The sequence below is a fragment of the Ochotona princeps genome, chromosome 15 (assembly GCF_030435755.1).
Source record: "Ochotona princeps isolate mOchPri1 chromosome 15, mOchPri1.hap1, whole genome shotgun sequence".
Lineage (NCBI taxonomy): Eukaryota > Metazoa > Chordata > Mammalia > Lagomorpha > Ochotonidae > Ochotona > Ochotona princeps.
The window spans coordinates 29,064,663-29,136,751 of NC_080846.1; positions in this window are offsets into that span (position 1 = coordinate 29,064,663).

Consider the following 72,089-nt stretch of genomic DNA (forward strand, 5'->3'; position numbering starts at 1 on the left):
CCACTACCACTTTATTTCCACATTTCCATTACTTCTTGGAAACACCATCTTACCATTTGACGTGAGCATTTGTCACATTTCTGACAGTGGAGTGTGATAATTCTTTGAATTCCTTTGAAGCCTGTGAATGGGACTAGCACTGTGGCATTGCATGGTAAACCTCCTTCTGTGGTGTCAGCATTTCATTTGGCTAACTATTTGAATCTCAGTTGCTCTACTTTCAATCTAATTCCCAAATACAACCCAAATGCTTGGGTCCCTGCACTCACAAAGAAGATCTGAAACACAAACAAACAAACAAACAAACAAAAAAACCCTGACTTCTGGTTTCAGACCAGCCTAGCTCTGCCATGGCATCCATTTTGGAAGTGAACCAGGGAATGGAGGATTTTTCTGTTTCACCTTCTTTCTGTAACTGCATTTTCACATAGATGCAAGTGAATCTTTAAGAAAAAGCACAATAAATGTATGAATGCCAATCTTGGCCTAATTGATCAAATATTGCTCTCAACATGGGCATTAATAGAGAGGCTGATAAAACAAAGGAAGGAAAAAAGCCTTTGTGAAACCCTGAGTACTAATTTATAATATAAATTAATAACAAAATCTTGGAACAAAATGCCAGAACCAGATAAGTTATAAATGGGCTTTTCTAAAAAATGTTTTTGCATTCTCCCTGTTACTATTTTCTTAAATGATGTCATCGCTTAACTTACCTCCTTGGTGTTATGTGTTTATAGGTTTTTGTGTATTGAAAGACAAAAAATGAGACAGGCAGAGGGAGACATATACAGAATACTCTTAATTGCTTTCTCATGTCCCAAATGCCAGGACAAATCTGGGACACAGGAACACTATCAAGGTCCCCTGCCTGAATGACTGCGATCCGACCACCAAGGCATCCTCACTGCCCTGAATGACTGCGATCCGACCACCGAGGCATCCGCACTGCCCTGAATGACTGCAGTCCGACCACCAAGGCTTCCGCACTGCCCTCCATTCCCCACTCCACCCTAGAGTCTATATATTTAGCTTGAGGCTGGACTCGGGAGTCAGCTAGGAATCAAAGCCAGGTGCCTTGATTAGGGATATAGATTTCCTAACCAAATGCTTAGCTGCTAGGCTAAACGCCAATCCCATGTGTGATCTTCAAATGATATTTCTGTCTTTTTGAGACTTTTTGAAAGCCTCCCTTTATACTTAACATACATATACACTGATGATGTTAAAATATGCTTGAAAAACCCTCATGTTGAATTACAGAAAGATATACTGCCATAAGTCTTAAAAATTGAGTTACAAATTTGTGACCTATGTCCATAGAAAATAAGCTAATGATGATTCAGACAAAGTCACTGCAATTTGAATAATTAGGAGCTCTCATTTATCATAATTAATTTGTACTGTAATGAATATTAATGCTAAGACATATCACTGTATCTCAGAGTAAGATGGGATTTCAAGTAGGGTACTATCAGACTCTATTATCTGAAACATTTTTGGTTCCCTTCGAAAATGATGCAGAAATGATTAAAATGAGCAAGCAATGCTGTAAGGAGAAATTAAAGTGCACATCATGAGTACTTTTTTTCACATTTAATTATAGAAAATAAAATTTCATATCCTTGGTCAGTTTCAATTACAGTCCTATAGGTCTTCTATGCATCCATATCTTCCTTTTTCATTTTCCATTTGCAACATTGAAGATATTTCTTTTTCTTTTATTTTTTAGGATTTAGTTTTTGAAAGGCATAGAGAGTGAAAGAGAGATCTTTTATCTGCTGGTTCATTCTCCAAATGACCACAATTACTGGGGTTGGGCTCCCTGAATCTGTTAACTAGAACTTTTTTCTTGGCCCATTCTTCACTGCTCTCCCAAACACATTCGTAGAGAGCTAGAAGTTTAACTGGCACTCCAATACAGGAATATGGGATACTGACATGGTAAGTAGCAGTTTATCTGATTTTACCACAATTCCAGCCCCTCTTTTTTTTTTTCTATGTAAGCATTTTTAGTCTCTATCCAATAGCCTGGCTAATGGCAGAAAGTTATACTTGCAATTGACTTTTCAACTAATATTTGTTTATTTTGGTATTTTAATTAACATTATATTAATACATATTTGGTATAGAATAGCATATATTTTAATTCAGCGAAATTTCTACACCTAATATTTTTCTATGATCTTATTAAAAGTAAGTATATTTCCAGCTGCTGTGTGGCCTGGCCTGCCAGCCCCATGTTGTCTGGTTACTGGTTGGAAAGCAGCTGCTGCTGGGGTCTGTGAGCTGCAGAGCAGTTATAGGTTGCTGAGGAAGGGGGTTTGGGAATGTGCGGGTGTGAGGGCAGCCGAGGGAATTTTGGAAGGCATGCAATGGCTTCTGGGGGTCTCCAAGGACCCAGCCACTGTTCTCTCAGCTGAGGAATGACTTTGGGGACCTTGCACAGACCTGCACTGCACTCACACTTGCTGATGCTCAAGTAGTGGAGAACATTCCCAAAGGCCATGGCAACCAGCTCATCTTGGCCAGCAGAAGGTATCAAGTGCCTCATCAGAGGATGGAAAGTAGAGCCCTTTGGACGGCTGTCCTGACCAAGCTTTGCAGCAAGTGTCTGGGTCTGTGGATGTACTCAAGGTGAACTTTGTCAACTAACAGACCTGGAAATATTTTCTCAACCCTGAAACAGTGAAACTAGCACATTCGCAGAACTATCAAATCCACTCAGATAGTGCCTCTGAAGCACGCTTCCCCTCATTGGGATCCGTGACGTATCCTCAAGTGACCAGTCCCCATCCCCGAGTGCTGATACAGTTTAACATCAAGGAGAGACCCTCTCTCCTTCCACCCATGCACACTCCCTTGCCCCGCAGATATAAGAGAAAGAAAAAAAATTGAAATATTTAGCCCAACCGCCTTCATGCATAACCTCCCCACCCTAATCTGAGACGCATAGAGGTATACATCCCTTTCAACTATGCAAACAATATTAAAAATAAAACAAAATCTAAAAAATGTAAATGTACTTACTCTCTATTCAGAGCTTGCTTTCCAGTTGCTTACACATTCAGTTGAATTCCAAACGTTGACAGAATATTCTCCATTAAATTATACTCTTCAAGATATATATCACTTCTAGGCAAATGTGCATTCCAAAACTCTGCAGTGTTAATCATTTCTTTTGAGAATGAGTAATTATGTGTCACCATTTTGGTCAGAAAGATAATTTTGCTTTCCACTTCTAGGTAGAATGCTAAGATACTGATTCATATCAGCTTATTAAATTCAACAGAAAAGAACACACCTTGCATTTTCAACAAAAGGAAGTTTCCTGACTTCAAAGGAGACTTCATGCTTTTCTTTGAAATTAGATATTTAACTTATATTCAGGTTTTTCTAACATAAATCTTTCCTACTTCCCTGATTATTTTTCACACACATTTTCACTGAGGTTGCCTGTCTGCCATCAAAAGATAGAGCATAGCACAGTGTATGCTAATATGAATGTTAATAGAAAAATTCCTTTTCTGATGTGTGTTTGTGTGTGTGTGTGTGTGTGTGTGTATGTTTAAGTGCTCCTTTTCTTAGGTAGATTATTTATTTATCTTTATTATTTTTTAATGGGAGAGAGAGAGAGAGTTTTACCATTTGTTGATTTATCCCAAATGCCTTTAACATTCACTACTGGGCCAGGCCCAAGCTATGAGCCTGAAACATCATTCAGGTCTCCTGAATAGATAGCAGGGATGCAAATACTTGAGCCATCATTTACTGCATTTTAGGGCACACATTAGCAGGAAGCTGCATGGAAAATAGAGGCGGGACACATTTCCAGGCAATCTAATATTGAGCTAAACAAGGTAACACAAGGACACCCAATAATGCAGCAATCTAATGCATCCTGAATGCCCAAGAGGGGTAATGATCAGGTTACAGACAGTGGATATTTGGGATGGTCTAGTGAGTATACTAAAAAGTTCTTCTGTTTTATCATTCCCAATGATGAATAAATGTGATAGAGAGGGCTATCAATATCACTACTAAAAACTTCTCCATATCAGCAAAACTGATCTGTTGCTACTGCCACTGCAATTCACCTTTTATGCCTCATTACTTTATTTATAAAAGGAGCACATGCTGGTTAACCTTTAGAGAAAAGGACTATGTCCTTTTAAACTTTGTGAGAGCCAGAAGGAAGAATGTTGAGCATGTAATCAATTTAACTCAAACTTGAGAATGATGGACTACAAAAATTGAGACTAAAGATGAGAAAGGACTGAGCCAGCAAGAAGAATGTCAAAACACTGGCTCTGAAGTTGCTAAAAAAGGATCTGTTCATTCCATTGAGCTCAGATGTTCAATATATCACTTCAAGTATTAAGGACAAGTAAACAAACTAGAGGGTAAATATTATTTCAGAAAAGGAATTCTGAATTTAAGAATAAGCTATGCTATCAGTAGATTTCTTTGAACAGGGCATATTAGGGACAGTCATTTCTCCTACCAGTTAAGACTCACATAAGGAAACTTCCAACCCGTATTTGAGTAACAGGATTCGATTTCAGGTTAAGACATCTGATTCTAATTTTCTACCCAAACAGACCATAGGAGGCAGTGAGACGTCTCAAGTAATTAGACTATTGGGTTTCTGACTCCTGGTGTTGATTCTGCCTAATTCTAGTCACTGCAGACATTCAGTGGTTTAATCAACAGATGGGACTTCTGTCTATCCGTTTCTCTTCATATTTTTCTTTCAAATAAAATATATAAGCAAAATGTTAAAATATGCAAAGGAGCCTAATGGTAAATGCATGAATTCTGGAATTGACTTCCTGGGTTAGAATCTCAGCTTTGCCTCTTACAAGTTAATAAACTTCTCTGAGCCCAGGTAACTGTTCTGCAAATGAATGGTAATACTAGAATTTCCTTTAACATTATTACAAATATGATATGAAAAGTAAATTACAAACAATTTGGTAATCAATGCTAATAAATAATTTAAGGAAAATAACTTTGAAAATGGAAGTTGTGGAGAGAGTGACAAAGTCAAAGAAAACTGAACCAAAATAAATGGGACAAGAAGAATTAATTCAAGGAAAAGATCCAGTTCAACTCTCCTGAAACAAAAGTAGAAAGTGAAAAATTACTAGTAGTCTTGAGCAAAGAGATTGGTCAATGTGACAAGAACATCTGTATTGGCTTAAAGTCACTTATTGCTGGTTAGTTCCTACTCTTCCCACAGAGATCAGAAGATAGTAGTCATGGTTCCTGATGATTTCGAGGAATCCCTTCAGGTTGTAGAGAAAAATATTCTTAGCTTGGGCAACTGATAAAATAGTGAAAAAATATTTATCTTTTAGGGCAGATGAAGAATTTATAATGAAAGGGAAAGAGATTAGAAGCAGCATCTAGGAGGAAACCTGCATGAATTTTGGTGAAGCTGAGAAGAAAGTTAATTTCATCTTGGCTCAGCTCCAGCCGTTGCGGCCACTTGGGGAGTAAACCATCAGACGGAAGATCTTCCTCTCTGTCTCCCCTCCTCTCTGTATATCCGCCTTTCCAATAAAAAAAAAAATCTTCAAAAAAAATGAATCCTTGTATCTGCAAAGCTGTCATTATATTCACACATTGTTTCTAAGACGTATATAGAAGTTATACAGAATTCTCCCATTAATTGCTCTAATTTTTCAGTTCCTTCATAAGCTCAACGTTTCTTACAGTAAGCAGATGTGCTCACATTCACCCAAAGAGTACAAGCTATCGTCTCTGAATACATGTCTCAGCTGCGCTGCAAGGACAGAAACTTTCACTATTCATGATATTCATTGGACACAATGAATTAACGACAAGATGAAATGAAGATATGTTATAAGCCTGGAGGTTTTCCGAAAAGCAGGGTCTGCAATCAAGGAAATGACTAGTCCAAGGAAAACAAAACAGGGATGGGAGCCTGGCTCGCAACTTGTGCCGCGGGTTTCCTCTAAGTTGGGCAATAAAACGTGCTCATAGCTTCTATGTTCATTAATTATTTATCACCAGCTCTCCAAACCTCTAAACAATTTCTGTTGAAGAAACTGCCACACACTTGGAGTCATTCATCAAACGCAGATGTTAACAAGTTCCCTTTAAGGCTGTAAACAGGAGTGCCAGCTGTCCAGAGAGAGCCAGCGGAGTTCTGATTTTTTGATGGTAGCGAGTTCCTTCATATAGGGAAAGAACAGAAAAATTGAATTCTGGCAAATTGAGAAGGGTTCAATATATTTATCATCATTTTCAGAAAAAGTTTTGAAGATGCTAATTTGAGGAAATAAATATGTTTACTCAGACTGGAAAATAACAAGTTGTAATAAAGACAGGTGAAAGAAAGCATATTCGGATCTTCACCTGACAGCACAATTCCAACTGCTAACCCTTTGTGTTGTTAATTCAGACACATTCCATCAATTACACAAAAACAGACTTTAAAACCAGTCTTTGTATACAGCAGTTATAGGGCAGAATTTTCTAAGACATTTTGATATGCTGACTAACTAATGAAATGAAGCTTAATGCGATTTATACTTACCAACATTAAGCATTCCTATTTCTTTCCTTCAGAATTTCTCTATTCCATTTTTTACTTTTTGTCTCTAGAGTGGCAAACTTTAGGCATCTCCTTTCCCATGGCAGTTTGGTTATTGCCCCTATATTTGTACTAAGACTATGTAGGAAGACATTATTTCTCTATTTTGCTGTTCATAAAACACAAGGATAGGGTGCAGCATGGTAGCTTAGCAGCTAAAGTCCTCACCTTGCACATGCCACGATCCCATATGGACGCAAGTTCTAATCCTAGTAGCCCCGCTTCCCATCCAGCTCTGTGTTTGTGGCCTGGGAAAGCAATCAAGGACAGCCCAAAGCCTGGGGACCCTGTACTCACGCGTGGGAGACCCGGAAGAGGCACCGAGCTCCTGGCTTGGGATCGGCTCAGCTCCGGCCATTGCGACAGCTTGGGGAGTGAATCATCGGACGGAAGATCTTCCTCTCTATCTCTTCTCCTCTCTGTATATCTGATTTTGTAATAAAACATAAAATAGGGCCCGGCGCCGTGGCCTAGCGGCTAAAGGCCTCGCCTTGAATGTGCCAGGATCCCATATGGACGCCGGTTCTAATCCCGGCAGCTCTGCTTCTCATCCAGCTTCCTGCTTGTGGCCTGGGAAAGCATTCAAAGATGGCTCAAAGCCTTGGGACCCTGCATCCATGTGGGAGACCCGGAAGAGGTTCCTGGTTCCCAGCTTCGGATCCACACAGCACTGGCCATTGCGGTCACTTGGGGAGTGAATCATTGGATGGAAGATCTTCCTCTCTGTCTCTCCTCCTCAATGTATATCTGACTTTGTAATAAAAATAAATAAATCTTTAAAAAAAAACCATAAAATCTTAAAAAAAAAAAAACCCAAAACACAAGGGTAAAACTGAATCGGAGAACCTTGGTGATTTCACGTTTATTCGGGTCTGGAGGCATTAGCCCTGAGCTTTGATGGGAAGGTTGGCTCGCACAAAGAGGCTGTCTTGCGCACGTGATTTTGACTGTCAGCAGTCACTAGTCAGCAGCTATGAGCCGAGTTGGTTTTCAGGTCAGTGAGGATCAAGCAAGTTGTATAAATTGCTTGCTGGGAGAAGTCTTACTTAGGGCTACTGTATTTGTGTGCAGTGCTGACTCACCTGGATTCTGTTCACAGTAATCTAAACTGCAAAGAGAAGAACCACTGGATTCAAATAATTTCTCATTTTAAGATGTTGCAATGAAGGAGAGGAAGTTCATGGTAGAGATTAACAAACTATTTTTGAAAAACATGAATTAATATACCTTAAAATCTATCATGTAATATTAGCATTATGAAAACAAGAATAATATTAGGAAAACTAATATTAAATATAACAATTTGAACACATAGTAGCAAGACAAAGTTATCAGCTGTCAATAGGATTTAATATATTTGATTTTGTACATTGTAGATGGAAATACTTGGAAATGCATCAATACTGATACTTTGTGAATTATTTTATTCCTTTCCCAAACAATGAAATACTTTCAATTATTTCTTTTTTATTGGCACATATTAACTCAATGCATAAATTGTAAAGATACACTTCTAAAATAATCCTCCATGCCATCATGAATAATTATATGAGCTTACTCAAAATTTAAATGATCTAAGAAATGGTTAGAAGGTAAATACTGCATAATTTATTGGATTTTTGGCTCATAGTTAATTTTACAAGGTCATCATGAATACTCAAATGAATAATAATTTTGGAATTAGTGGGAATTTAGATTTGGCTTTTTAAGAAGCTGTAGCATATAAAATACAATATCTTACATGAGATGTGAAATTAGACATCAGTTATGGAGCAGGAATGCAGTGTAATGCCCATCTTCACATTGGAATGCTTGGGTTTGATTTCTGTATCCATTCTCCGTATTCTGTATTTGAAGGCAACAATGATGGCTCAAGTAACAGACTTCCTGTTACCCATGTGGTTAACTCGGATTGTGCTTTTAGCTTCTGTCTCTGGCACCACCTTAAACCCAGTTGTGGGTATCCAGGGAGTGGACCAGAAAATAAGAAGTCCTTTGCCTCTCTCAGCTTTTTCCTCTTATTAAATGCATATAATGTTTTAAACAAATAGAATTAGGCATTCTTAAAACTAATAAAATCAAATATTTATGTCAATTATATAGAAACTAACAATTTTTGACAATAGTGGAAGTAAACAATTAGCACAGATCTATGAAAAAAAATTTTCCAAGGACCAATAAGGTGATATGACAGGCTAATCTTCCCCTGCCTGCTGGAGCCAGCATCCCAGGTAGTTGTTGGTTCTTGTCCCGGCTTCTCCACCTCCTGATCCAGCTCCTGTTTGTGGTCTGCAGGAGCAGTAGATGGTAGAGTCCTTAGGTCCCCGCCACCCACGTGGGAAACCCAGAAAAAGCATCTAGCTCTCAGCCTCACACTGGGCCAGCTTTGGCCATTGTAGCCATTCAGGGAGTGGACCTGTGGATGGAGCATTTCTCTCTCTTTGTCTCTCTCTGTCTCTGAAATTCTGACTTTCCAAGTAAAATATAATAAATCTTTTTAAAACGGAAAGAAACAAACAGGGATTTAAGAAGACAGCAGATTCTACTAGTTCATTTTTATTAGTGTACGATTCATTAAGATCTGTAGAATGTAGAGAACTTAATGGGGAAAATATTTTGAAAGTGATATAAACAAGAAGCATCGACAGCTGGATATGTTCACTATGAGATGAACAATATGCAATAACTGGAAAAAAAATTCAACTTTCAACAGCAAGGGCAGGTGTCTGCGGAAAACCACTTAACAGTTGTGGCCACCAAGTCCTTGAGACCCTGCGTCCATGTGGTCTATTCAGAAAAACTGGCTCCTGGCTTCAGATCAGCTTTAGCTCTAGCCATTGCAGCCAATTGAGGAATGAGCCAGCCGATGGAAAACTTTTTTCCCCCTTTCTTTCTCCTCTTTGTGACTCTGCCTTTCAAGTTAAAATAAAATAAATCTTTAAAAAAAATCTACCTACCAGTTTATGAAATCTAGTTTGGATATTACATCCTTTTCAAGTATTATATCCTTAATTCCCAAGCAATTAAAGTGAAATTACAGTGATGGTAGTGTTACATAGAGGCACAGTAGCATTTGAAAGGAGCTTCTCAGAAACTCTAAATGGTATTACTGTCACTATTAAGAATTTATCATAAGGGTTTTGAAAAGAGATAAACTATGGAATCAAAGCCTTTTAGGTGGTTGTAATTTTTTTTTTCTCTTCAAGAAGTCAAGTGCTTCATAGAAATGTGTGAGTAAAATCATTGTAATCATGAAAAAAATTGAATACATGTTACATACAGGTAAATAAAGAGGCAAATAAGTTTTGCTAATTGCTATCTAAAGTAACTTTATATAGTTTGACATTTCAGATACTCCAACTCAATTTCCTGGATGATACAGTTAAATTTGGCATGTTGTGATTTAATCATGTCGCTGTAGGATTTATGTCATTCTTGATTAGCAGGGTGATGCTATTTTTTTTTCTGAACGTAATGCTTCTTCATTGTGATGGGTTGTCTCTCACAGATTTTGCTTAGCTTTTCCCCCAAGTCTTGTTTTGTAAGTTATTCTGATCTCCTTTGAAATACAAACCCTAAGCTACTTCTCACTGCCTTCAAACTATAATGTGATTCTCCTCTAACCAATCATAAATCCACATATACTGAAACATGCTTTCTGGGCTTCATTTCCAGAGATTCGCTTGTAACACCTCTCCCTTCAAGTCTTTCTATATTTGATATTTTTGTTTAACAGTATATCATTACCAGTAATGTCTATATTTGCATTTAAGCTGTTGCTTTGAGCATTTTAGTGTAAAATAGATCCACAATCATTTAGAAATTGTTTTCATCATAAGTCAAAAGATTATTTTGATACGACATAAAATTTCCTGATTCACTTAACTATCAGATCATACATTATTTATGTATAATCTTAACTATATCTTTTATTTTAAAATATCTGTTTATTTATTTGAAAGAGTAACAGAAAGAGCAGACACACAGAGAGAAATATATTTTTCTTCTGGTCACTCCCCACATGGCCACAACGACCAGGCAGACCTAGGCTGAAGCCAGGAGACAGGAGTTTCACCCAAGTGTCTTCCATGGGCAGTACAGGCCCCAGCAGTTGAGCTATCTTCCACCTCTTTGCACAGCTACCATAATACAGAGATACATCAGAATAGGGCACCTGAAACAGACTGACACCCATGGGAGATTCCTGAACCCTGGCATTCTCATTTGGGTTGTGGACATCTGAAGCAGAAACTTAACCTACATGCTAAGTGCCCATCTCAAACATTACATTTTAGAGCAAAAGGTAAAAAAAGAAAGCAATTGAAAACACGCAGAATGTAGACAGTTCTGTGGCTAATAAAGGCCATACAGGCGAGAACTGAGCATAGACTTAATTATGATTCTTGGTTTTCAGTGTAATTATTGTCTCGCTTAATAAATTATGACATTCTAAGAAAAAAAGATCCTTTTGAAATCTGGTCTAAATTTACGTATGGTGATTGAAAATACAAAGCCACATGATTAATTTAACACAGGCTAGTCCTTAGACTGTGAAGAAGAACCTACTAAGGCAGCAGTTATGGTATTTTGTTAATGAAAAAATTTCATGAAGATCCATTAAAATACATTATGCAATGCATTGTAAAAGGCCTACTCTGGAAATAAGTCTGTCTCAAATTCTCACCCATTGACAGAAAGGTTGCAAAAAATAATTTCTTTTCACAGTTCAACATTATAAATAAACCAATTGTGAAAAGCTCTCTCAATTTATTGGCAGAGTTTATTTGGTCATGTTTTCGTCAAAAATGCAATAGTGGATGACTCAAGTGCCCTTTCATTTCACTATCCTTAAGATTTAATTGAAGAAGTCTGCTTTGCTAATGGGTATTTCAGGGACTTTGTGAAATTGCTTGTTAGGTTATCTTTCAATTTGAATCACATCTCAGAGGAAAACTGCAGAAAACGCTAGCAAAAGCATTGAGGAAATGCGACGCTGTTTGTATACAGAGTTTCTCAATGAATGTGTTTGTTGACCTGTATGACTAGAAATCTGATGAATTTTATGTAAAGTGATAAAAATAAATATGTACAGTAATTGTTCATCAAAATGTTTCTGAAAGTAAATAAGCAAACTAAACATCTTTAGAAACTGCATTAAAATCCACTGGAAGCTTTGCCAAGGATTATGACAGGGAAAGGTAGATTTCAGGTGGCACAATGCTTGTCAGAATTCTATTTAACTTGATGGTAATGAGTGCTCTGAGCAGATTTTTAGATTCTCAACATATGTGCCTCTCCTCTTAATTTGACACAGAGTCCTGGAGACCCCTATTATTATTGTGAAAAGATTTTTTTCTAACACTTCAGTACATGAATATATTATTCTCCTGACACAAGTAGGGACACAAAGTTATCTATGACAGCAACAAAATAGCATATATGCAATATATTTTAAATAACATATTACTATGTATGAACATTCTTAGAGTAGTTGTTTTTGCCTCTTTATTTAAACATCTTTTGTTATAGCAGGGACAGTATTACTCAAAATTGTTGGGTAGGCTTTATATTTTCCTGTGGTTTGAATAAATCAAACTTCTGAGTGTCACTCATAAAATTAGAGTAACTAGGTTATCATTATGGATGGTTTCTCTTCATTTCTTTTCTTTAGTTTGAGTACAAATAAAAGCCAAAGACTCATTATAAAAAGAGAAGCTTATTTTATTTGTTTGTAAGGCAGAGTGTCAGAGAGTGGAACAGCGAGTGGAACCGTCAGAGACAAAGAGATATTCCCTCATGTCCCTAGATAGTTGCAATGGCCAGATTCCACCAAAGGAAGGAATTCTGTCTGGCTCTCCCATGCTGGTAGCAGGTGCAAAAACACTGAGGTCATTTTCTGCTTTTTTCCCAGACTGAGTAGCAAACAGCTCGATCAGAAGCAGGGCTCTCTGGACAAACCAGTGCTTCAAAAATGGGATACCTGAATTACAAGTAGCAAATTTACCTGGCACACCACAATGCTGACTCCTAGCCAAAAATTCTTTAAACATTTTACCATAATGAATGATAATAAAGTGTCTATTACTTTTGATCACTTAAATTTTCCATAAATTTGGATAAAGTCATCAGAATTGCTCAAATATTTTCTTGTTTAATGTGCACTACATTCTTTGAAGAAAGTTATTGTCTTATGCATAAGATGAAGCTGACGGAGAAGAAGTTAAAAGACTTTCTTCAGATGATGTAGCTGCTAAATGACAATTTTCAATTGGACATTAAGCCCAATTTAAGATGTGTTTGGATGCTAAGTTTATAAGGAATAGGCTTTTGATGACTGATTTTGTGAATCCACTTGCCTGGCTTATAAATGTATTGCCTTATAAGAAAATATAGTTCTTCCCTGTATTAGTATTTCTTTCTCTCTCTCTTTCTCTCTCTCTCCCTCTCGGCACTGCATTTTAATCTGAAACATTTTAATCTGAAACACTGCATTTTAAATAAATAAAACAAAACTTGACCAAAACAAAATACTCCACCATTCACGGAGGCACAGCTTTTGTCTTATTATTTAGTTAGCAATCAAAGAATTGATCTCAAAATGAAGCAGAATACTTTTTAATGGATTAAATTAAATAGCAATGTTTCACTCTGGTAAAACTGTATTTTGTTATCAATGTGCCATTTATGCAATTCTTATAGATTTTTTTTTTTACCTCTAAGCTCTCTATATGAGCACCAGTTTAGTTTGGGTTTTCTGAGGTTTGCTCACAGCGTGTTGAATTTTTCTGTGTTCACCGTAGGCATTCTCCTTCTCTCCATTAGACTGAAGGAGTTCAAAATGCAATTTGTCTATATGTAGAACATTATGGTTCCAGGTTGGCAAGGGCAGATGGAAATCTGAGGATCAGACCAGCAGGTCAATTGTGATGTAATTAATTGCAATCCTGTAGCTTGGAGTCCAAGATGATGCTCATTCAGGTGTGTATCCCAGAGAGACAGAGAGGGCATGCACAAAATGATTATTTTCCAAATAGTTAGCAGAGAAAGGTCAACATGTGTTACTCTGCTTGCAAATAAAACTCATGAGAAACAATCTTAATGGAATCAACTAATTTGCATATTTCAGGTTTTTTTAAATTATATTTATAGGATGTGAAGCACTAATGCATCCATTGTTCTCAATGGTTAACGGACATGAGATCTTTTTTTTCTTTCTGATCTTGAAATACTACGAAGAAACAGTCAATGAGGTCATACTTCCTAACATTTTTCTATCCACTTGAAAATAACTAAAAGAAAAACTATCACTTAATATTCTTAAGCCAGACTTAAGCCAGGAGCCAAGAATACCCACCAGGTTTCCTGTGTGTGTGACTGGATTCAAACACTTGGACCATCCTCTGATGCTTTCCTAGGTGTATTAGCAGAGAAACGGAGTAGTCAAGAAGTATGTGAGGTGCTATGTATCTGGCTATGGATTTTTCCTGCTGTACCACCATGTCAGCCCCAATATCAATAGTTTTTGAAACAATGATTTGTCCCATGGCCTGAATTTTCAATGATTTTAAGAAATGATTTGCTTTGGCTTTGTTCAGCAATTTTCTTGTGAAAATGGAATCTGACTTCTAAACCGCTTGCAGTTACAGTGAGAAATTGGAACTACAACGTTTATTATGCTTCTAATACTTTATTCAATACCTGACTGTGCTGGTCTCTGAAATCTTGTGACTTTCTGGCTCTCTTTTCCCAGTTACCACTCTTCCACACTCGTCTTCTGCTTAGCCTGTAAAGACTGACTCAAGTATTGACTATCTCTGAATATACTTTGCATGCTCTCATTGGTAATCACATTCAGTTAAGAAACTTTCAATTTTATCTTTGTGTTGAAACTCAAGTGTATATATTCCTATCATACTTTTATTTATCTGTTCAATACAGTTAATATCTATTAAACTTCTTAATTGTAAAATCTAATCCTAGTCCTCAACATATACTCACTCAATCTCATTTCAAATGTTAGCTTCACTACTTTTCTAAGTATAAAGTCCCAAAAAAACCACTAAGCAGGTTGTTCAGTGAGTTTATGTGCAAGTCCTATCAGGATTTTTGCATTTGATGTGCCCTGGAATTTCTGTTCTCCAGAAGCAGCCCATGGCACTCATCTTCTCATCATTTAGGTGTTTGTTCAAATAACACCTCTTGCAATTTCCCCTCCTCACTTCCAATTTTAGCTCATCCTTTGTTCGCACATCCTACAGTATTAGGCTTTAGGAAATATGACTAAGGAAAGGAATCTCCTCTTTCAGAGAAAAACTAACATTAATTTCTCTAACTTTGTATCAGTATTATCTGTGTTAGTTAAAAATCCTGAGAGAAGTTATTAGAAAGGAAGACAGTTAATTTTGGTTTACAGTTTGAAGGCACACATTCCAAGACAGGGTGTTAACCAGTGAGTCTGGTGTATCTGAAGGTGGAATACACACAAGGGAGGATCTCATGGCAAAGGAGGAAGCTGAGAAAGACACAGGAGGCACATGGCTTATATATCTAACTCTTCTATAAGTGCTTGCTTCTTAGACCCTGAGAATCTCATAGTAGGCCCACATCTCAGATATTATATTCAAAGCAAATGTGTATTCTTAATCTATTAACTGTGATCCTTTAGGCATTAAGGCTTTGAGATTTACCTGAGTTTGGGCAGTGGAAACTTCTCCAAATGATGACAATACCTTTTATACATAAACAAAGTATATTATTATTATTGAAGGTTGAGAATGGGTTGCATTAGATACACATTCTTTGGTTGAGTGAGTTCCGATTTCCCGATTTCTCTGCTTCTGATTCATCTACCTTGGAAAGGAGTACATGATAGCTCAAGCAGTTGGGTCCCTAGATTTCCACAAGGGAAACCCAGATTGAGTTTCGTGCCCCTCACTTTGCCTGTCTCCCCCAACTCCCCAGCTATTGTGGGCTAATTGGAGGATTGATTTTAAGTAGATAGAGGACAAACTTTGAAGAGAGGTAGATTTGTATTTGAAAACTCTGTGTGCCTTTTTGCAAATTGTGCTTTATGTACCTAGAATTCCCAAGATCATAAAACAAAAATAATAGTCCCCACCAGCTACATTTTTTTTTATTAGAGTTAATAATGAAGAACTAATGAAATAGTATGTGGCAGATATTGGGTAAATGTTACATGGTGAATAATTGAATAATTGAATGGGATTATAGGCAGATTTTTTAGATCTTTGTTTTAATGCACAGTGATGATGAAAATATTAGCTGTAGTTCTAGATGACAATATGGAAGTCTGTTATGGAAATAAGACCACCAAGGAGCTCATAGCCACTTGGTGGAAAGGAAGTAAGCTTTATTTGCTCTAGACTGCAAAAATAGGGGTAACTCCCAGAAGACTGAGCTCTGTCTTTTGTCACCAAGTCTTCACACGGAAATGTACAGGTTTCTGTGAGGGTGAGAGCAAGCAACACACAGAAATAAATACATAGCTGATAGCCTTGGGCTGCCAAAATATTGCGACACAGTTCCCGGCCCTTTGATCTGTTTAGTGGACATCTTATCCCAGCAGATCGGCCGTAGTGGCCTTGTTGCTCTTGACTCAGAGTAAGCTCATCTCCCCATGTGACTTTGCACAAGCTCTTCTCCCCATACCTGTCATACAAAGCATTCTCCACGTGACCCACATGTGAGCCCTTTTCTCTCTGAGCCCTGCCTGCAAGCCTGCATCCTCCTTCACTGACCTGAACGTGGGCCTTCATATTTCCATGTTTGTCAATGGGATTTCTTTAGGTTATTTTTTATTCTGCATTGACTCTGTTCATGGTCTGCTCTTTGTACATCATTGCTTGCTCTTCTGTAACAATTTTGAATAACAAATGCTTTACCCAAACGATCAGTTCCTATGTATGTACGACAGATATTATGCTCAATCTCTGACTGTATGATTCTTCAGGATAATTGAATTAAATTTCAAATTTTCCTATTGTCCACTAACAGCAGGCTTATGCTGATTGTCAAGTGTTTCGCATTTTTGCATAGCAACAAACCAAATATTCAAATGTCCTTTCAAAATTCACTTACAGAGTAACCATTTTAGTCTTTAGTTATTTCTAACAGTTGAAGTATCTAAAAATGTAATGACTTATTGGTGGAAAACAATTTGCCCTCCGGTTTTTCAGTGAATACCTTTATCACTGTTATTTTGTTGTAAAAATAAACAAAGAAATAAACAACATCATGTTCAGTTTAGCTTTTTTATGTCTGAAATAGCTAAATTGTATCATGCTTTGTGTTGAGGCTGCTCTTGTGAAAGGAACTGCTTTTGTAAAGTTAGTATTATGAATAGAGTCAGTAATAACACACACATTACTAAAACTCTCATGTTTGCTAGAACAGACTTTTATCCAGATACATAAAGGCCTAATATCATAGAAAATAGAAACAATTTCTCTGTAACCATTTTCTCTTCTCTTTATAAAGGGCAATGGCTCCTCCCAATGGACAAAAAAACAAAAGAGAAAGGATTAGCTTATTTATTCTACTGGTGATAAAATAAAGCAGCTATTTCTAATATCAGCATAATGTAGAAGGTTGTGAAAATACTTACTTAGAGTTATTGGATTGTATGTTACATTAGCTTCCTAAAAGCAGCTTATGAATACTTTTCATTAACAATCTGAACATATGCATTAATGAAATGGAAACAAGATAGTGTTTTGTCAAATATAATTAACATACTAGAACGTTAAAAAGATCAGGATCATTAAAATTGTCTATTGTATTTTGTTATGGGCAGACACAAAATCTCACACACACACTGGAAAATTACATCAAAAACACCTTTTCAATAATAACCTCATGGATTTCTAATCATTGTTGGCTTGAGAAAGGCTCAGAAACATAAGTGTATCCTTTATCACACCAATAAACAATTATAGAAATGGGGTGTTGTTTTGAGTAGCTAGCTAAGTCAGCCATTTTTGCTTGCAACTGCTAATTCCATTTACATTCTGCTAAAAACAGTTTTAGTAGAGAGCCAAGTTATTCAGCAAGATACTTAAAAATGCTTTTCAAGGGCCTGACATGGTAGTCTAGTGGCTTAAGTCCTTGCCTTGCATGCCTGGGGTCCCTTATGGGGGCGGTTCTTGTCCTCACCTCTCCACTTCCCATCCAGCTGTCTGCTTGTGGCCTGGGAAGACAGTCGAGATGGTCCAAAGCCTTGGGACCCTGAGCCTGCATAGGAGACCCAGAAGAAGCTCCTAGCTTCTGGCTTCAGATCGGTGCAGCTCTGGCTATTGTGGCTTTTTGGAAAATGAGTTAACAGACAGAAGATCTTTCTCTCTGTATCCCCTTCTCTCTGTAGATATGAGTTTCCAATACAATAAATAAATATTTAAAAAATGTTTTCCAAAAGCATTGTATTTGCCTTTAGGAAAACTTCAATTTTCTGAAAATTTTAAGTAAGATTCATATTTTTAAAATATTACTAATTTTCATTAGAAAAGTATAATTTTTTTTTGTTATTGCCTGATGTTTCTTCAATACATAGAATGAACTTTTCTTCTACTTATTTGAAGTCTTGCCTTATAGAAACTAGCATACAGATATTTTTTTGTGTGGAGTTGGGGGAGCGTGTTTTGCGTCATAGTGCCTGCAAAGCTGGCCTGCCATGTGAGGGCTGGGTTGAGATCCAGCTGTCCCACTTTGTGTTCAGAACCCTAGCAATGAATCTGGACAAGCAACTGAAGATGGCTCTAGTGCTTATGTTCCTGCCATTCATGTCAGGGACCCAGAAGGAGTTACAAACTCCTGGCTTCCCCCTTTGTGATCATTTTGGAAGTGAATCAGTGATTAGAAGATCTCTTTCTGTCTCTCCCTGCCTGTCAATAACCCTAACTTCCAAATAAATAAATCTTTACCATATGAAAGTCACTCCTTTTTTTTAAAGATTTATTTATTTTTACTGGAAAAGCAGATCAGATTTATTGAGAGAAGGGGGAACACAGAGTAAGATCTTCCATCTGCTGGTCTGCTCTCCAAATGGCCACGACAGTCAGAGCTGAGCCAATCTCATCCGAAGTTAAGAGCCAGGAGCCAGGACTGAAGCCACGAATCTCTTCCTGGTCTTGCACATGATGCAGAGTTCCAAAGCTTTGGGTCATCCTCTATAACTTTCCTAGGCCAGAAGGAGGGAGCTGGATTCGAAGTGAAGCAGCCATGACCTGAACTGGTACTATATGGGATCCTGGCGCTTGCAAGGTAAGGATTTAGCCAATTAACCATTGCAGGGTGCCCACGAAAATCACTTACTAGTATCTGTAACTTATTGTCATAAAAGAAGGTTTCAAATTGATTATTCAAAAATACCTCTCTTAGGATGGGCTTGGAATGCTCACATCACGTACTGGGTTTGGGTCCCAATTCTGCTTCTGATCAAGTTTCTTGAAAATGCGTGCCAAGGGAGGGAGGCATCTCCAGTAGTTGGTTTACTGTCCTCATATGGAAGACCTGGCTAGATCTTCTTGCTACTGGATTCTGCCTGGCACAATCAATGTTGTGAACATTCAGAAAGCAAACACATAGATAGAAGATTCTTTTTCTTTCAAATAAATTAATAATTAGATGTAGGGTTCCAAGGCTTTAGGCCATTCTCTACTGCCTTCCTAGGCCACAAGCAGGGAGCTGGATGGGAAGGGAACAAGTTGGGACACAAATTCAATGTATAATGGTATAGAGGCTTCTGTCTGAAGCCCACTGGGGAGTGTAGCAGTGGTCAGAAGAGCTCTCTCATTCTCTTTCAGTCTGTGTATGTGTATATGTGTGTGTCTAACTCTGTAACTCCACTTTTGAAAGAAATGACTCTCTAAAAATAAGAAATGTTTTCTAATTGACCAAGTTTATTCATAAAACTTTCAGAAATAAAGTATATTCCTCCCCTAACAGTGCTGACCCCAAAATCAATAGAAATAATCTAGTATATGTTACATCCCCATTTTTCTTTTATTGCTTTACTAATAATTGCTTTAAATTAAATACCTTGTGAATCATGACAGCATGTGCATAACTGGTATTTTGGGGGTTGTGTGACTGACTTTCATTGAGAGGCCTGAATGTTTCCATTTCATGGCAGGACAAACAAAATGACTGCAATTAAAATTCTTTGCTTTTTTTTTCTATTTGCATGACTTAAATTAATTAATTAGTTAAAAGCTGGCATTACTAATGTGTAATACATAGCATGTTGAATAAAAGCCATCTTAGGACAAGCTGTGTTCCTCTATGACTTTACCAAAAGGGCCATCTGGAGAAATGAAAAGAAAAATCTACTCCCTAAATTCCAATGAAAGCTTGATTATGCACTCCATGTGAAGAAGAGACTTGGGAGGACTTTTCTAAATGTGCACTTCAACATTGAGGAATTATCTATCCCACCAAAGAGCAGGAACAACACTCAGGGCATGCCAAAGTTAAATGAATTTCAATTACTAAAAGCAAATATATAAACATCTGTAATTCTAATGGCTGTAATAAATCTTGTCAGTTGAAAAAAGGGGAGGAAGTTCTAGCTTGTTTGATAATTGGATCAATTTTTCACTTATGGGCTGTCAATTACTTGACATTTTAATGCATGCCAAATACAGTTAAAAGTATTTTAATTAGAATAACGTTGCAAAAACTAACCCTACAGCTTTAATTGTGATTCTGACGCACAACATGTGCATCTGAATACCTATTTACTGAGCTGAAGTTAATTAAAAGCTTAGTATTATATTGAACATGTACTGAGAAGAAGGAAAGAAGCTAATTGGCAATTAGGAATATGTGAAAATTCACTCTATAAAGTGAAGGATGCTTGCTACAAACGTTAAGCAAATTGAGAATGTCATTATTGTTTTGGGTAATACCAAAATTTTTAACGATTTAATATTTTTATGTAGACTTAGAATACATATTAGGTTAAAAAAAATAAAATGTCACTATGATAGCAAATTCCATTTACAAAGTGAATTATTTATTTTCAATTTACTACAGCAAAAATGATTCTATGGGGTCTTACCTATTTCTGAGATTTATTTTAAATTCTCAGGACCGATATCTCCTATTTTCTCATCTGCATTTTGGACCAGTTGAACATCAACATAAAGGCAAAATGGAAACCAAAAATATCTCTTGTGTTCCTAATAAAACTGGAGTGGGGTTCATGATGTAAAACCCAAATGACCTGTCCACTTCTTGTCTAGATGTAAATTAATTTAAAACTACTTTGTTTATCCTATATCTTCTAAGAAGTTCTTAAAATTGGAGAAAACTGAGTCCAGCACGATAGCCTAGTGGCCAAAGTCCTTGCTTTACATGGGCCAAGATCCCATATGGGCACCGGTTAGTGTCCTGGCAGCCCCACTTCCCACCCAGCTCCCTGCTTGTGGCCTGGGAAAGCAGTTGAGGACAGCTCAAAGCCTTGGGGCCCTCCACCCTCATGGGAGACCCAGAGGAGGCTCCTGGCTCCTGGTTTCAGATCAGCTTAGCTCCAGTCATTGGATCTACTTGGCAGGGGTGAATCAGTAGACAGAAGATCTTCCTCTTTGTCTTTTCTCCTCTTTGTGTATCTGACTTTGCAATAAAAATAAATCCGGAAAAAATTGGGAAAAATTTACTTTTGCATTATTTAGAAGGGAGAGAACTAAGATCTGCATAGTTTAGCAAATTCTCAGTGAGGAGACATGAAATACAGATATCAAAGGAACATTTAAGTTGAGTAGCAAATTTTGAGGATACTATTATTTCTTCTGGTATTGTTTCAAAGTAGAGAGAAAGGATGAGTCACCAAATTTTCCTCATTTAGAATATTTCTAGATGTGGCTCACTCAATCAAGAATTATGAGTTAAATAAATTCTAAATAAATACGTTTTCCTTGGTGTTATGTCTTAGGAGAAAGACCCCAGGGAGCAAAACACCCTTTTCATCACAATGTATCAAGGGTGAATGTAACATCATGACTTACCACTATGGGTGATACTCTTGGCCACAAGCCCAAACATGGCTTGTCAGGTTTCCCTTTGCAAAGTCATTCTTTTCCCTTTGCATATTGTATTTCATTTACTCTGTGCTTAGGGAGAGGAGTCATGTTACAGTCTTTGGTTCTTGAGTATAGAATCCACATAAATTTTTACAATTCTTTTTCACAGAATAATAATCTAATTTCCCATAGTTGTTTATTTATTTAACCATTTTTATGCATATTTATGTATATATTTATTTTTAAAAATTTCTGAAATTTATTTTCCTTTATTTGAAAAGTGGTCAGAAACAGAGCTTTCATTTGCTGGTTTGTTCTGCCCAGTATACACAACAGCTAGCACCAAACTGGCTGAAATCAGGTCAGTCTTGGTCTCCTATATGGGAGTCAGGAACTCGACCACTCGGTGCAGAGCCATCTGTCTCTCAGGGTACACACAGGCAGGAAGCTGGAATGCAAAGTGAAGCTTGAACTTGAATATACACACTCCAATATGGGATGCAGGTGCACTAAGCAATGTGTTGACTCCTGTACCAAATATTTCCCTCCATAGATATTTACTTTTTGCTTTCATCGATAGTCTTATAATACAATATTTGTGTGTTATCCAAGCTGCTGGCCCCTTTGTGTGCCGTTTTCTCATACACTATTCTCACATTGAGGGCATTTTTAAGGAGATAGACTTAGACCATCCACTCCTGCTTTCCTTGGCTGTAAGCAGGGAGCTGGATCAGGAAGTAGAACAGCCAGGACTCAGCTGAGACCCATGGAGGACGCCGATACCGGTAGGCAGAGGAGTAGCCTGTTAGGCCACCATGCTGGCCCCAGTAAACTCATCTTTCAGTATATTTTCCCACAAATGTTTCTAAGTGCTATCATATTTCTATGACAAAAAATGTTTTCAGTTTTAGCAATTTTAATAAATTAAAAAAATGATTTTTGATAGTTATGTGCCAGATTTAAAATTACTTTAAGTTAATGCAATGTCAATTTCCTTCAATCCATTTGTTTCTAAATACCATTTGATTAAAAGCATAAGGAAGGAAACTGATGCCTCAACATTCTTTGGATCAATTCTATGTTAATTTATATGGAAAATGAAATGTGAAATTTACCTTTGGAAATACAATGAGAAACACATCTCATTAAATTTCTTGCTTCAAAACGCAACTCCCTTTCCTGAAGATAAGATTGGTTTTATATGCACCTGAATTCTACAAAAATAGTCTATGCACACGAATCTTTTCATAGGCCTCGTGTCACATTAGTGTTTCACAACTTACATTGTTTGCTTGACCATATATCTTAGAAGCTTTCCGTATTAGCATATACTGACAACTTCATTCTAAAAATAAACAAATAGTATTTCTACTGTAACAATTTATCATTATTTAGTCCATTTCCTATTAATTACTGTTAAACTTCACTTGCTTTTCATATTTTGCTGTTATATACAATATTTTAATTAATATTTATATGTGTAGTGTTTTTCAAGAATGGAGAACAAATATTCAGAAGCAGGCATGCAGGAAGGTATGGTTGTTGTTGTTGTTGTTTTTAGTTTTGGAAAATATTTTCAGATTTTGATGTATAGAAATTATTCCAGTGTACAAATTTTTCAATTCTCATCACTGCATAAAATTTCCCGTTATGTTTACTGGTTATCAAAAACTCTATTTCAGATGAAAATAATAATTTTCAATATTAAAAGCAGTGATAACTGCTGAGGGGCTACTAATGTGAAACACAGCATGCTTATATTGCCTTACTGTCACATTAATCCTTCATCATAAATAACAGTGTCTCTTTCATATAGATTTATTTTTTATAGGCGATAGGGAGTTTCCTGAGTTCACATAGCTAAAACTCATGCAGGCAACAGTCAGCTCTGAATGTTGCTAAGTATTCTATAATGCAGGTAGGGTCCTTTATTAATGGCCAATGCAATGTTAGGCTAGTACAATGGTAACTTCCAAATCAGCAGCATGAAAGTAAGAGTGTATGAAACACGATGCAAACAGGAACTCTTCCAGAGCAGCTCTCCCCATGGGCTTCAGTGTCACATCTCACGGTGACAGGTGTTTCCTTCACCAAAAGCAGGAAAAAAGATACACTATCATGTTCTTCAGACACTGGAATCATGGGCACAGTGGAAAAAATCCACTAATGATAAGGATAATGATTATTATAACAATTAATGTCGTATTCATGACACCTGAGTGCAAATCACTGTTGTACGACTTTGCATTTATTAAATTACTGTCAATGAGCATTGCCACAAAACGTGTTTTATAGTTTATGAAACTGATATTTTTTTGCTTTATTAAACTAAGTTATACCCCAAAATAACTGCAAATGAACTTTTTTCAGTCTTTCATATTATTGTATTCTTTTCCACAAATAAAATGTTCTCCAAATGTTTCCAGTTTCAAAGTAGAATTTTATCTATCTTCTCATCTCCAGCTTGTAGCTGAGGATCTGTTGGGAAATCATTCAAATTTTTATTCTGGAAAGAGAAGATGGCATGCCAGACAACATGGAGCAAATTACAAATGTGTGAAAAGAGAAAGCATGGAAACATCTAGCTCAGTTACAGAGGATATCAATGTGACTAATAAGTTCATTTAATTTCTTCTCTCTATAGACACCTTATACTGATATGAAAGCCTACGGTGTCTTTTTTTTTTAAGATTTTTTTTTTTATTATTATTGGAAAGCCGGATATACAGAGAGGAGGAGAGACAGAGAGGAAGATCTTCCGTCCGATGATTCACTCCCCAAGTGAGCCGCAACGGGCCGATGCGCGCCGATCCGAAGCCGGGAACCTGGAACCTCTACCGGGTCTCCCACATGGGTGCAGTGTCCCAAAGCTTTGGGCCGTCCTCGACTGCTTTCCCAGGCCACAAGCAGGGAGCTGGATGGGAAGTGGAGCTGCCGGGATTAGAACCAACGACCATATGGGATCCTGGGGCATTCAAGGCGAGGACTTTAGCCGCTAGGCCACACCGCCGGGCCCAAGCCTACGGTGTCTTACAGAGAGATATCTTATAGCCATACAGGTGCTCCTCCTGGTATAAAGATAACCAGGAATGTGTGCTAAAGGATGTGTTTTTACTTTTATTCTTAATTTTTATTTTATTTTACTTGAAAGCCAGGGTTACAGAGAGGGAAGAGAAAGAGTGATCTACCATCCACTGGCTCCCTCCTGAAATGGCCACAATGGCCAGAGTTGTTCTGATCTGCAGCTGGGAGCCAGGACCTTTCTCCAGGTCTCCCACATGGATGCAGGGGTGCAAGGCCTTGCGCCATGCTCTGTTGCTTCCCCAGGCCATCACCAGGGTGCAGATCAAAAGTACAGCAGCTGAGATCATTCTGTTATGTTAATGGCTACTCTGCAGAAAATTTAAAGAAAAGTTAGTGCAAGGAAGAAATAAAAATGGAGGTCATAAAATTATCTTGGAAATATATTTTTGGTAGTCTTCTTACTGCAATGTTCGTAGTTTATCTAAAATAACTTTGCATAATAGAATAGCCTAATCTAACCAAAGTCTGTTTTTAATGGTCATAAAATCAAGTGTTTCTGTTTTGTGTTTACAGAAACTGAAAAATTATTTTAGACATTTTTCAGGCAACAATAATTTTATGGAACAACAAAATAAAATTTTTTCTACAGAGCTAGTAGAGAGTGAGTTGGATAGAATTTCTCTGCAAGACATATAAACGAAGAGTTTTACATTTTACTTATGTGTAGCACTTTCAAGAGCATCTAGGTTCATTAAAATGAAATTGGCAACTTATTTAATTTGATGCTATTTTATGCAAATATGTTTGGTAATAAAGTACAGAAAAAACAGTTTTGAAAATCAAGCTGTTTCTAGCACAGCATTTGTCAAATCCCTTTAGGATTTAACACTTTTGAGAATGATCAATTGTTCATAAATGACTGAAGAAATTCAAATACATAGTTGGTTCTAGCAATGAGTAACCAATTTTATTATGTATTTTGACATTGCTAAGTGGAGAAGGGTTGATTTGTATGGAAAAACCTTCATTATAAAGCATGCAATTTTGTCCTTGTGAATTGTACATATTAAAAGGAAAATCTGAAGTCAACACTTCCCTAAAAAACATTAAAAGTTTATGAAAACCACAAAAAAGGTTTTGTGTAAATCTTAAACAACCTACCTCTGTATATGTATTTGTAGATGAGTACAAGATAAGATGAATTTTGGAATGTATATACTGACCTCTAGCAAGGACTCAACAAGCAATGACTGTGTGAGACTTTGTGGCTTGTTAATTGAGCTTCCCCACTAGTTGTTGTTCAAATACAGAGAAATGCAAAGGGATTGTTTATTCTATGTATTTCAGATAAAAGAACTGAACAGAAAGCAGTCAGTCTTACCCAATTTCTTTAGGAGAACCTAGTTTCAAAATTTTGATGTAAGGAGCCAAACCTACTTTCTTACTGACTGGCTTGTTCTGTCCAGTTTTTCTCCGTAGATACAATCTGAGAAATTGTTTCACCTATAGTTATCCAGGTATAGCATACAATGTGTTCAAAAGTGCTTTGATGTTTTAATCAGGAATAAGTAAAAAGTGTCTGGGGCACTATGTTCTGTATTCTTCAACTATACCTCAGAATAGAAATACCATTTTACTCTTTGTCACTCTAGTTTTTGGATTAAGTAATACAATGTTGAAGATTTTACAACAGTCTTATGAAATCAGACTTAAACATTTTTTGCAATGTGTTTTGCAATGCATTTTTAAAGCAAAGACAAAAGCCTGCAATGGTTATGTCTGACCAAGTTAAAGTCAAGAGCCTGGGACTCTATTTGGCTCTTCCAAATGGATGGCAGGGACCCAGGTATTTAGGATGTTACCTATTGCCTCCCAGAGTATACATGACCAGGAGGTTTAATCCATCAAATGTCAAGGACCAAAGATTCAAACTAGACACTCTGGGATGCTGGCATTTTAAATGCTGCATCAAATGCATGGCTCTGAAACTTTCAAAAAGAGAGATGTGTGTGTGTGTGTGTGTGTGTGTGTGTGTGTGTGTGTAAGGCAGAGAAACAGAGAAGGGGAAAGGCAGAGAAAACTTCCATTTGCTTGTTTACTCCCACCAGATCTGGTACAGTCAGAAGCCAGGAGTCAAAAATATCCCCTTTGTCTCCCACATGGATGGTAGAGGGTCAGGTTCTTCATGCATCTGTTGTTACTCCCCCAGACACATTAGCAGGAAGCTGATTGGGAAGCAGAGCAGCCACAACTGGATCGAGCAGGCTGACGTGGGATGCTGTCATCATAAGCAGTGGCTAAGTCTACTGTTCTACGATGCTGGCCCCTGGAAATTACTGTGAAGATTTCAGTGTCATTTAGGGGCACTTACTGTTAAATATCAAAAATTTCATACTACTAGTATTGCAAAGATTTATTTACCATTTGTAAAGATAAATATCTACTGTATAGAGAATTTTTGCCATTACCCAATCATCTGAACAGTTTTAACTGTCTCTTCATATTCAATTTGCCATTCTCTGAATTTTTTTTGAAGATTTATTTATTTTTATTGGAAAGGCAGATTTACAGAGAGCAATGATCTTCTTCTGCTTGCTGATTCACTCCTCAAGTGGTCGCAATGACCAAGGCTAAACCAATCCGAAGCTAGGAGCCCAGAGCCTCTTCTGAGTGTCCCACGCAGGTGCAGGGTCCCAAGGCTTCGGGCCATCCTAAACTGCTTTCCCAGGCCACAAGCAGGCAGCTGGATTGGAAGCAGAGCTGCTTGGCCCATTCTGGCTGCTTGTTAGTTCTGCCTGCCTTCAATGAAAGTGCGTATGTGTGGCATTGTGAATCCTAGGGCCATTCCGTTGTACCAGGGACAGGGCATTTTCATAAGTGGAACAGGGAGGTGAAGTAGCACTTGTTCTCTTGGGCAGAGATTTAATAATGTTAACAATGGTATAATTACCATCTACCTGCCGATTTCTCAGCTCCAACCTCCAATATAGAAAAGAGCAATAGTGTGAATAGATCCCCCCAATCCTAATGTATGTAAGCTAAGTCTTTGATATGTATCCCTAATTAAAACCGGCTCACTTCATCATGCACAGGAAAGGAAGTTCAGCATAAATCATTGCCTCTTTCAGGAACTAGTGTAAACTAGTTCCTAGTTCTGGGAATTCAATTGTTAATGTTGTTCAGTAGCTTATCTAGGCCTCCATTCTTTACACCAAGCTTCTATTCCGCTGCATTCTGCCTGATGATATTCAAGTCTATTTAATAATTGTCTCTGTAGTTACAAAAAAAAAATGAATAGCAGTGTGTTATTGAGTTGTCACCAACAAACATATGCAGTCTAACATACATTTTAGATGTCAAATATCTTATTCCCAACACGTAAATTTTAAAGCAAAAAATTTGCATTCATTGACAAGCTTTTGGATAAGTTACATATGAACAGATGAACTTTCTGGCATGCTTTACTTTCATCAAGTTGATAAGTAAATATTTCTTCTAACTATACACGATTAATGGGAGTTTATCAGAGGAGCCTCAAGTGAAACTGGCAGGGCTGGCATGGCAATGCTGGCATACCGAATACCCTAGGACATTTCACTTACTAATGCTGGTTCCCATTCTTTTCCCAATCTCCATTGTAAATATGCAGTCTGGGTTGATGCTGTGACATAATGAATAAAGCCACTGCCCATGATGCTGGCATCCTACATGGGTGCCAGTTCTAGACTTGGCTAGTCCACTTTCAATCCACTTCCCTGCTAGTGTGACTGGAAATGCGGCAAAAGATCGGACCTGTTCTTGAGCCCCTGAACTCAAGTAGGAGGCACGAAAGAATCCCCTCGCTGCTAGTTTCAGGCAGCCCCATTCTGGTCATCACAGCCATTTCCCGGGAGTGAATCAATACACAGAAGCTATCTCTCTCTTTGTCTCTTCCTCTCACTTCTTATAACTCTGCAGTTTAAATAAATACATGCATCTTTTTCTAAGAAAGATTTATTTGGTTTTTTGTTCTTGTGTTTGAAAGTCAGATTCACAGAGAGACAGAGAGAAAGATCTTCTGTCTGGCTGGTTCACTCCCCCAATGGCTGCAATGGCCAGAGTCCAGCTGATCTGAGGCCAAGAGACTTCTCTGGGTCTCCCCCAAGGCTTTAGGCTGTCCTCTACTGCTTTCCCAGGCCACAAGCAGGGAGCTGGACACAACCCAGCACCCATATGGAATCCCAGTGCATGCAAGGTGAAGACTTTAGCCACTAGGCTACAGTGCCGGGCCCACAAGAGACAGGATTTTAACTTTGTATGACTGAGCACATGTATATTTTCTTTACCCAGGAAGCAGTTGATGGATATCTGTGTTAATTCCATATCTTAATTTTCATGACTTGAGTTACTATACACATGGAAATACAGGTATTTCTTTTATATGCTGAATTCATTTCCTTTGGATAAATTCCCACGAGTGCTATGGTAGAATCCAGTGGAAGATTTATTTTCAGCTTATTGAAAAATTTTCATATTGTTATCATATGGTTGGACTTATTTACATTCTCAACAGCAATGTGTTAGGGTACCTTTTCCTCTACATCCTTGCCAGCATTTGTTATGTTTAAGCTTTTGGGTGATGGCCATTCTAACTGGGAGGAGGTGAAACCTCATTGCAGTTTTCATTGCTTTAATATCCCATAATCCTGTGCATGTTTTTGTGCATTTATTGGCCATTTGTATTCATCCAGTATCTTTCAAATAGCTATGTATCACCCTTCTGAATAATAGACATTTAAAAATAATCTAACATGCTTATTTATTGAAGAATTAATTAGTGAAAGGCACATAGTACAGACTAGTTGGGGTAACCTTTAATGTTGGAAGCTACATAGATAAAAGGAACTGGTACACTTGAAGCACAGCATATATAAAAAAAAATCCACCCATGCCATGGATTCATTTATTAGCATGAAAAAAAATGCTATTTCCATTGTCCTAGAAAGCAACTGCAAGTTGGAAACCATCACAACTGCCCTTAAAGAAGAACATGACACTTCTACTTCATGTCCTTTATCCATTTACCCATTTTTACGCAAGTGCAAGTTCATCTGCTAAGCTAAACCTGAGTCCTATGTTTTTACACCAGTGAGAACAATTGTTGGAAAATTCAGCTTTAGTGCTGCTAGCACCTATTGCTCTAGAAAAAAAGCAAGCAAAAAAAAATATATATATATATATCAAAATGAATGGTTAGCAAGTAGATAGAAAATGTCTGTAGCAAACAGTGGCAACCTTGAATGGTACTGACTTTCTGAGTGCTGGCTCAGCAAGAGAGTGCAGTGACTCATTAGTGACCTCTGTGGAGATACAGAGGAGAGGCTGGATACACCTGCCGTTCACCATTTCATGCACGCGCAAAGATTAGATAAAGAAGCTCAAGCTTGGAAGTGACACTGGGGTTTGAAACACATGAATAATTATAAGAAAGTAAGATCTTAGGGCACTATGCTGCTCTTTTTGAGCTCCTTGGTCTCAAGAGTAGCTGGAATAACAAAGGAAGGATTTGATAAGAGCAGTTCTATTACTCTGAGTGGAGGCTATTTTGATAATCTATTTAGCTAATCCTCAGTTTAGGGGCAGGACAGCAACATGACAAACATCAGTCCAATCTGGACTGTGCATCTGCTTTAGGTACACTAGCTTCCAAAATCTTACAAAATAATATCACATTAAAGGATCTTTAACTTTAGTAACAACTGAGAAAATGGGTTAATACAAATATTAGAATCCCTGTGTTAATAAATCTCATCTTACCATTTCATTTTGGAATTGAAAAATGTGTGCAGTCAATGAAGCTAATCCTTTGCCTGAAACATCAGCATTTCAAGGATGCCAGTTCATATCTCAGCTGCTCCACTTCCAAGCCAGCTCCCTGTTTATGATGCGGGAAAGCAGTGAAATATGTCTCAAGTCCTTTGGAGCCTGCACCCAAGTACCAGATCCAGGGGAACCCCTGGCTCCTGGCTTCGTTTGGCTAAGCTCCTGCCATTGTGGCCATTTGAGGAGTACATCGGTGAACACATGACCTCTTTCTCTGTCTCTCCTTCTCTCTGTGAATCAGGCTTTCAAGTAAAAATAAATAAATCTTTTATTTTTAATTGAACAATGTGGTCCTAGAGATATTGTGGTTCACACAAGACAGAATGTTACCAAAGAATGTAAGTATCTTTCACTGTCATGCTTTTTCTGTGTGATCACATATTCACTGAACCATTCAAAATAAACATGGCATTTTGTTAAATACTGTCAATGATACAAAGAATATATAGGTACATATTTCACAACCAGTTTATGATTGAATGTGAGGATAAAGACACGTAAGACTGCTTTCTGTAAATTCCAAAGGAAGGAGATTCACAACAAAATAAAGTTTGCGACTGGAATGTGTCACATTTTTGGTTCAATTAACACACTTTGCTCCTATCCTATTCCCTGTCAGTATTCTGAGTAAGGAAGTCTCTTAATGTATTTTCAGATTAAATTCATTCCATTGGAGCTGGTGTTGTGGTATAACAGATAAAGCTGTTGCTTGTGACATAGCCTTTCCGTACGGGAGTGCTGCTTTGAGTCTCAGCTGCTCTGCTTCCAATCCTGCTTCCTGCTAACACACTTGGGAAGGCAGTGGATAACAGCACAAGTTTTGGGTCACTGCCATCCGTGTGGGAGACCTGCAAAAGTTCCTGATTCCTGGTTTTCACCTGGATTGGCCCTTACTGTTGTGAACATTTGGGAAGTAAACTTAGACGGATGTAAAGTGTCTCTTGCTTGCTCTCTCATTCTTGCTCCCCTCCGCTTTTCCCCATCTCTCTGCTCACTCCCTTGAGATAAAGACAAGAGAAGGAAGAAATAGCTGTTATCTCTCCTCTCTGCGGCTTCACTTCCCAAATGCCTGCCACAGCCAGGGCTGGGCCCGGCCCAAGTCAGGAGCCCAGATTCCCTTTCTCGTCTTCACAGGTGATGATATTGGTTCAACTACATGGGATATTTTGTCTTCTCAGGTGGAGGAGGTGGATTGGAAGTGGAGTAGCCTGGATTCAAACCAGCACCCTGATCTGAGATGTGGGCAGTTTCAGCTGCTATGCTGCAACACCTCCTCCTCTCATTAGCTTGTAGCAGATACCTTTGTTGACTTTATTTGGTGTACTGATTGGCCAGCTGCACATTCTTCGCCACTGTGTGGCATTTTACATGACAAGACTTGGCCCAAGAGCTAGGATTCTCATTTCCAAGGATAGCCCACAGAGAAATTTCACAAGGTTCATTTCTATAATTGTCAAGAAAAAAAAAATCCTACATAAATTAAAGTTTAAAACACGTCCTAAAATCCAGGAACTCATTTAGGGAGTGGACCTTCATAAACAACATATCCCATAAAGAGTGCCCAGAGGACTTTCTTGGCTACTTGATTATACCTTCCTCCAGGATGGAGAGAAGTTTAAGACTCAACATTACTTAGCACAACACTTAGCCTTATGTGTCACCGGCAATGTCCGTACTCCCAACACATGCATTTTAGAACAGAATTGAACATCCTTCCTTCCTTGTTCGTAGTACACGTCACCTCATGCCAAGTGGTAAGGCTCAGAGTCTCTGTCTTGTTAGAGTTCCATGTCAACCAGAATCAGTGTCAAATATGCCTGGAACAGATTCAGATAGGGCTGTGTGGAGTCTAAATCGTGTCTTTAAGTGCCTTGAAACCCCTGCTGCCTAGTTATTGGTGAAATCCTCCCTAAGGTTCCCTGCTGATTCCCACTCTACTTCATTTGATTGCTCTGAATTAATTTTTTTTCTCATCTCCTGGCTATGAGGATAGGTACAACTTTCCCTAAAACATAACGTCTCTAGATAGACACCAGATGTTAATTGTGAAGGAAATTCTAAATAATGAGACAAGAAATTAAAAGTCATGATACAGTAGTGTAGAAATTTTCTTAAGTACTTTGGTTTATGTATTATATACAGTATATATATTTATATAATATATTTATATATATTTGAAAAATTATTTATTTTTGTTGAAAAGGCAGATTACAGAGAGAAGGAGAGACAGATCTTCCATCCACTTATTCACTGCCCAAGCGGCCACAGTGGCTGAAGCTGAGTCATCCAAAGCCAGGAGTCAGGAGCTTCTTCCAGGTCTCCCACGCGGGTGCAGGGTCCCAAGGCTTTGGGCCATCCTCGACTGCTTTCCCAGGCCACAAGCAGGGAGCTGGATGGGAAGCAGAGCAGCCAGGCATGAACTGGCACCTATATGGGATTCCATATAGCAAAGTGAGGATTAAGCCACTGAGCCATAGCATGGGATCCTGTTATATATTTTTATACAAATGGATAAAGATTTCATTAGTAAAAATAAAATGTTAGAGTGATATTTTTAGTATATTTGTCATTGCATATTTTCAGCGACATCAATTTGTAATAACTGCATGATACAAATCTATGTCCATTTGTTTGCCAGCATTGCTAGTCTATTTTGTACATAGAAAACCTGAGTACTTGACTAGCAAAGACTCACATGGTCACTAGATGGCAGCACAACTCAATTCTTGTGAAATACATTTCCAGTGGTGATTTTTCTTGCTGCTTAAAATGACTTGTTCCAAAAGACTTAGGACAAAAACAGTATATCAAAATAGTGTATTAGTTATTATTAAGTACTGGTTGCATATTGTTGTACATAATCTTGAAAATAGAGAATGGATTTGCCTTGTTCTAACAACCTTTAAAAATAAAAAGTATGCTGAATGAAGCTAAGGTCTTCCAGTATATAAAGTGGTCAAGTTTTAAAATCTCATAAGCTGATTTTAAATCCAATTCTGGTATTTATCAGTTATAAATATTAGAAATGTGTTGGAGCTATTATTTTAAATATCTCAGTCAGTTCTTTTATAATCTCCTCATAACTAGAAACTTTCTGGGGCAGTCTTTTTATGTGTACTATAACTTTTATGTAAAATATTGAATCTTTATTAATTTGCCCCATAATGTTTAAAACTTCATAGTGTAAATTGATTATGGCATATACGTTGGTGTCAATGGTTCTAGCTTTATTCTTTCGTAAAACATAACTTGTAGGTAGATATGTTCTCTCACTTATTTATGAATATATTGGCTTTCATTTTTCTGTCAATTGTTAAGCTATAATAACTATAATAAAAGATATGTTCCATAATGACCTGTGATCATGATTTGCAGGTCATTCTTGTGAAGTGATTCATGGACCTCAGGACTGCTAAGTCGTAACTGTTGGAGACGATAAACCAGATGAAGAAACAGAGGATCAACATTTTAATTAATAATGTTTTTCTAAGACCATGCAATTCATGGAGGCAGATCCAAGATTAAAAACAAATTATCTTTCTCATATGCCACATACTGTGTCTTCTTTGGTTCCTCATCATCTACCATGACCTTCACTGGAAACTTTTGACATAATTATTCCTTCCTTCTCCTTCATCTGCCAGACTTAATCACAGATTCATGCTAAACCCATCTCCAAAAGCCTCTTGACTCCATTTCGTTTTATTCATCCACATTTCCAATCTTTAGTTAAAGCCATCATCATCTCATCTATATGATTATGTTATCTGAAGCGGTCTATTCATAGACAAGGACCTCCACTGTCCTATTTCTCTGTTCCAAGCATTCAGGTCACTTTGATGTAAATCAGCTGCACATCTTGAAACATAGAATTTTCAGTTCTTAAAATATGTGAGTAATGCCCCTTATGTTTGCAATGGCTTGGAACAAAAATAATGTGTGTATGCAGGGATGCGCATTTGCTGTAGCCGTTAATAAAGGTATCAATAGAATGAATGCAATTCCCAGCTCTGTGTCCTTGATCAAACTTCCTCCTAACTATGCACCCGGGGGAGAACCAGGATGGCTCACAAAATGGGAACCTATCACCCACGTGGGAAATCTGACTGCCTTCCTGGTCCAACTCTGGGTAGGCATTTGCATAGTGAAGTGACAATGGAATTTCTCTGTCTTTCTTTGATTTCATTTTCTCAAAGTTCATTTTACTTCTTTCTTTTAAAGAAACAATGGTTGATAATCTCAGCTATTATGTCTTATTGTAACAGAGACAATCATATCTAGCAGCATGTTATTTAACTTCATGGCATTGTAGATATCTATTTTTCTTCCTGTTGTTGATTTTGTATTGTGGCTTTTCATGTAAGGGGATGTATAGGAACTGTGTAATGGAGACTATCATATCCAGATGTGAGGATATAATGCAGTATGCATCTCTAGTTCTAGACAAAGATGGACTCCCAATGAAACTGTTTATCTTGTATCATAAAAAGATAATAAAAAGAAGTAAAATTTTAAAAAAGTGTGGAATCCTGCTTTGAGTTTCCAGTTTTATCATGAAAATAGCCACAGGCAGGTAGTGAGTAGGTTCTGGATGGGAATGTGAATCTACCCTTCCTCTGGGATTTCACTCTACTCAGGACAATAATCTGAAGGTGGTGATTTCAACTTCCGAACTCTCATTTTAGTATGAGACTGAAAAGAAAAAGTCAAGGGTCACACCATTCTGATGCCATTTTGTATTGAGCAAACTAGACAGGATTATAATTCAAACCTTTTAAGTTATGTGTCCTCATTCTCTGAATATTGGTTATGTTTGCGTTTTCAATTCCTGGACTTCTTGTAATGTTGATATTGCAATCAATTAAAAACAATGGTTGTTGTTTAGTGAATCAGCTAGTGATTATTATAAAAATAGCACTGTAGAGATTGTTTAAGGCTTTTTCTGGTATGAGAGACTAGGTACAAATGAAAGAGGGATTCCTCAACCACAGTCCCAGATGCAACTCAGTTAAGTAATGTCTTGGTAAAGTAACGTCTGAGAAGTTCACAATTCCCAACCAGGGCTGGTGGAATCACTGTGCTCCCTCAGGCTATAAATATTGGAAAACATCATTTCAACATTGCAAAAATACATTTCAGATTGAACAAAAATCAGCCCAGGAAGTTCTGCTTCCTGTGAAAACTGCAGCAATTTCTCTAGAGCCTCTTTAGACAGCAGCAGCACACAAAGCATCCTTGCTGACTTCCTTGGAGAAATCCCAGCAGCCTGGCTACACGCTACACAGGCTCATGTGGTTTGCTTGTTTGAATCCTTCCAACAAGGAGTTTGGGATGGCAGGGAACCCAACATTCTTCTGAACATCATCTTCTTAGAACTCCCTTGTGCACATTGCAATACACAGACATGAACCAAACAAATGCAGTGACTCAACTGAGGTAACCTGAGCTATTGCAATAAAATTATCAGTTTGCATAGGGAAATATTTTAATTTATTTATGGGTCTTTTAAATCAGAAATTTATTCCAGTACACTAACAAGTAACATAATTAAATATCTTCTATGATAGTAATTAAATCCACTTAATGTCTATTAATAATGGTGAGACAGTTCTCTGCTACTCCAAATATGAACTTCAGTAAGAAACAAATGAGTTATATGCACAATGCATACAAGAAGATGCATTTTATAGGGTTTTTGAAATGTAAATTATTTGGAATTATAAGCAGTGAAAAAATAAGTTGTTTTTAAGATATTGTACGTTGAAATTCTCAACTTCTATAAAAATGCATGAGAAAAATTTACAATACACCTCTGAATTTATTTTCTTTTGAAATAGCATGGTAGTGTATTAATTTAGACAATAATGTGGAAATTAAGATAATTCAGAATGATGGATGACAGTGAACTTGGAAAATAACTTTAGAAGCCATCAGCACTTATTTGCAAAGGAAAAATGAGGAAACCCAGCACAGTGTTTCAGAGCACAGCCGTTGAAGCACAGTGCCCAGGTATGAATCCTGACTGGACATTGGTTAGCAGCATGGCCTCAGGCAGACCTGAGGTCTCTGTGTGCATATTACAGGTTCTTAACTCCTAAAATATGGATCATGAGTACCTGTTTTATAAGTCACCGTGGGGGATAAATGACTTAGTATTTGGAGACTGGCACATGAAAAACATTGTAGAAAAGTTCTTTATTTCATTGCAAAGTCCTGCATGATGTCTGGGATCTATGACTAATATAGATAGTTAGATAGATGATAGATAGATAGATAGATAGATAGATAGATAGAATGATTAGAACAGTGGTACATGACTGTCACTCAATAGTGCTAACCAAATGAACACATGAGCTATGTAAAGTCTCCTATTTTAAACACATAAAAGATGTATTTTCCCAAGTGAAGTACTTTATTATGAAAATAAATTATTTATAAAGTGAGAATTGGATCCGTAATGGTAGAATTACACACTAATATGCTAATATCTAATGCCAAAATGATGTATTCTGAATGATTTTAGTGAAATTCTCTCTAAAATAAAATGTTCCATTAACATTATGACTAAATTATTAGGTTTAGGTTTTAGTATGCATATTCATTTTCAAATCCTCTGTTATAGATGGAGAAGATTTGCATTCAAATGTTATGGGGCTGGGTTTGTTTCAGTGGTTAAGAAGCCTCTTGGGTTGCCTACATTCTCAACTCCCAGGGCTTGGAATCGATTCCCAGCTTTATTCTTGATTCCAGCAGTATGTTAATGTGCACCTGGGAGACAGCAGATGATGGCTCAAGTAGTTGGGTCCCTGCCACCCCGCTGGAGACTTGGTTTGAGTTCCTGGCTCATGATATTGGCCTGCTATTTCCCAGGCTGCTATAGGCATTTGGGAGATTGAACCAGCATATGGGAACTCTTTGTGTCTTTGCATCTCAAATAAATGAAATAAATGGTAAAATTTTACTGAAAAGATCACATTGAAAAATAGTCTGTCTTTAACCCAATGTATTTTGTATTAAAGTCTCCTTTTTTTAGGATTCACTTATTTTTATTGAAAAGGCAGATTTACAGAGAAGAGGAGGTACAGACAGGACAATCTTCCATCAGCTGATTCACTGCCCAAGTGGCCACGACGGCTGGAGCTGAGCAGATGCAAAGCCAGGAGCCAGGAGCTTCTTCCAGGTCTCCCACGTGGGTGCAGGGTCCCAAGGCTTTGGGCCATCTCTACTGCTTTCCCAGGCCACAAGCAAAATAAATAGATTGCTCAAAATTCCTTTTGTGTATTTTTTGATTCATTAAATAATAATGGAGATGATTATTATTTTGATCTGTAAGTATAGTAGGCACAAAGGGTATTTAAAGATAGAGTAGTTTCTGACACTGATTATAGATTTTTGTGTTTCTACAGATATAGCCAAAGATTCTTCCTTTGGCTTATTAATAGGATTAATGTTAATAATTCTCTCATAATATCAAACAGGAACTGTAAGCTAATGGACTTGAAATATTTTGCAAATTGTAAGTAACCAATGAAGCCAAAAAATTGCATAATGCAGTTTTTTGTAATGTGATAATACTTGTGAATTGCCCATCTGAATGTGTTATAATCAATAAGAATAAAAAGTTTCCTACCACAATAACACTGAACAGTATCTTGAATGAATCTTAGTGGGGTCCAGGAGGTTTGTGTAGTCTGTCTCACAATGATTTGTGGTCGAGCACACCTTTTAAAAAATGGAGTTGTTTCATTTATTTGAAGGTAGATTGTTTGGATGGCAAGAGCCCAGATATTTTAGCCATCACCTGCTGCTTTCCCAAGGTGCGTAGCAACATGCTGGGGTGGGAGTGGATAGTCAGGACCTAAAGTGGCACTCTGATAGCAGACGTCTGTGTTGTAAGTGGTGGTTTAATGTTCTGTGTTATAATACCAGCTCTTATCGCTGATCTTTTAACATAGAAATTTGCTCACTTAATGGTAATGCGACAGATATAGATCGAGGGTTTCTGTTTTATTATATTTCCCTATCCCCACCCCCAGCCTACATCAGTGCTCCAGTTGGATTCCTCAATGGATACAAGAGCAAGTTGGGTTAGGTTGAAGCCAGGAGCCAGGAATTTCTTCCAGACCTCCAACATAAGTTATGGAAACGCAAGTGTTAAGCCATCATGTTTTGCTATCCCAGGCTCATCAACAGAATTCATGGGACAGAGTAGTTAGCTCTCCAACAGTCACTCTCATATGGGATACAGGCATCCTAAAAGGCAGTTGAACCCTCTGTGCCACAAGGCCTGCCCATGAATCACCATGTGAAAAACAAGTTTGTCACTTGACCTGAAAAGGAAGCCGATTACTGAGATAAACAAGCTATTGTGCTGAGAAGGGAATGCTTGAGCAACCTACTGTTTGAAGCTAAGGAAGAAACAATTATTGGTTTACTTAGTCTTATCTTAGTGAGCAATAATTTCTTAGAGCAAATGGTAAGGTATTCCTTAAAGGCTTCCTAGTTAAGTTTTGAGGATCTCAGTTTCAATACCTACCATGGTAATTCCAGTTCCTATGCTCTGATTAGCAAAAGAGAAAATATTGATTTAACTGTTTTGTGGGATGTCAAAAAGAAAAGTAAAAAAGGTCAGTATTAGATTACTGCACTGATTTCAGTGATATTTAAATACAAGTTTTAAGGTCTTTTATTCTTGTTCTGAGTTCACTTATTTAATTTTGTGTATTGATAAGGATTATGAAGTACAAGGTTTTAGTGATTATTATCAAATAATATACAAGAAACGCATGAATTATTGAGGATCCTTGTCTTTGAAGGGATAGATAGAATATATACTATCCTCTTTTTTAAAAAATATTTATTTTTATTTTGAAAGGCAGATTTTACAGAGAGGAGAAATAGACAAGAAGGTCTTCCAATCACTGGTTCCTTCCCCAAACAGCCAGAGATAAGCTGATTTGAAGCTGGGAGCCAGGAGCTTCTTTTAGGTCTCCCACATGGGTGTAGGTGTCCATGGACGTGGGGCCATCCTCTGCTACTTACCCAGGCCATAAACAGAGAGCCGGATCAGAAGTGCAGCAACCGGCACATGTGGGATGTCCACATATGGGATGCTGTTGCCATAGGGCTGAGGAGTTACTTACTGTGCCAGCCTCATAATGCATACTATTCTTAAGAACTAAGAGAGAGTTAGTTCATGGAAAGGTGGAAGAATATCCATTTAATTTACAGGTTATTACCCACACATATGAATACAATAATTAAAATTCATTGTTTTGAGAAACAAAGTGGCATAAAGCTAAAGCTGTGTGCACTTTTAAAAAAGATATAGACAGAAAGAGGTAGAACACAGCTGCTGGTTTACTTTCCAAATGGCTGCAATTGCCCCAGACCAGGTCAGGCTGTAAGCAGGAACTAGGATCTTTTTCCTGGTTTCCCATAGGTGTTCAGGGGTCCAAGAACTGGACTACCCTCCATTATTTTCTCAAGTACCAGAGCAGTGAGTTGGATTGAAAGTACAGCATCAGCTCTTGAAAAGGTACCCATATGGGAGGCTGATATTGCAGGCAGAAGTGTAACTGCTGACTTTTTTTTTTTTAAAGATTTTATTGTTATTGGAAAGCCGGATATACAGAGAGGAGGAGAGACAGAGAGGAAGATCTTCCATCCGATGTTTCACTCCCCAAGTGAGCCGCAACGGCCGGTGCGCGCCAATCCGAAGCCGGGAGTCTGGAACCTCTTCCGGGTCTCCCACGCGGGTGCAGGGTCCCAAGGCTTTGGGCCGTCCTTTCCTGTTTTCCCAGGCCACAAGCAGGGAGCTGGATGGGAAGTGGAGCTGGCGAGATTAGAACCGGCACCCATATGGGATCCCAGGGCTTTCAAGGTGAGGACTTTAGCCACTAGGCTACGCCACCGGGCCCTAACTGCTGACTTTTTAATGAAATTAAATCTATCAGCAATGAGTACGATAAAAGTGGGTGTGATGATTAAGTCAAGAAAATCTCCATGCAAACAATACTGAGTAAGCCATAAATAATAAGAATTTTATTTTCTCACTTATATTCCACCTGTTAGAAAAATGGCAAGGCGCAGACAAGGAATAGGGAGCAAACTTACAACCAAATTGAATTTATTGGAGATGAATTTAAAGACATGGCCAGCTACCAACATGGAAGCAGAGGGACCACATGGCAGAAGGCCAGTCTTTCAACAGGTTGGTTGTCATGAGGCATTGGGGCATTTGGAGAAAAGGGTAAATAGGCAGGGGATAGAATAGCTTCTTAGGGGCATTTCATTCTTTTTTTTTTTTAAAGATTTATTTTATTACAAAGTCAGATATACAGAGAGGAAGAGAGACAGAGAGGAAGATCTTCTGTCCGATGATTCACTCCCCAAGTGAGCACAACGGGCGGTGCTGCGCCGATCTGAAGCCGGGAACCAGGAACCTCTTCCATGTCTCCCACATGGGTGCAGGGTCCCAATGCATTGGGTCGTCCTCGACTGCCCTCACAGGCCACAGGCAGGGAGCTGGATGGGAAGTGGAGCTGCCAGGATTAGAACCGGCGCCCACATGGGATCCTGGCGCGTTCAAGGCGAGGACTTTAGCGGCTAGGCCACGCCGCCGGGCCCAGGGGGCATTTCATTCTTGCAGATCTTGCTCTCTGGAGGCAAGAAAATGCAGAGATTGGTGGTGGAGGAAGGTTAGACCAGCCTTTTGAAAAGTCTCAGAGTCCCTGGTGGAAGGTTCTCGATTTACTAGCCCAAGGACGTTGGGCACTAATTTGTGTTCTAGCTCCCTTCACCACCCTTCACATTTTTGGGGAAAAAAATTATTCAAAGAGCAGGCTATCATTAATAGACTAGCCCTATTTGTTGTCAGATTTCTAAGGACATATAGGTCACGTTCAAAGCAAAACCAAAATCATCAAAGTTTTTTTTCTCCTTTGGTTACTATGCAAAATGTGTGATCAGAATTGTAGAGAATTTTGTTTCTATTCCTGCTATCACTTGGGTGTTATTTCAGCATCCAAGATGTTTGATTATGTAATTGCCATAAAATTTTCCTCAATTTAAGCAAATATGACACATTAAAATCAACATTTTATTTTCTTAAAATAGATTGTCAGAAATCAGAAACTAAAAGGGTCCTGGAGGCTGCCTAGTTCAATGGTTCTCCCTGGATATGTTCATCAGAATTTCAGCATTGCTAAGGCAGTCGGGTGATTTCTCCAGATTTCTCTACTGGGCATTCTGATTCAACAGATGTTAGTTATGCCACAGAACTCAAATTTCCTCTAAATGTTTCAACTGAGTTAGTGACTTTAAAAACTGAATTTGTCCAGCAGCATAGGGGAAAAGTGCTGTATTTGGAATTAAAAACCCTATAAAACATTGTGTAGGAAGTAAGAGCAGAACAGAGGGGAGACAAGAGACAAATTCACAGCCACAACAAGTTTATTGTTAGGGCTAGCTGCTGGTGTGCAAACGGGGCACACGGCAGACCGGGAGGCTTTAAATAAGGAGGTTTGGCTTGCAGAGAGGAAGTCACTAAGGGTATTGCTGAACTTTGTCTCCCCTGAGTGGTGAGGCATGGGAAGCCACGATGAGCTGGGTGAGGGAGAAAGCTGGGGTATGGTGCCTTTAACGTATTTGGAGAAGCTAGCAGGCAATAAATATCTTACTGGAGCAGGAGGCAGTGCAGGGTGGAGGGGGGCACAGAACGGAGGCCTGCTTCTTCAGCCAGGTGGGCTTGGGCTTGGTGTGAGGGGAAGGTGGCAGGGAAAGAACATTTCTGTAGAGGCAGATCCCTTCTTCAGTGCTGTAAAATGGGCTAACCTGACTGAGTGGGCTGGGGCTGAAAACGGGAAGTGCCTAAGAAATGAAGGGGATGTAGCTGAGCTGATGAAGCATCTCATGGAGCAGGGTCCAGGTCACATAGGGAGCAGAGATAAAACTCAAACTTGTGTCTTTGCTTCATCTCATTGTGGTTTTTCTAGTGGTTGAGACTCAGTTTTCATATGATATTCCTTTTTAATTTCATGAGCTCATGAGCACTTTAAATTTTCAGTCTAGTTTTAGATGTTATTTATTTGAAATGGAGAGTGATGGGGGACAAAGACAAAAAAGAGGGAAGGAAGGAAGACCAGTAATGATTGACATCAAAGGAAGGACAACAGAGAAAAAGAAATTTATGAAATGCCGAGGTTATGGTTTTTGCAATCTTTTTCATTTCTAAATATAGTGACAAAAATTATACCTAAACTTCAGAGAGTGGATGATTAAGGAAATCACCTATACTTTGATTGTTAATCCAGGATGTTTAATGATAGCTGTTCCTCAAAAAACAAATTTAACCTCTGGATTGGTAACATTTCGAGAGGCATAATGTCCTCTCACAAATACACAAAGACCCCTTGCAGATGTACTCACCCCGGAAATGACAATAACAAGATCTCTTTAGGTGTAAATCCTTTAGTCTGTGAATCAATCCTACATTGCCTCAGTATCAGTTTGTTTCATGAAAAGATTCTCATTTTGGACATTCTCCAGGACTACTTCGTAATGATCTAGGTCTGCTTTCAAACGGAAACAAAAGAACTGCATCCACTCGACAGTCAGCAAAATGAATAATTTTTAAGCTCAGAAACATAAGCATAATAAAAGAATCAGAAATTAATATAGAATATTGGTCACAATTTTCATGTTCAGGAGTGTTGTCATTTCAATTCTAACTTAAAATGAAATAAATTATGCCTATGGAAATAGCTGGATTTAATGGTAAATATGGAGTAGGATTGACGCTGGAAATTACTCTCTGAGGTAAAATTCAAATGCTCAAGAAGGCATTGCATCAATCGCTTCAAAACATAGGCTTACTGTGCAAAAAAAAGAAAAATGTGAAAAAAAAAAGACAATATACAAAAAGGAAAACTATAATAGACGTAAATGCAAATGTATCATTGATAAAAAGTCACCTTCTCAATTTAAGGAGAGATAGGGCACCAAGCCTCGCTGTTATCTTACAAATTCAAATCTCAGTCTGGTCTTCACATTGCCAAAACATGGTAAATGAATTCCACAGGCAGTGTCAATATCCTAACCCCCTCTTCCGTAACACTAACGCTCTGTCAAGGTGGCAGTTTCCATTACCACAAAAAAGTAATAGTACAAAACCCAATGTACCAAGAAAATCTTAGTACTGGAAAATTTGGGGTAAAACGCATAAAATATAAACTAACATAAAAAGTGACATTAGGAATAGAAACTTCAATGTAGATTATAAACTAATCAATTTTCGGAACTCATTCAGTTTGTCTCCAGCTCTTAGACTCTATCTCTTCCTTCTCTTGGATAAAATTCTAGAGAATTTAAAAATAATGCTTGTAGAGTGACAAATATTAGCACAATTCTTTAATATGTTTGATATCAAATGATATGCAGAAGATTTGATCTACACAAAAACTCCTGACTTTTTTATATTTATCTTTTGTTACTTTGTTTCTCATTTAACTTAATTTTATTTTTAATATGGTTTCCATAGTTGAGAGGGATGTGTGAACATGTGGTTCTCCAATTAGAGTGGGAAGGGTAGAGGCATCGAGGAAGGTAGATGGAACAAATGCTTCAATTTTTTTTTCCTCCCGTGTCCACAGGGAGGGAAGAGGTAAGGATGATTCCTTGTTATCACATTACACCAGTACATGGGGATAGGGAACAGTCATTTGGTTACACTTTAGAGAGCCCAATGTGCAGAAGAGTATTCTGAGGGTATTATTTGAGTGACTTTGATAGTTCTGAGATGTCATTGACTTCATCGAACCAGGATTGAGAAAATATTTCCAAGTTCATCTTAGTGTAGGCACTGCCCCAGGAACATGTTGCAAAGCTTGCCCAGGAGAATTGTCCAGCTTGTTCTGCTTTCCATCTTCTGAAGAGACACTTACTGTCCTCTACTGACCTAGATGAGCTGGCTGTCATGTCCCCAGTGTGCATCTGAGCATGCTGTCCACTGCACAGGAATCAGCAACTGAGGAGGGGCAGTCCTGATACATGCACTCTATGGTTAGAAATCACATCCTGTGAGTTTCACTGTGGCCAGAGTTTGAGTCCAGTGGTCAAGTTGAAGAGTTTACCAAAAACCTTTGCTTGGGGTGACCTCAGACTTGACATGTGTCAGCTAATGTAGGGTTAGGTTGGGTCAATCACTTGCACCAGCCAATGAACATACCAGTGGTTGCAGCCGCCTGGTCAGTTGTGTCTCCAAGCCCATCTCTGACATGAAATGATAGGCACTTTAGTCTACCCCAGCCTAGCCTGACACAGGCCCAGTCTTCATGCACACCAGCAGGCACTGCAGCCCAGTCAGGGCAACCCCCAATAACTCCTATTAGACCTGCCTCCTAGCCCCAGTTTTTGTGTGTGCTGGTATGTACTATGGCCAAGCCAGGTCCATCCTGCATTTGTGCACATGTGCGGGTGCTAGAGCTTAGCTCAGCCTGGCCTGCTCCACCCCCAGACCTACCCCCATATGTATGTTGACAGGTACCACTGCCTTGAACAGCCCTGCCTGCCCCCAGTCCACCTACCAGGGGGTACTATGGTCCAGCCTAACGTGGCTCGCACCCAATCTCAGCACTTGTCAACAGGTGCCATGGCAAAACCAGGTCTGGCCTGCCCCCACACAGTTTGGCTCTCATGCTCCCCAGTGGAAGCAACGGCCCAGTGAGGGAGCCCCCAAAGTTCCCCTACCAGGCTCGCTCCCAGCCCTGGGCCTAGCATGTTCTAGCAGGTGCTGCAGCCCAGACTGAGATGGCCTGCCCTCTGTTTTGGTATTTTGCAGCAGGTGGTACAACCTGGCTTAGCCTAGCATGCCCCAGTCCCAATTCTCACAAGTGGGTGCAGCTGCCTAGCCTATCTTGGTCCACCTCTCACTTTGGTGTAAACAGTTGGGTGTTGTATTCAAACCAGGCTGCCTACATCCTATCCTGGCTATTGCCTGTGCCTGTATGAGTTGTGGACTGGTCTAGTCCAGCCCACTGCCAGACCTGGCTCACACATGGGCTAATTAAGCTTCCATGCAGCCTGGTCTAGCCTCCTCCTAGCTCCCAGTTCTTGTGCTCACCAGCAGAAGCTGTACCTAGCAGGGGAGTTTCCCATGTTCCCCTACCAGCCCCACTCGCAACACTAGATCTTATGTGTGCTAGGGGTGCTGTGGCCCAACCTGATATGGCCAACCCCCAGTCCTGACACTCACCAGTGGGTATTGTAGCTTAGCCTAACTGTCCCACACTCATTCCAGCTCTCACTTGTAGGTGCTACAGCCTAGCCTATTCTGTCATTACCCCAGCTCTCTGCACAAACCTATAGGTGTTACAGTCACACAGAGGTGAACCCACAAGTGTCCTACAGAATCTGACCCCAGATCTGGTTTGCTTACCTCTGGTAGGTGCTATGGCCCGGCCTGATTGGCCCTTCCCTTGCCCAAACCACTCGTAGGTGGGTATGATAGCCCAGCCAGGCTTTGCCCCCAGTCCCAGCTTTGTTGTGTATTGCCAGAGTCCAGCTCCAGCCGAGCTTGGAGCTCAAGAAGGGTGTGAGGAGTTGGCGATACTTGGGAAAATGACATTGTAAATGTGTATATTAATTCCTAGGTCTCAATGGAATGTTACATACATAGATTTGATTGATTTTGATATCCTCACAAAGATCTTGAGAATTGATTTCTTAAACAGAACAAATCCCTGTCTGGTTGTTAAGTGATCTACCTGAAGGTCAGATTCCAAGAAGCCTAGAAGTGCTGAAAATGCACTGACATTGCAATCACAGTCCAGAGAAGGCAAGCTGAAATCACAGCCCGAGCTTAGTCCACTAGGCAACTAAAACAAAAGTCACCAACTTCCATGGAGTCTAATTCAAATGCAGATTCTTAATCTAAATCTCAAAATATTCAAGACACATTCCCAAAGTATTCAAGGTAGAAAACAGAAAAATAACTTATGTTGAAAAGATGTTTAAGGGACCCTAACACCAAGATGACACCACTGATGATACATGACGGAATATTTAAGTAGCTATTATTAAAGTGGTCCAATGGAAGGCAGGTGCTTTTAGCATAAATGAAACGTCAGAGAAAAAAAAGACTCAAAGAAGAAACAAATGAAAACTTTAGGATGAAAAACTAAAATGATAAAACTACTCATAGGTTGAACTCAAAGGTAGAATGGACATAATAGGTGATATAGTCAATGAAGTTGAAAACAGACCATCATACATTATCAAATCCAAAAATAAGAAAAATCAGAATTAGAGAAAAAGGAACCTGAGAACAGTACAGCAGATTAATAATTTTGTCTCTGTAGTTTCAGAAAGAGGTAAAAGGATAGAATAGTAAAAAAAAAATGAATTATGAAGGTACTTCAAAGTTAATGAAAAGAATGAAATTAAAAACATTTACTTTGGTGAAAAAATGTGGAAGTTAACACATAGAAGGGGATTTTCAGAAAGTTCACAGAAAGCTTGTATTATGATCATTTTTCATTGACTTTAAAACTTTTTCATCAAAATAAACTTACCCACTAATTCCATTTTAATACACATCTTGAAGTACCCCTATATGATGCAATTTAATAAAAGATACAGTTAATAGATTCAAGTGGCATAATGAAACCCCAGAAATATAAATCCAGATAAATCAATGTTTAACCACATACTGTTTAAAATGTCTGAAAACTTCTTACTTTTCAGAATTCTAAAGAAATCTTGAAAGCAGTCGTGTTGGAATGAAGTCTTTTTGTAGGAAAATAATAATTTAAATGACTGCATTTTTTTTTCCAATGGGAACCATGGACACTAGTTAAAAAATGAAACAGTTAAAATTTGAAATGCAAACGACAAAAACAAAACAAACTGATGGCTTGATGTGTAAGCAAGTTGCAGCCTATTTAAGAAAGCAAATGTGTGGCTTAGCAATTCAGTCTCAGCCAATCACAGCAACTTCTTTTAACAACTGCAGCCTGTTAAATTATATCAAACTAAGGCAATGCTGGATTACATCAATCAGATAAACATTGTATGTCATTTTTTAGCTTTGAGCTATAAAAGTAGCTCATCAGAATTTTTGGAGGGGAGGTGTAAAAGAGGGGTGGTAGCACATATTAAAAACCATCTCTCCAAAAAAAAATCTGCTAAAAGTTATTTCATTAAATTTACATTATAGTAAGAGGCTTATTGGCTTCTGTAGATAAAGAATTGAGTAATTGAGCCTGAAATGATGATTCAGTAACCAAAATCCTCTTCTTACACAAACTAGTATCCCATGGGCACCAGTTTATATTCCAGCTTCTCTACTTCCCATCTAGTTCCCTGCTTGTGGCCTGGGAAAGCAACAGAAGATGGTCCAAAGCCTTGGACCCCGGCACCCATGTGGGAGACTCAGAAGAAACTCCTGGCTCCTGGCTTTGGATCAGCTCAGTTCTGGCCATTGCAGCCACCTAGGGAGTAAACCAGCAGATGAAAGACCTTTTTGTCTCTCCTTCTCTCACAGTGGTAATGCCTCAACTAGCTGCGGTCCTGTCACCTAGGAGCCCCATCTTGAGTTCCTAGCTTCAACTTCAGGTCTCTGTGTTGTCAAGTTGCAGGATAGAACAAGTTGCTTTTAAATATTACAAAGCTTATCAAAAGGTTGAGGAGAGCAGTATATTGTCAAAAGATTAGGTAGTACCGAAACTTTCTCTGAATTTCAATTTAGACATCGTGTTATTAAAAAAATGCTATCATATAAATATCTAATTACAGGTTCATGTCTACAATAGTGACTGTAACAGATGAAGTTGAAGAACATTTCTCAGTAGTTGCCATGGAATCTCACAATATATAGAGGAGAGGTAAATTTTAATCGGCAAGCTAGAAACTGTTACTGGTTTTTTTTTTTTAAATTTTATCCTAATGAAGCTATATAATTGACCTTTTTTGATCATCTGACTATGTTTAAGGTTACTTCCTATAGACAGGATGCCTTTTTTTGTTACTTTGATTTTACCCAATAAATATTTGCATCTGAGATTTCAGTTGGAAATTCTAATGCTCTTTTAGTTAACGAAGACACTGAACTTCTTTAAATTCTCATTTACCTCCAAGAATATTTGCTGAAGGATTCATTTAATCAAAAGCATATTTAAATCTAAATTACCTAAAATATGAGAGTAATTAAGCACTCTTGGGAATATAGTCTATATCAGCTGAAATGAAAACTCACTTCTGTATATATTCATATATTTCATTTTTCATACATGATAGAAACTTAATATGAGTGATTTTAATCATGGCATAATGGAAACATAGAATATGACTATTTTGCATGGGCATATAGTTTTAATTAAGTATAAAATCAGAAAATGACCATAGTAACTACAGTTAAATTAAATGTTATACATTAAGGACAAGCAAAGGAGAGTTCCTGACTTGAAAATTGAGGAAATTTTGAAGACAGATAATAAATTTAAAGAAAGTATCACCAAAGTTGTCTGAAAGAAAGTTGCTTAGAGGAAAATAGAAGACTAGCACATAACCTACATAAGAAGAACATATCCTCATTTGCTAATTTTCTTTTAGTGATAACATATCCACAAACCTACTGCACATAGGAGCAGCTGGCCTGTGGAAGTGCTGGCATCACTTGAGTGAAAGATCTACAAAATTTCAGTAATAATTAGAAAATATTGGCTTTAGTGAAACACGGTAAAGCAAGACCTTCAAAATTATTCCTGAGCACAAAACAAGGACGAATACTCTTTAAAAGTCACCAGAAAGATCATCAAACATCCTCTTAGACTGCTTAACATGTGTTACAACTATTTCTTTATGAAAGCAACAGCAACCTTGCATCTCCTCCTTCTAGAAACAATCAAAGTAACTATCTGATCACTAAAATTGTCCTGTGTGTTGATGGCACTCATGACAGAACCACATGGAGACCAGGGAGGTGAAGCATTTTTTAAAAAGATTTACTTGTTTATTTGAAAGTCAGAGTTATGCAGGGGAAGAGAAGAGAACTCTTCCATCCACTCATTCATTCCCTAAATGGCTGCAACATCCTGGGCTGGGCCAGGCTGAAGCTAGGAGCCAGGAACGTCATCTGCATCTCCCACGTTGTTGCAGTAGTCTAGGCACTTAATCCATTTTCCACTGCTTTCCCGGGTACTTTAGCAGAGACTGGAATTGGAGCAGCTGCTGCACAGCACTGGTCCCATAGCTGAAAGTTTTAATGTCTTTGTAACAAATGCAACAAATAAGCAAACAGTATATTATCATTGATTGGCACTGAGAAACTGAGATGCTAACTCCCAGATGCTTATTGTCCTGCACTGCTGACATTTGGGGCTCTCAGGTGGCTAAGGATGCAACATGGCTATTCCTCAAGGTCACTGGACAAGTGCTATATGTTTTTTTTAAAAACATAATTCTTAGTTTAAATTAATAACAGATCCTTAACTCTAGAACTATACAAAGCACTCACTTGCTTATTCTGCTCCATAGGACCATTAGATTAGCTCAGTAACAATAGACTGCATGCATTGAGGAGATCCAGGTCATGAGTACTTTCCCAAAGACAGGAAGCCAGTTAGTGGCACAGCCTTAGTAAACAGAGATCAATATAATTATTAGCTCTGCCGAACTTTTGCAGAGAAGATCATTGGGCCACATCTCCAGAAATACCTATTTTGTGATTGGCTCTCCAAGCACCTTTAGCTTTAGGGATGTTTCCAGGATAGATGATTTCCAATGTACCACTGGAGCCCAGCCATGGAAGTCCAGGGGACTTGTGGGATCATGGGAAGCACCCTGCACGCAAGAAAGGATGAAAGTTCATTCAGATATCCTGACCAGCCCTACAGAAACAATTCTGCAAGTTTAAACCTCATTTTTTTTATATGGAAAAAATGAGAAGATCCCCTAATTCCCCTCCTGGGATGAGGTTCGATCCCTAGATGGCCCTAGATGAGGCTTCTCCCTGCAGGGTCCTACCAATCACTGGTTGCCCACAAAAATATTTTGCTCCAACTTTGTGCTAAACATTAGATTCTGGTGATAGTACAGTGAGCAAAACAGGTACAGACTTTCTCCTCAGGTAAGCCAATCTAGTTGTAACTTATCACACAGTGTAAGTCATGCCAGGATGAAGGAAGTTATTTTTCATATCACAGTTGAGAAGTACAAGGGGAGCTGCCATGGACGTCTGTTACTTTATTCTGGGAGGAGAGTAAAAATGATACTGGGTAGACACATTTTTGTAGGAATAATGAAAACATCCAACCTGAATTCCAGTTTGTCTATAAAGTAGGTGTCCAGCACTTGAGTGAGGTTGCTAGGGTATAGCTGGACAACGTGCGTGGGAATGGGAAAAGGCTTGAAATACTTTTGACTAGGCAGAAGTTGAAGGCCAAAGAAGTGATGTTGCAAGCTTTATCAGCTATTTTTACCTGTTTGGTTTACTTGTGTAATCCATGTGCCATCATAATGGAAAAAAGAGAGATTTATTGAGGCTTAAGGGTAGTGACAACATAGTAGAATAAGATGCTAAAAATGGGAATAGCTGTGTATGTGGTATATGGGAATTATTTACACAATTCTATCATTTTTGCTTTATAAATTTAAAACTATTCTCAAATAAAAATTTAAAAAAATGAAAAATGGTATTTTTTGGAATGACTCAAAGGTAACCAATACTTTACCTATTGGGGTAGAAAAAGGATCCACAAGTCAGTAAGAGTTTATGAAACACAGTGAGGAAATGACTTACACTTACTTAGAAAGCATTCACTTCAATTTTGCAAGCTTGTTGTTATTTTAGAATTTTTGGTTGCACCGGTCTATATTGTTCTCCCAGTTTTCTCTGTCAGGAAGTTTATACAGTTATTGTGGAACGATAACAGAGATTCAAAAGGCTACTCTATACTGCCAAGTCCATCCAAATCTTTTTGTTTTTTAAATAGATAGGTAAAGGCAGTTCCACGAACAATTAAGACTTAAATTATCTGTTTTCTGATTCATTAAAAAATGTCCATTCAAGGATTTAAAAATTTTTTAGTTTGAAATACTTAATAAAACATATTGCTACATTTGTGGACATATGAATATTGCTTTGTTTTAGAATTTAGAACTCATTTTAGTTGAATGTTATGATACAGCAGGCTCAAGTGACACTTGAGAAGTGCCTGGTACAAGTTTTGGCTTCTCCACTTCCAGGAATTCCGCTTACAGCGAATATACCTGGGAGATGACAGATGGATGGATGGTTCAGGTAACTGAATTACTGCCACGCACTTAGGAGACCTGAGTGGAGATACTAGCTCCTGGCCCTGGCCTGTCTCATCCCTGGCTGGTTTAACAATTTGGGAAGTGAATCAGCGGATGAAAGATCTTTTTGTCTGTGTGTGTGTGTGTGTATGTGTGTGTGTGTGTGATTTCACCTTTTAAATACAAATAAAAAATAAAGAAAGAATTTAAAAAATCATCAAAGCTAAAGGAATGAAAAGGCAAATAGAAGCACACAGACCTTGGGAAAATTCTCAAATTTACTTCCATGAAAATGTAGACTGTTAACAAGAAAGCAGTTCATTTTTCTAGGTTGTTGGATGAGAGCTGAAAACTTTTGTAATATGATAGACTCTGTTCTTTGGCATATTAAAGTATGCAAACATGTTTTATTTAGTGAATGAGTCATCAAAATGATTGATTTCAGCATCATAAATTGACAGTATATTCTTTGGTTTCACATTTAATCATTTTGAAGAAAAATAGTACCAAAAATACTGAAGGAAAGTAAAAACTTTCTACACATTCAGCTGTATATTTTCAGCTCAGGCACAGAACAAGAACTTTCAGAGAATTAGAAAACAAAGTCTAGCAGCAAAATAGGAAAATTGAAGTGGTGTACTGAAAAGGTATAATAAATCAATAGATGAAATTTTTTAAAGTATTAATTTTGAAGAATTCACTTAAAATAAACAACACCTCATTTTCAGTTGTGGTTCTTTTCTTGCCATTTATTAAACTGGTTATGAGAACTATTTAAATAGATTATTTCAGAAATTGTTCTGATGCTTTACCTGAAAAACTTTATCTTTTTTCTTTCAGTTATCTTATCAACAGTTTTCAAATATAAAACATGAAGTATCCTTAGTATGATAGAATATGTATTTAGATATTTTAACAGCCCCAGCTTCTAAGTTTATTGCTGCTGAAATTGATAATACACTGATCTAAGGCATGCAAAGGCCCTCTGTGCCTAGTCAATGATTCCCTGGTGAACACTGGAATGCTCAGCCTCTCTGAGAACTGTTTTGCAGCTCCCGTTGCCCAGGCCACTGAGTGAGTGTGAGTGAAAACTGAGTGGTCTTAAGCCGCTCTTCACAGTGTCTGAAACAACTGGGATTGTTTCAGTTCATAAACTGTTTATGTTGATGGAACATCAAGACAGACAACATAAACAGAAACTTGGCCCTGAACAAATCAGGGAAAGAAACTGAAACTTTTTACCTAAAATCAGAATGTTCAGAGTTGGTATGTATCACTTTAAAATGACTCTTTGCTTTAATCAAAGCACTTAATCGTACTTTGAAAATAAAAGGAATTTCTTTTGAATTAATATTCTATTTATTATTTAGGGTAATATTTATTTAATGATCACCACCTGATACTTTTCATTGTTAATGTTTTATTAATGCAAAGAACAGACTTAATACAGTTCTGGAATTATATTTTCTTCTTCTCTCCCTCCGTACTACTCACTCTCCATGGTTCATTTTTTTCTTCTTTTTAAAACAGCTTATTTTTCGATTGTGTTATAGTTAAAGGATCAATGTTCCACAAAATAAAGAGCCCAACAAGTAAAAAGATCCTGTTTCACTGGGAATATAGGCTAGGGTTACAGACAGAAGACAAATGAAAAGAAAGTTAATGTCACTCATATCAGGTAAGTTCTTGAATGATGACAAAATCATTAAAACTATTGTAGCATAAAATTGTTAACAATTTATCAGAGATTTATAGCAGAGTTTGATAAAACTCTATGTGACTACACACAGGCACTTTTTTCTGTTTTTAAATTTGATTTTTTTTTTTTAATTTTTGCTCCCGAACTTAAGGGAGACTATGGGGTATTTACCTTTATGTCTGCAGCTTATTTTATTCAACATGATATCTTCCTGCTGCCACTATTTTGAAGCCAATGATAGAATTGATTCTTATTTTTTCTAGCTGAATACTGTTCTATCGTGTGTGTGCATGTGTGTGTGAACCACACTTTCATTACTCGTTCATCTCAAGATAACACCTTGATTGATTTCATAATTTGGCCATCGTAAACCGTACTGCTCTAACCCTGGTGCTGCAGGTAACCGACATGTTTGCATCTTTTGATATGTATGCAATGGTGAGACTACTGGGTGATATGCCAAATCCGTTTTTAGTTTTTTCAGACATGTCCATACTGCTTTCCACAGTGACTCACTAATATGTATTTCCACCAATAGTGTGAGAGATGCCTTTTTTTTTCATATCCTCATCAGTATTTGTCATCTTCTGTCTGTTGGCTTTCAGCTATTCTCACTTTGTGGTTTTCATGAGCATTTCTACGATGATCAGTGATACTGAACCTTTATAGATATATTTGTTAGCCTATACGAGGAACACAATTATGTGTATATATATGTATATATACATACACACACACACACATATATATATAGCCTAACTAGCTGTGTAGACTTTGTTTTATCACCTTATATGCTTGATATGCTTGATGAGGTCTCAGACAAGACACATACTTTTTATAATCAGATCATAAAAACGTCCTCTAGGCACTTTTAGCACTGAGAAAAGATCTTCCTTTCATAATAAATGCTTAGTTCAGTGTCATCATCACATAAATCCATACTCTCACTTTAAACTTCCTTCCCATCCATGCCAGGACTTTATTCTCTTTATAACCTCTCTCTTAATTCTATACCACTTATGTAAAAGGATATATACTACAAATATTATATTTTCTGCAACTCTGCCCATACCGGAACAAAACATGTATCTTTCAGTAGAGAATCTCACTTGTAAGTCGGGATGCATGGTGTCATACCCACATCACATCCTATCTGCCATACACCTTCTCTGCTTCCTCCTCCCTTCAAACAAGCACCACTAGGCACCACTACTAACTGCAACTAGCACCAATAACAGTGGAAGAAAACCCTTACTATATAATAGTATACATGTAAGATCATTCGGTCAATTGATTATATCAATTTTTGTTATTTTCATCTAACAGATTGGTTGAAAGAGATTTCCTTCATAAGTTCCAGATGTCAAAGATGATGAATTTGAGTAAAATTTACAAAATCATAGTTAGTCAATATCCTGTCATTGGATTCATAGATTCAGAAATTTAAATACCCTATTTACCTACAGTAAATTTATAGACAAATTTTGTAGGTTTTCTTTCTTTCTTTTTAAACTATTCATCATTTTGCTAGAAAGGCAGATTTCCAGAGAGAAGGAGAGACAAGGAGAAAGAACTCCAATCCACTGGTTCACTTCCCAAATGGCCACAGAGGCCAGGACTGAGCAAATCTGAAGTCAAGAGCCACAAGCTTTTTCGGGTCTCCCAGGCCATAAGCAGGGAACTGGATAAGTGGAGCAGCTGGGATACAAACTGGTGTGTATGGGATCCTGGTACTTGCAAGAGTAAGATTAGCCAATTAAGTCTTCATGCTGGGTCCTCTATCTAGGTTTTCTACCTCTGCTTTCTCATTCTAAATGCTGTAAAAACAGGTGTAGTTATTGATGGGAGATCAACTCGACTTAAGCCACATTATTTGAATAAGTGTTCTGCACTTAGCTGCAATAAGAAAACCAGTTTAGGGTCAGGTGCCTAGCACGCCAGGATCCCATATAGACACTGGTTCCTATCCCAGCAGCCCTGCTTTCTATCCAGCTCCCTGCTTGTGACCTGGGAAAGTAGCAGAGGATGGCCCAAGCCTTCAGACGTTGCACACACATGGGAGACCCGGAAGAAGCTTCTGGCTCCTGGCTCTGGGTTAGCTCAACTCCAGCTGTCGCGGCCACTTGAGGAGTCAACCAGCAGACAGATCTTCCTCTCTGTCTCTTCTCTTCTCTGTATATCTGACTTTCCAATAAAAATAAATAAATCTTAAAAAAAAATAATAAAAGAAAATTAGTTTAAGAAATCAAACTAAAGATAAGGGCTGGATTTTTAGCATGCCTGCTAGGAAGCATGTGTTCAATGGCATATTCAGTAGAGTGAGATCTGAAGATCTGTTTCATTTACTCTGGAGAACAATCCTGAGTGTGTAAGTGTTTGGCTCAAGGGTTTTTTGTTTGTTTATTTTGTGTGGGGGCAGTAGAACTATGAATGTGCACAGAATTTCTTCCTGTGATGCTTTAGCTGATTGATTCTCAGGCCAGCAATATGATTTGGAATGAAAAAGAACTTTATGATGCCTTCAGTTCTACAGCTGTCTTACACTTCTGAGATTTGCATGTTCCCAAAACATTTGTTGTTCAAGCTAGTAACAATCTGATGAATGTTTTTTTCGTTCCCTAACTAGCTTGCTTACAATGAATGGATAAGTGCACATCCTGTCTTAGTCATAGCTAGTTAGAAATGAACACATTCTTATTCTCACCTTCGGCATTTCACATCATCATCAGTGCCCTGTAAGTCACTCCACAATTATGACAGTTTTTTTTCTGTATTAAATATAGTAGTTAGATAGTCAGTTCCTAATAAGATGTGCTAAGTTCCTGCATTGAAAATGCAGAGTAAAATTTCTTTCTCAGAAACAGTGTATCTTATTGTTACAATAACAAGTTCAGTCATTCCTTCAGGGAGTTTGATGGCAGGCCCACAACATGTGTGAGACATAACAATAAAAACAGATTTTCAGTTAGATAAAACAACTTCCCAATGTTTTTGTTTTCATGGCCTTGAACTTATGCTCATGCGTGTTGATTTTGTTTTTACTTTAGAAAAACAGGATTTCAGAAAGTATGCCTTTAGGCCCATAAGCATATTTATATGAGAGGTGACAGATTCATTGTATCCACAAATAGAATTCTTGAGGGGTCATTGCAAATCCACTGAATTTTCTCATGACAGATCTCTGAAGCAAGTTTTTACTATAAAATCATGTTCACCAGGATAATTTTTTCCAGCATGATGATTAAAATCAAAAGTTTGTCAGAGCAGTCACAAAATGTAAATGATATTTGTTTCACTAAAAAAATCCAAAACACTGATATGACACAGATTATTGGGAAAGTGCCATAAAAATCATCCTGTGTTTTTAAACTCTCAGAACTAAATATCAGGAATGATGATATCTTCTCATCCAAACATCTCAATGAAACTCAGGTTGCAGTCTCTATTGCTTACAACAAAAGCTTAATATTTATGTAAACCAGCAGTAAAGCTGGCAAAATGATACCACTAAGGGATTTCAAAGGGTGCTTAGACTTAATCTGAAAACTTTACATTTGGTGAGAAGACAGAGATAAAATGGTCTGTGATGATTCCAACATGGGGAATTCACAGTGAAGTGCAATAGACTACCAAGAACTTCCTCTGGATATCGTAAATCACCACGGACCACAGATAACCACTCCTGGAACAGAACGCATCAACAAGTGAATGAGACAAGACAGAAAGGCCTGGCATCTGAGAGCCTGGTGAAGGCCAGAGTTTGAGTTCCAGAGATAAGCCTCACCCCTCACAAGGTTTCCCCAGTGACATCTGATTGGAAACTACCAGGCATAAACTTGGGACCAGAGAAGACAGTCACCTATAGTCTCGACCTTTCGCTAGAGTTATGGAATAATGTGGCTTATTTGATGAGGTTTTTACCCATTGGCAAATTGTGTCACGTACTATCTCTAAGTTTTTAAGGAGAATTACTATCTAGTGTCTTTATTATCTATTATTTCACCATCAGAATGATTTTATTTGACAGTCATTTTAGCCAAGAGCAAGGGGACAAAATTGCAAGAGAAGCTGTTGAAATAAAAAATGTGCTCAACTTGTTACAGATGCAAGAATAATAATAATGTTCTCTATTCCTAAATTACAGCTAAGAATAAAACTTTTCCATGTATTTCTTTCATATTTTCCATCCAATAACAAACGAATAAATTATATAACAGGCTTGCCCTTTCTTTTGCCCACCTAATTACCCATCATGGTAATTATTGCCAATCTTCTTTCTCAGTTTTCGCTAGCTGAGTCTTACATACAGAATGCTATAAATACTAGTGTTTAGAAATAAAATTGTAAATAATCTAAATATTTATGTCAATCATGTTTTTCTGTGTGCTCATAAAGTATGATTAATGTTATGAAGTTTAACTGTCTTAATTATTTCTGATTTTAAGTGCCAATTCTCCTACTAAAGGGCACAGGTAAATTTTATATTTTAATATATTATTCACTCATCCAACTGTTTAGCATTGCTAAGTGTTACTTGGCTCAAATATTGAAAGTGTTCTCTTTTACCTATAATCAAATGAAAATGACATTGTCTTAATAAAATTTGGTATAAATATTCAATGTTGTAATTAATAAGTAAAAGAGATTTAAAGCAGTGATACCTTCTTTCATGATTTTATAACAGAATTAAAAATTCATGACTAAAAAAGCACAATTTAGAATATTAAAAAAAATGCCTACCTCCTCTATTCGTGTAGAGTGGGTTCTTTATTCTTAACCAGTATTTTCAAAATATGGACAAGGGAAGCAATAAAGTCATGAAGATTGGGGGAATCACTTCAGCAAAATTTCTGTATAACCCCAGAATCATAAATCATAAATCATAAATACTTCCTTGTTGACTTCTCCAAAGGCCATTTTCCAGTAATATCAATCTCAGTATGTCCAGAACAGAATTCATTACTTTATTTTAAAGTGCTTGCTCTGGTCTGTATCAGCTCACAATGGATGATGCCCGCATTTATCGACTTAAATAACCTATAAACTTGGAAACAATTTTGGACTCTTCACCTACTGCATCCAAATATCCACTTCCATTTCTTTTGTGTCACCAATGTCTCTGGATCCTCTGCACATCATCCTGCAGTCATCATCTGTCCTTTGAGAACTGCGGGGATTCAGCCTTAACATTGAAGTCAGATGACTGTTCACACTTTTGCAGGACTGTCCTAAATGCTTAGAAAAAAAATGAATCCTGTGTAACTTGTTTTTCTAATCCCGTAAATTAGGCTTTTCCTTTATGTCTTGCATCTGCTGTCCTTATGACAAAATAATGTGTAAGTTTCACCCATCAGGGCTACCATGGTGTCTTTCTAAGGGTCTACACAATGCTGTGTACACTGTGATTTTTGATTGTGTAATAAATCATGAAATTAAGTTAGTGGATCACCCTCAGCAATTTTATCTATTTATCGTCTCATCAACCAGTTTTTTTTAGTTTATTTGTTTTTGAATGTAGAGACAGAATTCTATTACGCTGATTTAATTTTGAAATGTCTACAATGGCCAGAAGCATGTTCAAGAATGGACCAAATCTAAAAACCTAGAAGATTATTTATAGTCCCCATGTGGGTGGCAGGGACAAAAATTCTTGAGCCACATTGTTGCTTTTCAGGTTAATATCAGCAGGAAGTTGGAATTAGGAGTGCAGCCAGGATTTGGACATGGGCATTTTGATATGAGATGGGAATAGCTCAGGCAAATATTAATTGCGATGCCCAATGTTTTCCCTACTCAATGATTTTAAACTGAATAAGATAAAATTTTAATGAAGACATGGCATACCAGAAATATACTATCGTTCATGCGTAAACACAAACGTTTTTCTACATTTTTCTATCTGAAATTTTTAAAACTAATTAACCCATACTTAATCACCATGAACCATGTATTAAGAGCCCCATTATAACCATGACTAAATCTCCCTTATAACGTATATTTCTTTCCACACTCTTTCACTGCACAAAAATATTTAACCTTTAAGTCTGACCTTATATCAGATAGGACCTGAAATGTTCTGAATATGCTGTGGATCCTCAAAGAACCATGTGCTCTCAACTCAGTAACATTATTTATATTGATGTTAATTTATATGATGTGGCAAGATGTATCTTTTTGTATTTTAATGTACTCCAGGTATGCTTCATTGTGCATGGTCATTGTTAGTACTTTAAAAAAATATACACTTGTCAAATAGATTTTTGGAAAAATCTGGCCAACATTTCATTTGGTTTTTCCATTAGTCCAAATATTAGTCTTTTATGATGTATTCCACATTTTATTCCTAAGAGTATCTTAACATAATTGTTTTTTCTTTTACATTTTTATGTAAAATGAACATTTCTGTCATAATATAATTCAAGGTGACCTTGATATTGTAAGTTACCGAACAAATTTAGATGATATTCCTCTCTGTAAACATTTTTTTTTAAATTCCTGATTGCAAAAGCAGCTGGATAATGTGAACACTTATTTTCTGGGAAATCAGACACATAAATATAGTTCTGAAACATAATCTTCCTTGTTTAGAAATGTACTCATTTGAGATGTGACCAGAAGGCAAAATTATTTTGCTGATATTTCAAGCTACTTTTTCATCTAAACATGCATGATGATGTAAGTGTTATTGCCAGATGTGACTAATTGTCCCTAAAGCACTTCCTTAATCTAGTATCTAAAAAATTCTGTAGCTAAACAGTTTTAATATTTGCTATCTGACCCCTGATTTGCAGTGGAAGCTGTTACCAAGCAAATATAAGACAACTCTAAAGATTTGGCTCTAATATCCAAAGGTAGGAGGTCTCTATTTAAATAAAGCAATGACACATACTAAACCCATTCCATTGATAATTTACTGTTGGTTGAAGTTCAAATTAAGGCTGGAATCCAAAAAATATTAATACTGTCAACTTAAACTTTTATATTAACTTTTATATCTGTTTATTGAAGAGTTTTCAACAGATTCTTTTATAAAAAATATTTATTTATTTTTATTGGAAAAGCAGAGTTAGAGAGAAAGAGAGAGAAAGAGAGAAGAGAGATCGTCCACTCCCTGCTTCACTCCCCAAAATGCTGCCACAGTCAGAGCTGAGCTAATCCATTTAGAAGCCGAGAGTTTCTTCTGGGTATCTCATGTGGGCTTCAGCCAGCCTCTGCTGCTTTCCTTGGCACAATAACAGGGAGCTGGATCAGATTCAGATCATTTACAACCACTTGATTTTTAGCACCCACATTTATTTCCTATTTACTTAACTGGAAACAGAATAATACACATGTACTGATCTGTTTAATCTTCACACACAAATATCTGAGGTGGTTATTATTATAATCATGTTTAATGAATGAAACAGAAGCACAAAGTAATTAACAAGCTCTCCAGAAGTCACAAAACAAAGTCAGGACTTGAACTCAGGAAGTCAAGACCTTATCCTGAGCATTTAGCTTTTTAAAAAATTATTTATTTGAAAAGCTAAGATTCACAGAGAGAGAAACACACGTTCGCGCGCATGCACACACACACACACACACACACACACACGTGCAGAAAGGTGTTCCATCTGTTGCTTCACTTCTCCAAATGACTGCAATAGTCAGGGCTGGGCCAGGCCAAAACCAAGAACCAGGAACCAGGAGCCAGGAGCTTCTTCCTTGGGTCTTGGGAGCCCAAGAATGTGAGTCATCCACCAATGGATATCAGTGGAGTTGAATACAAAGTAAAACATCCTGAGATCCTATAAGGGACCCTTTTCAGATGCCTGAGTCACAGGTAATGGTTTAATCTGCTACACCATAACACCAGCTCCAGCATGCAGCTACTTAACTGCTATTCTAAGCTTCATAAACCACGTTGTCTTTTCTGATATTAAATAATTTGTTTTGATGAGACTGATAACAACCTTGAGAGTGGGCATATGCAAACGAATTAACGGAATCTACACTTGATAAGTATTAGATAAAATTAAATTTGTGTAGTACAAATTTGAACTATGCACATCTAAGTTTCTATGTTACACAAAATAGTTAATATTTTTGACCTTAAAATTCTGTCTTAGAGGCTGGGATTGTCTTGTGATGGGTTAGTCTGCTGCTTGCAATGCCAGCATCCCATGTAGGTACAGGTTTTCTCATCTGCTCCATTTCCATTTCACTTTCCTGCTGATAACTTGAGAGCAGCAACACAAGATGGCTCAAGTATTTGGGCTCCTTCTACCACACTGGAGACCCAAATGATGCTATTCGCTCCTAGCTTCAGCCAGGTCCAGCAATGCACGGTCCATTTTTTTCTCTCTCAAATAAATAAAATAATTCTTTAAAACATTTTATTATAATCAAAATCTAATATAACTAACATAAGAATGAGATATCAGGTTAAGCCTACAAATATTACTATAATAATAAGAAAAATTCAAGAACAACAAGTGTTGGCAAGGATATAGAGAAAACGTAACCTTACAGTACTGGTGAAAGTTTCATATGGGCAATTACTTTGGAAGCAGTTTGGCAGTTTGTTAAAATAGTAGCATGCATTGCTCAAGCTCTAACTACTCCTCTGCTCTAGTCTCTTGCTAATGTATCCTGAGAGGTCAGGGCAATCCAGATTCTCCTCTGATTCCCATGTATTGTCCTCATCAGAGAAACCTTTCCACTTCAGGAGGTACTCCATTTTGCCCTTAACAACTCGATGGGTCAAGAACTTTCTCCACCACATACTCCTCCTCCTCTTCCTCTTCTAATTCCTCCCCCAGTTGCTTCTTGTTTTGTTTTTTCCCCATAGTACCCGCCAGCTTTCTGGTGTGAAGGGTGACGCTGCTCAGCTGACATAGTTATATGATATGCTGGGTAGTACTTTAAAAAATGTATATAACACAATTGATCAAATGAAGCAAATAGCATTTCCATTTCCTTATGTTCTCTTTTTTGTTTAGAGTTCACTTGCTCCTCTTGTCTGGTTCTTTATACAGCATGTAACATAGCATCGTGAATACAGCCACCCGCTGTGCTATGGAACAGCAGAACCGAATCCTTCTGTGTGTGTTTTGGTACTCGTTGTCCCATTTCTTTTTATGCACACTCTGTTCTAACCTTCAGCTTTCATCATATGTAGCTAAGGGCTCTGTATTGGACAGTACAGCTTTGGAAACTTTTAGACTTCTTTTCTTTCCCCCAATTCACTTCTATTTCACCTTGTGAAAATTGATTGCCTTTAAGTTTTATCACCAGCTTGAGAATTTATAGCAAAGACAGATAATGGCTATGTTAATTTGCACCCCTCCTCTCTCCCCACATCCTGGCTGCCCCTGTCATGGGACTGCCAATCACCACAATCATGGAATCAAATTTAGTCCTAACTGATTTAGTCTTGCCCTGAAAACTATGAAGACCTATAGAAAATCAAACTATCATTAATTTAAAAAAACACTTTCATCAAGACAAAAGGAAATCAAATACATTTTTAATAGTTGAAATAAAGATTAAAGATGCAGTCATATTTTCTCTATAAAGTCTCCTTAATGACACTAGGTCAAATTGGTTTTTATGATTATAATTTTCTTTGAATCCATTCTTTGAAGCAACTACTTAGTGCCTCCTTACAAATTGTCATATTTTCTAATGTTCTGAATAATACAAATTGAAATGCTCAAAGTTGTTGAAAATGATAATATCACTCTTGTTCTTTCCTATGTATATTTGTTTTTACAACTTGGTGTTTTTTGGGAGAGAAACATGGAATTGTCTACCATAAATGTTTTCATATTCTAGCAAATAGACTGGTATTGTTGAAATACTTGGGATTTTACTCTCAAAGATGATTTCCATTCATTTCAGCCCAGTGTCAAATTATAGCAAAGAATAATGCTGTGGTAGCTCAAATGTTTGCTTGGAAAAGAGTGCTTTAAAATGCAAATAACCACCACATACACAACAGGCATAAGTTTAGAAAAGTTAAGCAAAAAGGAAGATTAGCATAAACACAATATTCTATTTCACTTAGAAGCTTTAATTGATTAAAGGAAAATGAAAAATTAAAACAAAAGAAATAACATGGTTGCCTTAATTACAGCTATTATCTAACATGGCTGCCTGTCCATCTTGTCTGTTCCTTCATTTAATAATTTGAAAGCAATTAATAAAGAACTAGAAAAAAGTAGATAATAGCCAAAGCAAAGGACCTCTTTTGGTTTTTCACTATTTCATGTAATTGATAAAATTCATATGAAGTTACAAATTCAGACTTAGAAAATGATGTTACCTCATTTTCTAACATGCCTTTGCCTTAAAATTAAACTCCAATTTAAAATAGTCACTTGAGTATATCATTAATCCTCTTATATTTATAATCTATAATGTTTTTTATTTCCATTTTGCTACATATTCAGCATGGTCCTACAATTAAAATACAAAACATGATATTCGGTGCCTTTAAAGAAATTGAAATCCAGTAGTGGAGTTTTCACAAAGTTAACAGTTTCAATATATTATGATTTTTTTTGTGGAAGAAGTTAGACATGAAGCATTAAGAGCTACAGTGTGCAGAGTATCTGTTACATATTCCAATGTATTCTACACTATGTATTTACATATCTTATTTCATTTACTACTATTTAGAATCCTATGCATTCTTGTTTCTTTCCAGTAATTAAAAGAAAAACCACAGTTAGAAAAATATTTTGATCATAGAACCACAATCATGAGATAAGAGAGTGAAGACAAAGTGATAGTTTCATTTTATCTTGATGTCTGTTTTACGTGTGTAGGGAAGAGACAGCTAACACAACACATGATCATTTATAGCTCGGAACCTGTCAGACATTGCCTTGCTCATGTACAACAATGCAAGGTGTGGGATTCTCTGGAGACTCATTACTATATTATTAAGACTTTAAACTGAGATATGACAGAATAAGTGGCTTAGACAGGTGGGAAAAATAAGTGGCCATAAACGCTCTGCCTTTGTTCTCTATCACCATGTCCTCCACAGGATCTCGTATGTTTGTATTCAGATACATCTCTTTTGTAAAATTGCAATTTCTGAACTTTAGACCAGTGATATAAATGATCGCAAAGCAAAAAAACCTTGCCACGTATATAAGAAATCATTAGTGCTTGTTTTGCTTCATGATTTAGCTTAAAATTCATTGTGATTTTCCCAGGTACTGACTAGACAATTTATCTTTTAGTTGCTGGAAATTTTGAACTTGCAATCTAAAATTTAAAAAGAAGAGCATTTATATTTTTGTTAAGAATGAGCAACTTTTTGTGACCCATATAATTTCCTGATACTATAACTTGGTGAACATGTAACTGGTTTCATTTTAAAAGTGAAAATTCTGCAATTACCTAAGAGAATGGATAAGTATTTTGTAGCCATTTAGTTTCCTAAATTCCTGAATACATATATTATCAATTTTCAATAAAAGAAACTGTTAAGCCATTTAGTGCTGTTTAAACTTAAAGTCTTACTCCATATTTTTGGTTAGGTTTTTTCTTTAAATATTCAGAAATTATTTAGTTTAGACCTTAGTTATTGGTTTATTTAGTACAGACCTTCTAACTTTAGTTTGAAGCCATTTAGTTTAAATCATGAATATTTGGTACTTTTCTAACTAACTGAATATCTGGCAACAGTAGAGGGAGCTCACCGTGTATTCTTTCTATTATTGTCAAGTTATACATTTTTTCTTTCGTTACTCAATGGCAAGGTCATAAAACCAAAACATTTCTTATCAAGGGAATTTGCCCACGTTGTATAAGTGCTGATATACTTCACAGATTATATTTTATAGCCACAAAATATGCTGTGAAACAAATTTGAGAATGTCACTATATATACATTTATTAATTCAGTTTTCAGTTTTAACCTTGTTCTACTTCCAAGTGATACTATTGTCTTTGTTGTCTTTGTCTTGCTCAAAATTATTTTCCACACATTATAATTTAGTATTATCTAGTTGGTATCTCTCTTCAGATGCCTCGCAGACATCTCAGTTGTTCTGGAATTGATCTTCTCTCTCCGTGGGTCAGTCTCTTCACAGTCTTCCTCATCGTCATTGAGTGCTTTGTAGTGGTACAGGGCACATACCTTGGAGTAATCCTGACTTAACCTGTTTATCTTATGCTGAGGCCTAACCTATCACATAAATTTGTTAGCTTTTTATTTTTTAAGTCTTTTCAGAATTTATTACTTCTGAATACCTCGGTTCTGTCATTCATCACCAATTTTTTTTTAGATCAAAATTCTTCATGAGAAAATTGACTTTTTCCTTTGCCCCTAGTACTGCGAGGGTGTTCTCTACACAATGAAAGTAATACTCTTTGAAAAACAAGATATGCTGTGCTCTTCCTTTCCTCAAAACCTTGCAAATGTCCTCCATTTTACTGAAAATAGAAGCTATCTTTTTCTCCCTCAGCACTGTATTGGGCTTTCTGCCATGTCTTCTCTCCTTTGCAGTGACCTTTCTGGTCATAGTTCTCCTTTCTTGTTAGCCACAAAATTGTTCTCCAGCCTTACCACTAGGTGCACTCCCGACACAAGGACTTTGTACCACATTCCATGTGTCTGAAAACTCTTTCAGATAGCTGCACAACTCCACTAGTAGATTGTTCCCATATAAATTTACAGTTCATTTTCCCTGCCCTCTGTCTCTCCTATTTCATACAATGAATTTTTGCATAGAATTTTTTGCCACATCATTTACTTATTAAATTTAGTCTCCTTGCTAAAATGTAAGTCCAAAGACCTGCCTTTTAACAACTTATTAAGGTTATTAATGTTAGTATTTGTATTTTTTAGGATTCCTTCAATTCTGATCCAAATTCCTGGTAATGTACACACTGGGATGTGGCATATAATAGCTCAGATACTAGGATACTCATTAATACTTACATAGGAAACTGGGATTAAGGCCCAATCTCTTGAATTTGGCCTGGCACAACTTTTTGTGAGCACTTAAAAGGTAAATCAGAGAACAGAAAAATTGATTTCTTTCTTTCTTACTCTGTCTCACACTGTGTTCTATCTTTCTGACTTTCAAGTAGTTGGAACAAAAACTAAATAAATAGACACTTAAAATGATCAACTCTAGAGAAATCCAGCATTTACAGCCATGTGATTGAACCTGGAGAAGATCATGCTGAGTAAATTAAGCCAAGGCAAGAAAAGCAACGAGCATCTTATGAGATAAATAGGGATAACTTGCCTCATTGTTGGACAAAGAGCTGGAAGAGACGCAAAGGTGGCAAGGGCAAACTCAGTTCTCACTTACCATTGCCTTAAGAAAGTGTAGCACCAAGTACTGACAAATCCTACAGGTATTTAGGGAAAACAGGAACTACAGATCTTAACATGAAATTCACATATGGAAATCTGTATGAGCTAAAGCAAGTCTGTACCTCAGATCCATAATGGACTTCAAAATAACCTTTCTGTGAGATATGTATTTAAAACCCTCCTTAACTTGATGAATAGAAAAGAATAAGACTGGTTTTCCCCCTTAAACGAGCTATGATTATTTTATGATGTTTAAAAAATACTGTGGAGAATCTAAATACTTGAATGTCTATTTTTGAGTCCTTTAATGCTTTAATTTATTCCATGTACTTCTTTACTTAAAAAAGTTGTCTTCAACATTTTTTCACTGTAGCAGTGGTTTTTAAATTGTGTTTGTTGTCTCTTCTTTTTCTGATATTTAGGTAATTTCTTCAGTTAGTGTTCTCTATCTTCTGTAACTTCCCTGTTTCTCTTCACATTTTGTCTTGTCAAATTCCTCTGCACATTTGGAGAGTTTCCCTGTATTGTCATGTATGGCACAACTTTCCCGGGCCACCTTTCTTTTCATTCTTGCTTGAAAGAAATGAAATAATTGCTTAAGTTATGAAACTGGCAGTCATTGGATTCTTGAACTAAGTTAAGATCACAGCTATTTGATAGCAACGAGGGAGAGAAAAAGGAAGAATATATTCCGTGTCTAGAGGCATAGTTGTATTCTATGCTAAACAAGTCTAATAAGTAAAAACAGGCTCTGAGACTTGTACTGTGTTTCAGCTTTACTTTGCTTAAACACATAAAAGATTAAGTTCATTTTAAGACTGGGTTCCTTGTTCTTGTTATTTTCTTTCAAGTCTAGAGTGGAGGCAGCCATGTGAGTGGAGCAGTAGTGTTCATATAGAAGAGATAAAGAGAGGAGACAATGGCCAGGCCTCAACCTGTAGGAGCCAGCCCTATTACTAGTGTGAAGACACAAATGGAAAAAATGGAGGATCCACATGACAGGCAACGTATCTGCTATAAAGAGGGCCTCATTAACATTCTTACCTTTGCCATGATGGTTCCTTGGTCACTATAGCAAATCAAAGATACTTAAAAGAGAGACGATACATTCCTTTTCATAGTAGACACAGTGGTTCTAAAGCACTTGAATTGTTTCGTTTTAATCTTAATGCTAATAATGTCTTTTCTTATAATACATTTTTTGAAATATTTTGAATGACTACTGGGTACTTCTAAAACCATCTGAATCTAATTTCTTATCATCTTACCTTATATGTCATTTCATAGGATCCTCATTTTATTAAATTTTTATTTTAATAACATTTCAAATATATGCTCACATCACCTAGGAAAATATTTCACAACACTGCCATCTACTTCTGCATCTTTGGTCTGTGTGATCCTTTCTTGCGTATGAGCATACAAAGATTTATGTGTATTTACTGATCTTTGAATCTTGGAATTTACTCAAGCCATAACTAAGTTCTCAGAGTATAAATCTGTTTTTTTCTTGGATTGGTCTCAGTCCATATTTATTAATCTGCTGAATGTTCTTTGAGGTTCTATTTTCATACTATGAGAATGCATTCCATTTGAATGCTAGCAGAATTGTATGAAATTCATTGTTACCAACATGGTTTTCAGTTTTGAGTAATGAGCAAAACTTGCAGGGTTCCTTTAAAACTTTATCAGTGCTTTCTCCACACCCTCCCAGAATTTGATTCATAAACTAACTTGGGGCATATATTTTGTAATCCTTTATAAAATCTGACATTTAACATAGTAGAGAAGATACCAGAAAATATACTTGCAGTGTGATTTAGGTGGATTTTTTTCCCTTCCCTCATATTAATGCCAATAATTATTTAACTTTTTAAAATTAGTCATTTTGTTTATTTTGAACTAAAGTAAAAGTGTGAAAAGTGAGAGTGTTATTCCTATACTCTCATTGTTCACATCTCCAGTTCAACTCAAGCTGAATTGGATGTGACTGAACTTTAATTATCACTAACTATGAAATTTCTAAACAACCTCCATAGAAGACAATCCTAGTACTTCCTCTCATCTATAGAACTCACCATTTAATGGCTATAGTCTAGCACATTGGTCCAGGAATCAATGAGTGTCTTGTTCAAAATTAAAACTTTTTAGTATATTGTAAATACATTATTATCTCAATATTTCTTATTGATCTTTTTGTGTTAATATAGTAAAAATGGGTAAGAAAATTTAAGAGGATCCAATTTAACATTTACTACTTGAATTGTTAAAAACAGACATGAATGGGACTTTACAGCCTGTTAATATAAAAATATCACAACATTTCTAAAAATATCATACATAATTACCCCTCTAGTTTTAAAACTTTGACTTGCTAATATTTTTAAGACATTTGAAGAGGGTGCTTAAACACTCTCAGTCTTCCTTTCCACATTCTGAATCAGTTGAGAACAGCAAGAGGATATGAATAAGAATTTTTGAACAGAGTATGCTCTCTTTTTGCTGAAGTTGGATTAGTGACATTGACTCAAGGTCGACATGCATTTTTTCTGATGTTACTTTCTCACTGAATAGAATTTCTCCACCTAGTCACAATGGGCAGCCAGCTCCTTTCAGGTTTTCCTCAGGTGGGTGGAGATTGAGAAAGTTCTACGCTTTTGAAATGGAAGCATCACTAAGCAAACATATAGCATTTGTCATGAAACAGAAGGCAGCTCCCAGGGTGAACAAGGCTAGCAGATCACACTGCCATCAAATCGATGATTTTCAGTAGTGTATGTCACTTGTCATCCCATGCAGAAGCCTTACAGGGTTCTCGCAAAAGAAGTTGAATCACAAACATTGTCCCTAGCAAGCAACTTAAGATTATGTAAGGCTATGACCTCCATTTTAACATTATTTTACAGAGACCAGGAAACTCTGAGCTGACCATCCTGCCAATGGAAAAGAAACAATAGAGAAATCCTGACCATACATATACTGGATGACTCCCCGAGACATTCCACATTTTCGCAGGATTCCACAGTCCTCATCGTACATTGCCTCTATCTCAAGGTCATCTCTTTCACCAGACAGTTCAAGCTTGCTCGTTACTGCATGAATGCAGTAGTGCCCCTCATATCAAGAGAGGGGGACGATTTTGTAATGATTTAGCTTTCCTTTCCTCAAAGGCCTGGAAGGAGTGATTTAACTCATTAGCTTCAGAATTGTATTTTTTAAATCACTGCATAAGTATGAAATCATTGACAAGTTAAATGGGTTGAATTGATTTGACTTTAGGGGAAAAAAAGTGTTTAAGCTTTGAAAATTTGTACCATTATCAAAATGCAACAATTTGTTCAAATTTAAAGAAAATGTTTCAAATCTGTTTTCTGAGTTATTTTTCCCTACTTTAAGGGTCAAGGTCTACTGCATTATAAACAGGAAAAACATTTTGTTTCTTTTTTTTTTTCATAATTTTTTTTAAAGATTTATTCATTTTATTACAGCCAGATATACACAGAGGAGGAGAGACAGAGAGGAAGATCTTCCGTCCGATGATTCACGCCCCAAGTGAGCCGCAACGGGCCGGTGCGCGCCGATTCGAAGCCGGGAACCTGGAACCTCCTCCAGGTCTCCCACATGGGTGCAGGGTCCCAATGCATTGGGCTGTCCTCGACTGCTTTCCCAGGCCACAAGCAGGGAGCTGGATGGGAAGTGGAGCTGCTGGGATTAGAACCGGCGCCTATATGGGATCCCGGGGCTTTCAAGGCGAGGACTTTAGCCGCTAGGCCACGCCGCCGGGCCCAACATTTTGTTTCTTACCAATTGATGACCCCAAGCACATCAAGGTTAGATGATACAAATACATCACAAAACTAATTTTGGAAGAAAAGAATTCACACTCATTAGCATATCCTCGTTTCCCAAGGAACATGATACCTACAGAAATCAATCAATTCTAATAAAAGCAATATATTCTTTCCAGACTTTCAGCATTTATAATGCCAATAGATGCATCCATTTATAAAAAAGAAATCTGGAAAAGCTGCACTAATGTCTTAAGATGCCCATATGTTAGGAAAATCATTTTTCCCATTGTCACAATTACCAAATATCCCCTATATTAATGAGAGTATGTACTCCAAGTAAAAGGGAAAAGATATCAAGCAAATCACACGTTAGCAGCACTCAAAACATCTTAAGTCAGTATTATGTGAATAGTGAACTGATCTAGCATAAAAGACAAATTACAAGGTTAGTTTTAAATTTATTATGTTGCTTTAACACTATGCGGTTAATTTTAGATTTGAAGCAACAGGAGCATTAGTTGTACCACGATAATGACATATTTTGCTTTAATTAATGTTAGTTTTTTGGTATATATTTTCATTTTATTTACTCATCCGTATGTCCTCCTCAGGGCTCTAGCAGGTGAAGCATCACAGGGCTGGCTTCACATCCGTGATGCTACCTACTGTTGATTCCAAATGCCTACTTGAAACTAAAACATTATTTTTCCTGTTAACTCCTGACTGAGTAGTATAATTTATGAATAATGAATACAACATTTTATCACATTTTAAAAATTTACGTGTTACATGTATTTGAAAGCCAAATAGACAGAAAAAGTCAAACACAGACAGGGAACTTGAAAACACTGGCTCACTTCCCAAATGCCTGTGAAAACCAAGGTTAGGCCGAGCCGAAGCCAGGAGCCAGGAGCCTGGTGTCTCTCAGGAGTAGCAGGTGCCAAGTACTAGAGCCATTATTGCTGCCTCCTCCGGTGCGCATTAGCGGGAGCCTGGAGTTGAGGGTAGAACAGCAATCGAAACCTCAGCATTGTGACACACAACGAGAATGTCCCAAATGTCAGCTTAACTACTGTGTCAACTGCCATTATTTTTGATAATTATAGTTTTTGGTGACTAGTCATTTCTGTAGTGTTTCTCTGGTGTGCAATTCTTTCTATAAATATATATCTTGGCAAATTCTGTATGTGAAGCAATCCAAGAAAGATATTTAACTGCTGCATTCATGTCAAAACATATCAGGGACATCAAATAACTTTTAAAACATACTTGGCTCATATGTATCACAAGATATTTTGAATGTCAACACTGAAAATAAAGTCACGAATCTAAAAATGTAAAGAACAAAATGTTGATGTTTCTGCCAAATGCATTCTTAAGTAAATTGATATTAGGCATTTTATCAGATTTATAAGCTGAAGCCAAAGCTTAGAGT